This window comes from Heterocephalus glaber, unplaced genomic scaffold (assembly GCF_053883595.1).
Source record: "Heterocephalus glaber isolate CG9 unplaced genomic scaffold, H.glaber_assembly_v1.0 deba00000768, whole genome shotgun sequence".
Taxonomy (NCBI): Eukaryota; Metazoa; Chordata; class Mammalia; order Rodentia; family Bathyergidae; genus Heterocephalus; species Heterocephalus glaber.
The window spans coordinates 13,135,789-13,207,877 of NW_028258162.1; the positions used below are offsets into that span (position 1 = coordinate 13,135,789).

The 72,089-nt window shown below is 43.3% G+C and overlaps 1 long non-coding RNA gene across 2 annotated transcripts; it reads left to right on the forward strand.

The window, feature by feature from the left end:
• The first annotated feature begins 4,980 nt into the window (after nt 1-4,980).
• On the forward strand, nt 4,981-37,321 carry LOC110344913 (uncharacterized). 2 transcript variants are annotated; one of them, XR_002387859.2, is made up of 5 exons: nt 4,981-6,905; nt 30,139-30,221; nt 33,921-34,669; nt 35,085-35,358; nt 35,776-37,321. It is a non-coding gene; the product is annotated as an uncharacterized LOC110344913 (long non-coding RNA). The 2 variants fall into 2 exon arrangements; XR_015449700.1 differs by having other exon boundaries at nt 33,921-35,358.
• The last annotated feature ends 34,768 nt before the right edge of the window (nt 37,322-72,089 follow it).

The following is a 72,089-nucleotide window of genomic DNA, read 5'->3' on the forward strand; positions in this document are numbered from 1 at the left end:
CTTTTGCTATTCTGAGTCTCTTCTTGTTCCAAATGAATTTTTGGATTGTTGTCTCAAGGTCCATGAAGTATGCTGCTGGGATCTCAATTGGAATTACATTGAATCTACATAGCAATTTTGGAAGTATGGCCATTTTCACTATGTTGCTTCTTCCTACCCAGGAATAAGGGATGTCTTTCCATTTTCTGATATCATCTTCAATCTCTCTTTTCAGATTTCTATAGTTTTCAGAGAAGAGGTCTTTGATTCCTTTTGTTAGGTTGATTCCTAGGTATTTCAGTTTTTTGGATGCTATTGTGAAAGGAATTGTTTGCCCTATTTCTCTCTCAATGAGTCTGTTGTTTGTGTACAGGAAAGCTATTGATTTTTGTATGTTGACCTTGTATCCAGCTACTTTACTGAATTTGGTTATTATGTCTAGAAGACTTTTGGTGGAGTTCTTGGGGTCTTCTATAGAGAGTATCATGTCATCTGCAAATAATGACAATTTGATTTCTTAATTTTCTATTTTTATTCTTTTTATTTCTTTCTCTTGTCTAATTGCCATGGCTAATGTTTCCAAAACTATATTGAACAGGAAATTTAATACTGAATGACTCTGTAATTTTCCATTAGGTGCTTATCTAACTATCTCTTGTTTCCATTTTTTTAAACCATGAAGTAGCATTTTTTTACTATGCCATGGAGGGCCTTTGGAAAATTTAATACTTAATGCCTCTAAGCTTCCATTAGGTGCTTATCCAACAATTTCTTGTTTCCATTTTTGTTCACCATAGGAAACAAAGCTAGGTTAGTATTTTAATGGACTGAACTGTTTCCTCTCAAAATTCATATATGAAAGCTGTAACTCCCAGTGTAGCTATACTTGGAATAAGGCAGTAATTGAGGTTAGAGGAGGTTTCAAAGGTTGGAGCCCAGATTGAAAAAGATTAGCATCCTTCTAAGAGACCTGCCTAGCCCACGGGGTTCACTCTCCATTTGTCCCTGCTAAGAAGTGCCCTTGGCACATGACGCGTGCTCCAGAAAGGCCTCCTGCTTTTCCATAGTGCTCACATATCACTGACTCTCAGCTCTAAGTGAGAAAAGTCAGAGTCCTCTGACTCGGACCGTGTTCTCGGCAATACATTTTTGAAAAACAACCACAGAATCACAGAAACGTAAAGCTGGAAGGGATTTTCTGTCCTGTGTTTTCGAAAGTTGTGCTCGTTTTTTCCAAGCAGTGGAGCCAATAGTTCAAAGAAAATGTTGGAGAAGGTGTTTGCTTTCCATCGGGGCAGGGCTGGTCCTAAGGGGCAGATTGAGCAAACCATCCAGCGCCTCGAGCCCCGTCCCTGCCTGAAACAACCTGACGACCATCAGTCAGCTCCAACTCCTCATTTAAAACATTTGTTTGCCTTCTGAGAGGGTCTTCAGAAATGATGGCATTCAAAATTAAAGTAAAAGCAGAAGCATTGTCTTACGGTTCTACAGAATGCTAGGACACATCGTAGGATTTTAATGCAAAAGATTTCTTGGCAAAATCTTGTAATAATTGAGGGCCTAACAGTGAAGGAGTAAACAAGGCTCTCAGGTCCCAAAGAACTACCATGTCTATCTCTAGGTAAAGCTTAACATTGGTGGGAGACACAGGAGTGTGGGAGAGGAGAGCTTGCGATTCTGGAACTTTGCCAAGAGGAAGAAGTCCCGGGCCTGAGCTGGTTTACAAGGCCACACTCCAGTGTCATCCTCCGCTGCCTCTAGGTTGCTTCTCTCACTTGACAGTGTGCAAATCGTGCTAACTGCTTGCTTTTTAAAATGAGACAAGATCAGTTTCCATATCTCCGTAACTGTGCAAACCATGTAATTCTTGCCAGGGACTCGGCCTTGTATGGCACTGTTTTTATGTGTTATGTGTCATTACGTTCGCACTTTCCCTTACTGATGCCACAGCACGTGACCACGTCCTCTGTGTGGAGCAGTCTCGGCCCTATCAGGCCATGTGCAGGTAGGACATGGTGCAGCCAGCAAGACAGTGCCGGATTACTGCAAAATCTCATGTATTACAATAATGGCTTCAGTGTTTATAGTGTAAAGAGCTCAATTTTATTTTAATAACACAATTTAGAATTCTTTAGAACTTGAAAATATAATTAAGTGACACATAAGGTTTCTGTGATTTTGTTTCTTTTACTGTTTTTAGGGAAAGTACTTTGGTTGGTGAAATGCTATCAAGCTGAAGTTGAGTCAAAAAGTATTTAATGAATTTCTATGTTAAGTATAAACAGGTTATGATTTGGATAGGTAATGAGAAGACAGTAGCTAACAGGAGACAGTAAAAGACCAAAGTTTTGAAAACCATGGCTTAAAGCTTCTGTCATGAGACAAAGTATGTAACAGTGCTTCTTTTACAAGAAAATATAATTTTTCTCCCTCCACATTCCATACGCTATTCTTTTTCATAGAATTCATGTGCTAAGTTTACTAAGTTCTGCTTTTCAGTATCATTATTTACAACACTGTCACTGTTTCCATAGATATGCGGAATGTCCGTTTCCATAGCAACAGCCTCGGTTTTCTAAACAGATACTATCATAGTGTTAATCTTGTTTCAGTGTTATTGTATCATGTTATTAGATACAAAATTCAAAAACTAATTTAAACAGAGTTTGAAACTAGGCAGGATGGTTTTATTGCTTAGTGCTTTCAATATTAAATTTCAATTTCATATTAAAATATATATCCATTTGAGAAATGGCAGGGATTTTGTATAGTAAACATGATACCAATTTTATTCAGTAGTTATAAAACATTATAATTTAATAAGAGGATGTTCTAATCATGAGCAATATACTGGGAGAGGGTTGCCATCTTCAGATTAAAATGATTTTTTCAGTTGGTCTGGAAGAGCCTCCCCAAGTCCCCAAAGTCATTTATAACCTACCCACAGCAATAGTTCCCTTTGCCATCTTTGCATTTTAAGTAATTTCCACCAGTTTTGTCTTTTATTTTACAGTCCCCAAGAACAGCTGTGAAACAGACTTCAAGGAATCTCAACTACTTCCTTTTGTTCCCAGAATGAAATAAAAGGCAGGGTAACACTAGTAGGTTTGGGGGTTTGGTCTTTCAATTTGCTTAGCGTTACCTTTAATTTCCTCTCCAAAGAGCAAATTATTTTGAACTCTTTTGGAAATGGGCCTGAGCCTTACCCCTAGTGCTCTGCACCTTTCTGGTGTAACAGTTTTGGTTAACTGAGTTGATAACATTTGTGAGTGTTAGCTCACACAGAGGAAGATCAGCAAGGCGCCAGACAGAGGACATGTGAAACTGCATTTATTTTAGAGGACTGAGAGAAGCCTCATTAACCCTGCAGCACTGCCAGGTTTTGGCAGGATGTTTAGAGAAGATCTGCTCAGCTGTGCATATCTGGTTCTTTATAATCCACATTCGGATCGATTTAACAAGCCATGTCAGACACTGGTGTTTTTCACTTTCCTTTTGAATGCATCTTCTTTTAGGAGCATGTGGGTTTCCCCTCCTAAATTTAGCACTGGAAGAAGGGATTGGTATGCAGTTATGATAATGTTCATGTAAAAGAAAAGTTGTACTGCTTTGGAGTGAAAGTCAAGAATGAACTAAAGTTGATATCCACATTCAAAAGCAGCCTGTACCAGAGCCTGATGTGAGGTGGATAAACAGGAGCATGACTCTCAGGTATGTCATTTACTAATCGCCTGGTTTGGGATGATGGATAACTCCACTCTATCTCTGTTTCTTCAACTACAAAAGAGGGAAAATACTCCCTCATGTCTAGCACTGTTGGAAGATCGAGAACATCAATTAATCAATTAATAAGCAGCATAGTAGCACCAACCACTGTTAGTCATCATTGTTATACTTTTCTTCACAAATTTTATCGCTGACTCCTCTGTCATGCTACAAGGGATGCATGTGTGGAAGCACACGGAGCACCTGGTTAAGACCGGCTCTGGGCTTCCTTCTCCACCTTCCTGTCTCCTGACTCTTCGCAAGAATCAGGTTTAAAGCTTTAAGCCTTCCGAGTCCCCAAGGCAGGCCCACTGAATGGTCAGCTGAATTGTAATATGGCAAGTGCCAGAGACAATGCGTCTCTTTCCCTGTCTCAGTCCTGGCAGAATAATCCAAGCCAGTAATGTGTGTAGTAGTCACCTGGGGACAGTGTTGAAGGGCACATTTTGGTTCAGCAGGCCTGGGTGGGGCCCGGTGTTTGCACAGCTGATAATCTCTTGACCACCCCGAAGCTGCTGGTCCAGGAATCTCACCTGAGGTGGAAGGACTGAGGCTCCCAGTCACAGATTTTCTCGGGGATGTGAAGACTGGTGAGGGACCACTTGCTGTAACAGTGGGGCCTGAGGCTGTTTTGGCCTGCGTATTTGTGGGTCTTGTTCGAGTGTAATATCCAAACCATACCGTCTAATTGGGCTACACTTTCTTTTGAGACGAAGGGATTGGAATGGCTTCAATCTCTTGTGTCCTTTTTTGGTGATCCAATGTGTGTACACGTTTCTTCTTTTGGACATATGACAAAGCAGGGAAGATGCAAAAGCACATCAGTTCACATACGCTTTAACCAAATTTTGTTCCGCTGCTGTGAGACTGTGTGAGCTTTAGGGTCACTATAATTCAGTTGTATGAGGAAAAATGTATAAAAAAATAAAATTGATTATGAATACAGGTTAATGCTCAAATCAGAAAGTCAGTGGTGGATCTGTGAATGAGTTGAGAAACATGCCATACAGTGTAATCCTCAAAATGTACAATGTAATTAAGACTTCAGAGTTCTCGGCCCGAGTGGCCTCATTACCTTTCATTATAGTGACATGCAGAACTTGTAGTTAAGTTCTCTCGCACCTTAGAACTCTGTTGGCACTTTGCTAATTATTATAACAGCAGTGTTTCTTGTGTGGAGACCTTTTAATGACAACTGACTCTTTTCTGAAATCATATTTTTAAAGGAAAGTATATTCAAGGGTTCTAAAAACTATTTAGGACTTTCTAGGGGATTTTGTTCCCTGGATTTTCCTCATATATGATCTCATTATCAAGAGGATTGCATAATATTCTAAGAATGAAGTGATTGTGGTTTTTAATAACTACATGGGAATAAAGAATTATTTTCATTTTCAGTTTTATCCTGAATGTCTTCATTCAAATAGCACTGACCTCACCATAACTCATAAGTCTATTTGTTCTTCCCAGTAATAAGAAGGAAATTGTGACAAAATCAATTCCTTTTAGACAGGAGACAGCCAGTCTTTGAATAGTGGCTTGGTTGATGTGAAGAACATCTTTAATTATCAGTGAGAACTCATATTAGTAGATCAAAAGTGTGGACAAAAGTGGTACCATCCTCACATGGCAGAAACACATGAGCTGGTGAACATATAGCACTTAGAACACTTACCTGGGACACACCAGGTGTCCAGCAAATATCAGGGACCTGACACCGACATGTGAAGGTTTGTGACAAACTGGATTGCAAACATATTTCTTTGTAAACATATTTTTAAGGGGAAACTCTGATAGATGATTGTTTCAGGTAGCTCTGTGTTGCAGTCAGGCTTTTGCCAAGGGAATACACTTAATATAAGACATAATTTATAGGATTATTTTATGATATTTACCCAAAAAGTCAAATACAAAGGAGTGCAAGAGATAAGCCGCACACTAGAGAACCTGTGCCTAAAGAATCCAGCCAAAGGCCTGGATCCCACAGCACTGTCCTGCGCAAGTCGCGCTGAAGGCCCAGAGCCCAAGGCAGTGTCCTCCACAAGTCCAGCCAGTGGCCCGGAGCCCACGGCAATGTCTCATGCTTGTCCATATTGAGGATCTGCACCTGGAAGGCCAAAGGCCAGGGTGGAAGCCAGAAAGCCTGTGCCATGGGGTGAAGGCTCTGCGCCACCAGGCTGAGGGATCCGCACTGGAGCCAGGAAGCGACGCTCACGGTGAAGACCAGAACTCCCCTAAGGAGAACAGCAGCCGCCCCCAGGGAGAGCGAGGCCCCAGCTCCTCCTCTGATGGGAATGGTCGAGTTCGCATCAGGAAAACCACCCCGAGCGAGCTTCTCCTAGGAAATTGACAGCCCCCCATCCTCCCCTCCAGTTCTCTCTTTATGGCCATTGGTAACAATCCCCAGGTGGGTCCTCCATGCCCAGATCACGCTGATTCAGTTCAGCCGGGTTTCACAAGTCGACCATCCGTTCATCCGCTGTGGAAAAATGTGGCAAGGGGTCTATAATTATTATACGCTAAATGTCTAATTCAAAATGATTATAATTCTCAATTTTTTGTTCATTGATATCATATAGAGGATTATGATTTATAAAGAAATTGCCTTACAACTAAAAGAACAGGTCATATCAGTGGTGAAATAAAATCTATGCCCATAGCAGATACGTATAATTGAATGTCTATTTAAATAAATATATATTTTTCCAAGAAATGCATGTATATTTCCTGAGTCATGTTGATTAAAACTTAATATTGTCTAGTAGTTGTCATTGGTAGTACAGTACCATTGATAGGAATGAAGTGTTTCACAGAACAAAGACAAAATAAAACCAGGCAGATAGTTGGTGTTATGGTTGGTATCTGGATGTCTCCCTAAAACCTCATGACCTCATGGTGGGGCTTTTGGGAAGTGATTAGATCATAGGGGCATGACAGTGGATTGGTCCACTGATGAATTTCCAGCTAATTGTGGTGTTGGGAGGTGAAGGCTGGTTGGAGGAGGTGGATCACTGGGGGCGTGGCCTAGAAGGGTCTATCTGCCTCCTGCCTTCTTGGTTCCTCCTGCCCTGCTTCCTGCTGCAATGCCCTGAGCTGCTTCTCCTCTGCCCTGCTGCCCCACCTTGGAGCCAGTTGACTATGGAATGACACCTTTAGAAACTGTGAGCCAAAATAAACTTCTCCTTCTTTAATTTGTGAGTGTTGGGCATTGTGTCTCAGAGACCAACAAAGTAACTAAGACAGTTGGTTCAGTGAAATCAGTGTACCATTCCAGATCACCTAAGACAAGATTCCATCTTGACACATAGTTTTCTCTTACTGAGATTACTGGACCATTCTTTCGTGTTTGTTCTGTGTGAGTGTGAAGAGGGACATAAGAGGAAATTCTCCAACATGTCGTGGGTGGTTTTCCATAGTTTATTTGTACACAGTGAAGTCCACACTATTCTGTCTGTGTAAAGATACATCGTTATGTGTACCAGGTGTGCTGTAGATGCCCAGTGACTCCAGAACCCCCTGGGTGTCTACCTGGAGAAATGAGCAGCCCAGATGCACCCAAGGATGAAGAAGAAATGGTGAAGGGATTGTTAGGTGCTCTGGAATCCGGTCTATGTTTAGTTATTTTTTAACTGTATGACATTGAGAAAGTTCCTGAACTTGCCTGTGACTTGGGTTGTTTATTCATCTTTGTAACAGATATTACACCAACTATTTCACAGGGGTATTATGAAAACAAACATAGTGATGCATGCAGAGTGATTAGAGCAGTCCCTTATTCTTCATAATCAATAGAAAGTAAATATTTCCTATAACTGCCACTAAGGTCATTTGTGTATAATGTTTAAGTTGCTTCCCAGCTTGCCAAAGTCCAGGATAGACTTATTTTGATTTGATTTACTAATCTTGGCAAACATTCATGGAGCCTAAAGCTTTTAAGTCACGCTGAGATCTCAGATTCTAATAAAGAGCTTAGTAATAAGAGTAAGGTAGCATGAGTTCAGTAAGGGATCAGGAATGTGTATGATAATGTCTGTATGGGTTGGATAGGAATTAATTCTTAAATTCTGGATCTAACCATTTAAATAAAAGTATGATAGTAATTATTTAACCATTTTTCTTAGTCAACTTGGTTACCATAACGCAAGATAGATGGTGTGAAAAACAGACATTTATTTTTCCCAGCTCTGGAGGCTGGAAGTCCAGGACCAAAGTGCTGTTCCTTCAGTCTCTGGTGGGAGCTCTGTTTGCTCCTTGCAGATGGCTAGCTTCTCACCCTGTCCTCCCAGGGAGGAGTGAGAACAGCCTCCACCTGTCTCTTCTCATAGACGCTAATCATATTGGACCAGGGCCTCACTCCTATGGTTTCTTTTAGCCTTAACTATTTCTGTAAGGATCCTGTCTCCAAATACAGCCACTTTAGGAAGTAGGTCTTTAAGAAGTGAATTTGTGTGTATGTGGGGGATAAACATTAGTTGTGTAGAATACTATTCGGGCATACTGTGAGTGCCAGAAATAGTGTCACTCAGAAAACCAGCTGTGAGACAGAAATGTGGGAATAGCATGAGTATCAGGAATGAGTGAAGCAAAACCAGTCCCAGAGAAGGGAGCAGTGATGCAGCTGTCACTTAGCACTGAGCTCCGGATGGTGCTTCAACAGTGTTACCAGACAGAGCACAGCTACTGAGACTCCTCCCTGTATGAGCTGTGGTCAGCTGAGGGAAGTTCCTGTAGGGACTCAAATGTGAGCTGCTGTCAGACCACTCCTGCCGCAGGGAGAGCAGGCCTTGTGGGGCACCACAACAGGCACAGAAGAAAACCTTGTTCTGCACATGAATATGGTTTAGCAGCCCTAAAAATTCTTTCTGGATTTTGGTGGTCAATTTATCTTATTGGCAATGTACTTTGTCAAGTTGCTTGTAAAAATTCTGAGAAAATCTTATACACATGGACTGACACCCAGTTGTCAAGCAATGCTCTCTCTGATTGGTAATAACTGTCTTTAAGACAAGCTTGAAGGATCCAATCAGGAGACAGAAGTCACTCTCGTTTTTGGAATTCTGAGCGTTCCGTATGAAAACTTTCTAACTATTGGTAAAATTGTTAACAGAGGAGGAGATGAGAACCCTCCGGTATCATACAGCCAACAGTTGCAAGAAATAGCTTCCACCTCCAGGTGAGGGTACAGAGGAAAAGTTTGAGATGAGCAAAGCTCAGACCCCAGAAGAAGAGACCCTGCACAGCTTCGAGGCGGGGCTCTGCACAGGATGTACCTGGCTGACTGGCACAGAGCCTTGGAACCCAGTAGGGCCCTTGGAGCCACAAGCCAGGTCTTTAAAGGGGACACCTGGGAAGCAGCTGGTGTCAGAGGGAGGGGATGAAGATGGTTCAGATGTGTGGGAGGACTCCACAGCCTGGAGCCAGCTGCTTCTAGAAGGAAGACTTGTGCTACCAGAGGGAAGCAGCACTACGGGGCAATGGTCACAGAAGCAGCAAGCCAGGAGAGAACCCGCAGGCAGCAAACACCAAGGGGCAGTATGGCCCTTCTCCTTCCGTTGGCAAGGTCTATCCAGGGCTCCACTGCCAAAGTTTCTGTGCAGCTTGCAGGATTCTACCTTCAGCGTTATGAGAGCCACGTATGCAAGGCAGCGTGTTCAGCTGAGATAGTAACTTGAAAGTGAGGGGAATAATAAACATTTTAGTGAGAAGCAAAATCCCAAACATATTGATAGTTTCCTTTATAAAATCATAAGGGCAGTCATGTTTCGAACTTCAAAACTTGTAACTATTTATTGACAAAATGATATGATAGATCTCTCTGATGTTAAATAAAATATGGCATATTATTTTGTGTTAATTGGAACTTACTAGCATTACAGTGATGAATGGGTATAATTTTACTTTATGGGTAGAGAAAGATTGAAGAGGAAAGTAGCACTGATGATCTAAGAAATGGTTTCAGACGAGTTTCTCTGTTTCATTCACAAAAAGAATTTGATGCCTGTCTTACAAAATCATTCATGCTATTCCTTAACAAAAATTTTTGAAATGTTGAAATGTGGTTTTAAGATTCAGGCAAATCAAACAAAGAAACTGGAAACTATTATAATTTGGGGGATTTCCACATAATTGGGGTTCAGGGAAGAGCAGAGGGAAGCAACAAGAGCCGCAGAGGAAGCTCAGAGCAGTGGTCACCTCTCAGGGCTGGGAAGGAGCTGATGAGGATGGCCGCGAAGTTGTCCCCGGGCTGCTCAGCCAGAAGCTGTGGATGGCACTGTGCCTGTTAAGAACACGGAGTTGTCAGAGGCAAAAGCCAAGGCCCAGTACTCATGAGGAAAACACAACGCCAACTGCTTTGGGTCAGGAGTTAACACAGTCCCAGGAGCAGAGAGCAGATGCATTCCTCCTCCAAGAGAAAATGGGTCTAATTTGGGGGAAATGAGGAAAAGAACACATGAGATGGAAGAAGGTTGACATCATAAGAAAGTGGGGGAGCAGAGTTCTGTGTGAGAAGCCGGGGTGGCGCAGGGACCGTGGGGAAGAAGGGTATTAGAAGAAGTGTGCACGCAGCATGGCAGTGGCAGTGCAGACACAGAAAGGGGACCAGGGGCTCTTTCACGCGTGTCACACTGCACCGTGGGCGGCACGTCTCTGTGCCAAGGGGCTTGGGCTATGGGACTCAGAGAAGCAGGGTCCGTGACTTCTCTTTTTTTCCTTAAATTCTTCTATTGGTATGTTTTAGGTATACAATACATTTACAGGGCCGGGGATTTAGCTCAGTGGTTTCACCGCCTGCTGTGCAAGCACAAGGACCCGAGTTCAATCCCCAGTACCAAAAAAAAAATACATTTCCATATATCATTGGGTGTTTGTACCTGCACATGATGCATCTTGGTTCTTATTTGTTCCCCATTACCTGTGCGCCCTTCACCGGCTCCACCCTTCCCTATTTACACAGAGTTTGATTCCATTTTTTTTTTCTTTTCTCATTATTTTTCCTTTCCTTTCTTCCCTTTCCCCTTCCCCTACTGCCACCCCTCCACCTTTGGACCTTTTCCTATTTCAAATGATCAATTATTGATTTTAATCATTTTCATCCTTATTTACACTTTCAGTTTCTCACACTAGAGAAACTATTCGGTATTTACACATGGGTGTCCTATTTATTTCACTTAAGAGTATGGCCTGGATATGCATCCATTTAGCTATAAATGTCTCTAGTTTCTTGTTCTTTATGGCTGAGTAGTGCTCCATTTTATGAAAAAACCCACATCTTCTTTATCCAGTTTCCAGTTGATGGGCACTTGGGTTGTTTCCAAGCTTTAGCTATCACAAACTGTGCTGCTATAAACATAGGTGCACATATATCACTGTGATATGATTCTTTTAATTCTTTGGGGAAGATACCCAGCAGGGGAGTAGCTGGGTCAAATGGGACTTCCAGTCCTAGTTCTTTGGGGTATCTCCATACTGATTTCCACAGTGGTTGCACCAGTCTGCACTCCCACCAGCAGTGGAGCAGGGTTCCTCTTTCCCCACAGCCCTGCCAGCATTTGTTATTGGTTGATTTCATGATAGCAGCCATTCTTTCTGGGGTGAGGTAGAATCTCAGCACTGTTTTCATTTGCATCTCTCGAATGAACAGTGATGTTGAACATTTTTTCATATATTTATTTTCTCCTTTTACTTCTTTGTCTGAGAAATGCCTGTTCATTGCAGATGCCCATTTTGGAATTGGGGGGAGATCTGATCTTTTTCAATTCTTTATATATTCTAGATAGTAGCCCTTTGTCTGAGGTACAGCTGCTACAATTTCTTTCCCCACATTGTAGGTTGTCTCTTAGCTCTGCTGGTGGTTTCTTTTGCAGTGCAGGAGCTTTTTAATAAGATGAGATCCCAGTTGTTGGTGCTTTGTGCTAGTTCCTGTGCTACTGAGGTTTTGTTCATAAAGTCTTTTCCTATGCCAATGTCTTCAAGAGTTCTACCTAACTTATCTTCCAGCAAGTTTAGTGTTTCTGTCCTAATATTTAGATCTTTAATCCATTTTGATCTTAGTTTAGTGCATGATGACAGATATGGGTCTAGTTTTAATCTTTGGCAGGTTGAAATCCAGATTTTCCAACACATTTATTAAATAGGCTATCTTTCCTCATGAGGGTGGTTGGCTCCTTTGTCAAAGATGAGGTGAGTGAGTATGTCTGGAGTTGTTTCTGCATCTTCTAATCTATTGCACTGATCCTCGAGTCTGTTTCTTTGCCAGTACCATGCTGTTTTTATCACAGTAGCTTTGTAGTATACTTTGAAGTTGTGGATTGTGATACCCCTCAGCCATGTCTCTGTTGCCTAGAATTGCTTTTGCTATTCTAGGTCTTTTCTGGTTCCAAATGAATTTTTGGATCATTTTCTCTAGTTCTGTAAAGTATATTGTTGGAATTTCAATTGGCATTGCATTGAATCTATATAGCAGTTTTGGAAGTATGGCCATTTTCACTATATTGGTTCTTCCTACCCAGGAACAAGGGATGTCTTTCCATTTTCTTATATCCTCTTCAATCTTCTTCTTCAGAGTGCCGTAGTTTTCAGTGTAGTGGTCTTTTGCTTCCTTGGTTAGATTGATTCCTGGATATTTCATTTTTTTGGATGCTATTATAAAAGGCATTGTTTCCCTAATTTCTCTCTCAGTGAGCCTGTTATTTGTGTACAAGAAGGCTATTGTTTTTTGAGTGTTGACCTTGTATCCAGCTACTCTACTGAATCTGTCAATTAGGTCTAGAAGTCTTTTGGCCGAGTTTTTTGGGTCTTCTATGTAAAGTATCATATCGTCAGCAAATAATGACTGTTTAACTTCTTCTTTTCCAATCTTTATTCCTTTTATTTCTTTCTCTTTTCTAATTGCTGTGGCTAATGTTTCCAGAACTATATTGAACAGGAGTGGTGATAGTGGACATCCTTGTCTTGTTCCTGATTTTAGCATGAAAGTTTTCAGTTTTTGACCATTTAGTATGATGTTGGCTGTTGGTTTTTCATAGATAGCCTTAATCAAATTGAGATAAAGACCTTCTATTCCAATTTTCTGTAGCATTTTTATCATGAATGGGTGTTGGATTTTGTAAAATGCCTTTTCTGCACCTGTTGAGATGATCATGTGGTTTTTGTCCTTGAGTCTGTTAATATAGTGTATTACATTTATTGATTTACAGATGTTGAACCATCCTTGCATCCCTGGGATAAATCCAACTTGGTCAGGGTGTATGATTTTCTTGATGACCCTCTGTATTCTGTTTGCCAGTATCTTGTTGAGGATTTTTGCATCTATGTTCATTAGGGAGATTGGCCTTTAGTTCTCTTTTTGAGTTGGGTCTTTCCCTGGTTTTGGAATCAAAGTAACATTTGCTACCAGGAATGAATTTGGAAGGCTTGCTTCCCTTTCAATTTCCTTGATGAGTTTAAAGAGTAATGGTAATAGTTCTTCTTTAAAAGTCTTGTAGAATTCAGCAGTGAAGTCATAAGGACCTGGGCTCTTCTTTGTTTGTAAATTTTTTTATTACATTTTCAATTTCACTCATTGTAATTCGGGTGTTTAGAATTTCTGTATCTTCTTGATTTAACTTTGGCAATTTGTATGTATTTAGGAATTTGTCCATTTCTTCTGTGTTTTCCATTTTATCCGAGTACAGGTTCTTGAAGTAGGTATTGATGATCCTCTTTATTTCTGCTGGGTCTATTGTGACTTCACCTTTTTCATTCCTAGTTGCATGGATTTGAGCCTTTTCTTTCCTTTTTTTTGATAAGGTTGGCTAAAGATTTATTGATTTTATTTATTCTTTTGAAAAATCAACTCTTTGGTTAATTGATTTTTTGTATCATTCTCTTAGTCTCCATTGCGTTGATTTCTGCTCTGATCTTTATAATTTCCTCTCTTGTACGGGCTTTGGGTTTGTTATGCTCTTCTTTATCTAGGAGCTTGAGGTTATGCATTAGGTTATTTAACTGAATTCTCTCTGTTTTCCTAATATGGGCATTCACTGCTATGAATTTCCCTGGTAGAACTGCTTTTATTGTGTCTCATAGATTCCTGTAATTTGTACTAGCATTATCATTTACTTGTAGAAACTGTCAATTTCTTCTTTAATTTCCTCTGTGACCCATTGGTTGTTTAGGAGGGTATTATTCAATTTCCATGTGTTTGTGGGGGTTTTGCAGTTTGTTATGTCATTGATCTCCAATTTTATTGCACTATGGCCTGATAATATAGAGGGGGCAACTTCAATTCTTTTACATTTACTTAAACATGTCCTATGAGCTAGCATGTGGTCTATTTTGGAGAATGACCCTTGTGCAGCTGAAAAGAATGTGTATTCTGATTTTGTGGGGTGGAACACTCTGCAAACATCTATTAAGTCCATTTGTTCAATAGCTTGGTTCAGTTCTAGAATTTCATTGTTAATTTTTTTCCTAGATGATCTGTCTATTTGTGATAGTGGGGTATTGAGGTCCCCCACTACAACTGTATTAGTGCTTATTTGGTTTTTCATGTCCATTAATATTTGTTTTGTGTAGTTTGGGGCATTCGTATTTGGTGCATATATATTTATGTTTGTCATCTCTTCCTCTTGGATTTCGATAATTTCATATAGGTAACCAAATGCAATTGGTATAGCATATAGTTTTTGCCAGGGATTTAGCTCAGTGGTGCCGTCACCTGCCTTGCAAGCTCAAGGTCCCAAGTTCGATCCTTGGTACCAGAAAAAAAAAAAGGAGAGATTTCTTACTATCTCACTACCTTATAGTTAATACACTGTATTCTTATTATGTTATCTTCATTAGAATAATACTTGTATATGACTTTTCTGAATTATTTAAGAAATTTAGCTTTTTGGGGGTAAAGCTACCCCGTGTGCCCATCTCCGGCAGATAGTGACAGAATAGTGGTTCTACGTAAAGGAGGCAGGCAGCTCTGCAGCAGGCCCTGGTGGCTTCCCAGCAAGGCTGGCCCATTCTAGGGAAGTGAAGGGGCCGACCGGGTTGGTGACCTGTGGCCGGGAAGAACGGGCTCTCCTGGCGTCCAGTGCAGCTCAGAGCAGTTCTTCCTCCAAACCGCTCCCCCTTTATTTGCTTGTGTCTGGGGTCCACACGGGTGAGAAGAATGACCGTGTGTACAAGAGGACGAGCCTAGATTTTCTCCTTATCGTTCACGCTCCCTGCCTCCCCATGGCTTGAACACCCAGTAGTCAGGTTTTCTCTGTGGGGACCAGATGGGCTGCACTGCACTGCACTGCCTATGAGAGGGGTCCAGGCCATCATTTCGGGGCTGCCTTTGGGACAACTTTCTTTCCAGGTGGCAGCGAAGACAGCACCTGGACTCTGGGTTTTCACCTGGCTGCATAAGTGACACCGCTCACTTTGCCCCGGTGGTTGATTTTACGTTTCCTTGCTTAGCGTGGTGTGTTTCTCGTAAAGGAGGGAGTCTGATCTCTGCTTACCTGGATACTAGAACCTTGTATTAGCGCTATGGTTCTAACACGCAGGCAGATTGGAGCATCAAGGAGGAGAGGGAAAAGTACCTGGTGACTCAGCCTGCCTCAGAAGATGGGATGACGGCTTCACTGTGCTGCTAGTTTGCACTGGAGCCCACTGGGCCCCGCCATAGCCACCCTCTCAGCCTGGCTGCTGGACGAGGAGGCACCTTCGTGTCCATGATCCCTTAAATATCAACTTTTAAAGAAAAGGCTGCCTTAAAGCTTCTGTTTTCTGAGATACTTACCGTTTTTTATTCATACTTTTTTCCATATAACTTGACCCTGGCGTTCCTTCGAAGATCCTAGTGCTTCCTATGTTCAGAAATTCCGCAGAAGACCTGAGATTGCCTCCTGTATTGATTGGGGCAGAGTTGCCTGGAGCCGCCTGCACTTAGAGAGAGGGGTCCCTGGTAATTGTTCTGAAGGTTGAGAAAATTTCAGAAATTTAGAAAAAGGATTTTGACCTGAGGGTCTGAAAGGCTAATAACGCTGTTGGCAGATGAGGTGATGTTTCTGTTACCTCACGAATCAGATGTGCTCTCTTTGGGAAAACTGCTGAGGGGCTTTTAAGCTGCACTTTTCTAACTTCTCTCGAGCCAGTCAGCCTCCTGCACTCGGGCTCTCGGAGGACTTTCCCCTGTCTCTCTGCCTCTTGCTGGGTTTTTCCTATTACTAATTATGTACCCAAGAAGGTAATGATTTCTGATGTTCTCTCTTTAAATCTTTACTTTCAGATCAGCAGCTCAAAGCCGAGATAAATAGGTCAGTCATTACTGACGTCACGGGGAATGGCATTCCCCACCTGAGCCCTCCTGGCCTTTGCACAGCCTGATAGAAAACAGTGCTGTTAAATATGTAAGCAGGGGCAGCTCATTTTAGGGACAGGTTTTAGCACAAGAATGAGAAGAGATCCTGAGCCACAGGATCAGGGAATAGAAGAACTCATTCCTGGGGAACCTGTGGTGAGCCTACTGGGAGGGGTGCTCAGCGCCGCTCTGCATGCAGCGGACCTCAGCCCGATTCCAAGACGCCTCACCTCTTGGTGCGTGTCTCTTCCTCTGTCCTGGCTGGTGAAGCCAGATGAGCTGTGAAACGCCTCGAATTACAAGCAGAGGAGCCTTTTTTAGCAGATTATGATCATGTCTTCCACGGGCTTGCTGTGTTTCCCATTTTGTTTTGTTTGGTTTTCGTAGCCTCAAACGTCCAGCATTTCAAGGCGGGTAGGGGAAGTGCCAAAGGAGCACAGTGCCTTCCTTCCCATGTGAGGATTTCCCAGCAAAATCGAGCCCCTGGTCCAACATCTGGGATGGGGCGCAGTCCCTGCAGTTCTGGGGTTGTGAAGGATGAGACCCGAAGGCTAGGCCGCCTCAGACACCAGCTGCTCTCACCAAACTCTTTAAGGCCTTCCCAGACTTCCTTCATTCTAGTCCCCAGTGTTATTAATTCATTTATTCATTAAACATGCATTCTACACACAAGTATTGTTCACTGGGGATACGGCCATAAATACATTGTTTTTAACCTCAAGCCAATCCTCAAAGAGTTGACAAAATCAACAGATATTCAGGGCAGTCAGATGGCAGGGCAGGGACAGGTCCTCCCAGGCAAGGCCGTGCAGGGCCTACTACACGTCCTGCATTAGTCACTGCGCCTAGCACGTTGGGGTCTCCGCCCAGAGATGACTTAAATAAGTGAATGAATTGGAGCAGAGGCTGGGGCTGTGTTCCATGAGACCAAAGGTATTAGTTATGTGCTTTAGTCACTTTTCCACCGCTGGGGTGAAATATCCAACAGACACAGTGTAAAAGAGGAGAGGTTTTTTTTGCATCACAATTTCAGGGGGTCCAGTCCGTGGCTGGCTCCAGGCCAGAAGCAGCACGAGGAGGAGAGCTGCTCGCAGAGAGGGCTGCAGCCGGGAAACAGGTGGGGCGAGCTAGACCAGCAGCACACCCTTCAGGTTCGGCCGCCAGGGCCCGCTTCGGACAGGCCCTGACTCCACATGGCTTCGGTAAGACGGATGCATGGGGGACCTGGGCCAATCTGCTGATGAGAACTGTGTCCCGCGACCCAGCCACGTGAGGACTTCAGAGGACACTTTAGAGTTAAGGCATCTTTAGGAAAATGAGAGTGGAAGGAAAAATAAACCACGCACATTTGTATTTTCCCTCTAAAATCATATCTTTACTTTTTGTTCAAATTGTGATTATATATTTCCCGTCTAAAATACTGAGTTATTTTTGACATCAAGAGCAAACATCCAATTTTCCTTTTAACTTCTGCACTCATCATGTCTTGCTGGAACTGTGCACCCTCTTCTCAGTGTTCTTGACTGAGCCAGTTACAGAGGAATCTCAGCTCACAAAGGCTTTTGTTTGTGAAGAATTTAGTTTGCAAACGAAAGTGTTTGGCCAAATTTTATTTTTATTTGTGAAGTCTGCATCAGCTGACACATCAGCACAGCTATCTTTCCAGCATGAACACAAACGTGGCCGTCTTTTCCAGAATCGTGGAACAAGTTCATGAACCGAGGTACCACCGTATTTTGAATGACTTGTACATGATTTAGTTGTAATAAAGAAAATACCAGTAGTTATCTGTATACATAAAAATGTTGGAATAGCTGCTCCGAAAGCTCTACTTTCACCACCCACATATCTCAGTCAAATGTATAAGTATTGAAATGGGTTAGTGAATACATTTTTAAAACTTTATTCTGCTCTGATTTCCTGGGTTATTCCTGAGCTCCTGGTTTAAGGCATTAGGATTAAGATTCAAATCAAGTAAATAAACTAATGATAATTTCTTTCCAAGATCAGAGGCAATCTTTCTTTGAACAAGTTTGTTTTTCCTAATAGTGGTATTTTCTTTTTATACACATTACGCTTTTCTTATCTAAAACATCATTAAAATGTTGTTGTGAGAATGGAAGAGTGGAGTTGAACTCCTTTGACTGCACATTCTTCTAAGAAATCTCAGTTCTGCAGGGCCCAGCATTGTCTTGGTCCCAGCTGACTGGGGAGGATGGGCCACCCCTCACCTTGTCTTTCTCAGAGCCCTTGTGCCATGCCACCACCTCTGTCCACATCACGGACTCTGGACAAGGCTGTGTTTCAGTTCTACTTGGATGCGTGTTGGCCTGAAGAATGTTTAGCAAGAGGGAAGAAACACAAAAAGTCACAGTGGACCCTCGAGTTACGACTGGCCTGACAAATGAACAACCTGTGTTATGACTGGAATTTTAGTTTTAACTTATGAACGAAGTCTTGAGTTACGACCCCAATGCCAGCTACTTGTGTTTCTAGATGGTCTCATACACAGATTTAACCCCTAACGAGTTCTGGAAGGAACCTGACAGCATCCTCTCCTGTGTGGGGTTGAGGAATCCTGGGCCAGGGTCTCTCTAAGGACACTGAGATCTGCTATGTACAGGAGAGAGGCTCTGAAGGCTGTGGAGAGGAGTCTGAGCCTCAATTGACTGACTTGAGTTACAACCAGCCCTTGAGATTGAATTGATTTTGTAAGTCAAGGATCTGCTGCGGTTTTACATGAGGCCAGATAATCTCAGAAGTCATTTTTCATAAATGGCCAAGGCTTGACTTCACCTTTCTCTTTTCTTGTGGCTGTCTGCTTTGATGACACCAGGATATCTGCATTCCACGTCACCTAATTACCACTTCAGTGAATTTTGCCATCAGTAGTATAGCCACCTCTCACTCTTCTGCTCTCACCTCTTACCTCCTTACTTCAGGAGGGCGTAACCCTACAGACGGACCCCGTCTCCTGTGTCTTAGGGCCTCCTGTCAGGACCAGAGGGGAACTAGGGCCGACTGGCTGCCTCTGGGACACAAAGGAGAATGGCCGCACACAGGGGTGACTGCGTATCAGGGCAAGTTAAGGTGGCGGAGGTTCAGTTGTTCCCCAGAGGTGCCCTAGTGGGTACTGGGAACCAGATGGACTGTGTTACTTTGATTGCTTGTGCCCGTGTCTGGGTGAATAAAAGCGAGGTGAGCCAGGCCGGGGCTCCTCTGCCTGCTAGAGGTAGGAGTCCCTGGGGCCCCGCACGTTGACCTGACTCTGTGTCTCTCTGCCATTCCTCCTCATTTGCCCCCGGGTCAGGGAGAACAAAGTTTCGGGCCTAGGTTCCTGAGCAAGGCCGTCCATCCAGGAGAGTTGGCCACAGGCGGCCCAGCCTGGGGCTCAGACCCGGGCTCCCCTACAGTGGGCACCTGAACAGGGACCAGAGACCAAGGTCGCCTATAGCCTTCAATGTTTCTTCACATTGTATTTCAGCTAAAATGCAAGTCCTTGTCAAAATAGACGGTCTTAAGTACATATGTAATTTCCATCTTCTCTTAAGACTAGAAATCTAATAGTGTGAAATCCAAACTTCTCTGGGGTAACAATTGGCCAAACTTACATCTCTCCTGCACTCCCCACTGTTCTGAGTCCCCTTTCTGGATCCAAGCCCCACTTGGCCTCACTATGGCACTTATGCACACACTTGTCTTACTCCCAACTTATGCTTTGTATCATGTAACCTTCTTGTTCCATGTAAACATTTGAGTTTTCAACCTCTACTCAAAACTCCATTCATAAAATTATAGTCTGAGGTGTTTATGTAATGATAATTCAGTTAAGTCGCATGGCTTTCCTTCGGACTGTGTCACAGTTAAATATGAATATTTCCAGTGTCTTCTACAAGAAGCAACTGGTGTCATTGGTGTCATCTCCCCCACCTAACACAGGACCCTTTCTGTGAACATCATTCCACTGACTCGAGGCAGGTAACATTTGGTTGGTACTTTATATTTTATAAAGCACGTTACAAATGTATGAACTTCTTCAATCTCGAGACAATTCAGAAATCGAGGTTTTATCATCTCTAGTTTATAAATGGAAAACAAGTTCAATGAAGGTTAGCAACTTGCTCAAGGTCAGACATTAGAAAATGATAAAGCTTAGACTCAATCTGAGGTCGACTGGCTTCAGATCTGATCCTCTTTCCACAGTAAGATCCAGCCTCCTCCATAAAGTCTGGTTTTTCATAGTTAAAAATCTTTTGTATCATTGTTAAGTCAAATGATCACAGACATCTGATCAGCCTGACAGAATGGTCCAGTTCTTTAAAGACAAATACTGTGTGTGCACAAAAACAAGGCAAAGGGGAAAAAAATTGCTGTAGTAAAATTTTCTGGGTTTGGAGATTTCTTGCAAAGATTTTTCAAAGGATTACCTTAAATTTAATATAACTGAAAACATATTAATATGATTGTACCCAATATGTTATCATATGTATTTTGACTGGAAATCCCTATTGATGGTGTGAAATAAAGCTATGATTATTTTTCAGTTTTCAGGTTTGATATGGATAATAGAAAATGTCCTTTACACAGTGTTTTCTGAATACATAGCTCTATACTTGGTCACTAAGAAGTAGTGAAAATAAATTAATTTCTTTAACCTGACACTGAGCTGCTGCTGGGGACCTGCTTGGCTGCCTGTCTCGTATACCTGTGTGAAGACGTAAGGTTGCCAAAGGAGAGCAGCTTGCTAATTTCTCTTACCTCCCTGTTACCTGCTGGGCTCAAATGCTCCACCTGGGTTCCTTTTGAGAAGGGCCAGCCTCCCCCACGTTGTGTTGTGCAGGGCTCTTAGGCCTAGCTCTCTAGCATCGTCTTCTGTCCTCACTCCACTGGGCCAGCATTGAGAGATTACGCTCCCTCAGCAGCATCTGTGCCCTCCCAAACTCGGGATGACTTCGGCTACTTCTATAGGAACAATTTCCTATCCAGTCTCTCTGTGTATTGTATTATTTCTCAAACACAAGTTGCCAAGACATTTTCCCTCCTTTATGACATTTTGGAAATACTATCTGATATGTAAACAGGCATTGCCGATTTTGCTAAAGTGATTTATGAAAGGTACATTGCTTTTCAAGTTCCACTTTCTTGAAGGTTTTCTGCTTCTGCAGTGGAAAGCTTTTTTTGCCCATATGGAGACCACTGCTTATAGCACACAGTAATGGTAGAAAATGTCAGTTCACTCTTGTGTTCAACAGGTGTCTGAGTTCATTTTCTGTAGCTGTTATTTACAAAGCATGAAGGTTTATGGAGTGCACGGTTCTGGAGTCTGGAAAGCCCAAGACGCAGCCAGCATCTGCTTGGAATCTGGTGAGGCCTTCTTACTGCGTCACAGCTTGGCGGAGGGCAGGCATGGCAGCCGGAGCACCTGTGCACCTGGGACATGACCTCTCCTCTAATAGAGCCACGACTGCCCTCACGGTCCCACCCGATGGCCTTAGGGCTTCCTTATTTCACTCCAAGTGCCCCACCTCCTAATGCCACTAACACGTAAGTTTAGGGAGCGAAGTTCCTAACATGTGAACTTTTGGTGGATACACTGGAATTGTAGCAAAGGATTTCTCTTGAATATAAAATATACAAATACACTAATGAGTTCCACATATTAAAAATGTACATTTTGTAAAACCCTTTTATATAAAGGGAAAGAAGAGTCATTTGTGTGATATCCGCCAACTCTGATTGTGATAGAATTTATTTCTGGGCTGTGATTTTCAATAGAACCATAAGAAATAAGTAGCTTAATCAATAACAGCATATTTCTTTCCGGAAACTGAATTGATACCAACGCATTCTCTTTTTTGGGGGGTACTGGGGATCGAACTCAGGACCTTGCACTTGCGAGGCAGGTGGCGGCACCACTGAGCTAAATCCCTGGCCCCCCAACCCAGTCTCTTGCAGAGGACAGCAAGTCATCTAGCTGAACTGTTTTTGATCTCTCTCTCAATATTTCGAAGAGAAAGGATCTTTCCTGGGTGTGAGAAACTTAGATTCGCTCAGGCTGCTTCTGCACCCCACAGTCAGGTGTTTCTGTCTCAAGATTCCGTGTGCTGTTTGCGTGGCTCACTCCTCAGCACAGGCCAAGCTTTCATATTCTAGCTGCCACCTGTTGGCTTTCTGCTGAAACACCTCAGTACCTGAAGAATAAAATGTCTCAAACTATGCTAAGAAGGTTTGAGAACACAGAGAACAGCTACTTGTTGGTCTTGTCTGCTCGCATTTATACCATGGCTGAGCTTTAAGAGATTCACTGACTGGGATGTTCATCGCTGCAGTAAATTAGAGAAAAACTGGATTGCTGGTTTCTCCTCAGCATCAACTACATTCAACATTATTAGCTGCAAGAGAGAATTACAAAAGGGGAAATAAAAGTTACAATATTTGTGGTTGCCACCTGACTTTCTAAAGGCGAAGGAAGGAAGGAAGGGGGAGAGAAAGGAAGGAAGGAAGGAAGAAATAAAGAGAAAGAAAGAATAAGGAAAGAAAAGAAGAGAAAAGAAAAGAAGGCCAAGCCAAATTGCGTGGACATAGCAGGGCTTCGGTTTCTAGCTGTCGCTCGGCTTTCGGATGGCGTCACCTCACTGGGCCTGCCAGGGCTTTCTGTCTGCCTCCTTTCCCCGTGCTCATCTTGTCTCCTGCCTTCCTGGCATGGCTTCTCTCTGCCCTGGCTCTCTGAGCCTGCCTTCAAAGCCCTCAGTCCTGCTGGAGCACTGAGGAAACTGGCGTGGAATGAGTGCACCGCGGGCCCTGAGCTGGCTTTGGGTGGAGGGAGCTTTGCTTCTGCCTTCCCTGCCCCCCCACAGCCTTTCTCAGAGCTCACCTAGGACAACGTTTCTCGGCAGAGCCCCATTCATGCGGTCAGTAGTTGCCATTAAACAGTGGCCGAGCACCAGCGAGGGGATTAACCAGGCTGGTAAAATCAGCACAGTACTAGACCGGTCCAGGCGCTGCCACTGTGGTCCTGCACAGAGCAGTGACAGGTGCCTGCAGGAAGGTCTAAGGGGCTCTCCTAGAAAGGGCTACTTGGCGTGAGCAAACAGCATGGATCGGGCCCACCCGGGAGGATGAGGAGGGTCTCTCTGGAGAAGGGAGGCGCGCCTTGGCCTTGCGGACAGCCAGGGAGGAACAGGTGGGGAGAGCGCAAAGCAGAACTGCAGGCCCAGGAAGGGAGTCCGAGGACCCCCAGCGGGCTCTGAGCTGCCGGCAGGAGCTGGGGCAGGAGAGAGCAGGGCCTAGGATCCCCCTTGGCTTCGGTGAGAGTGGTGCCGGGCTGGAGAGGAACAGGCCCGCCGGGCCGGGGGCGGCAGTCACCCGCGAAGGCAGCAGCCGCGGGGAAGTTCACAGGGGTGAGGACGGGCCACCCGGAAAGAGTCACCAAGGAGAGCTGTGCCGCTAATGTCATCTGCTTTTTAGAAAGGGATGAGTACATTGGTTCCGACATTATTGTCATATTTTCACTCACGTTAAGAATGTTTGAATATGGAACATAATCTTGGATCGTGTGTAGCGCGAATGCTTTGTCATAAATGATTGGGACCTACTATTTCCAAGGGATGTCTTTAAAGACCAAAACCAAGGACCCCCCAAGCTTCCTTCCTGAGGGCGCCGAGGCCCCTCAGCCGCTGTCTGGTCCTGGTCCGCTCTGCGCTGTGAGCAGCCAGCCTTTCCACAAGAAGCTGCCTCTCCCTTGGCTGACAGCGGCAGTCACCAGCTTCTTGTTCCTCGACGTGAAGCCTTCGTAGCTAACACTGAGCTGACACTTGGCTATTACTGTGAACCACAAACAGTGTGGGGCTTCGCGTGAACTGACTCACTTTACTTTCACTTAACAATGATTAAAACAAGGACGATTTTCATTATGGGGCAACTGATGCTGCACAGGTCAAATATTTTGCCCATGTTCGTACAACTCTTAAGTGGCCGAGCCTTATCCTAAACCCAGCTAGGTCAGTTCCAGAGTCTATGCTTGTGCTTATTACTCTGCACTACCTGTCTGTATGAGAATCGTGTGTGTGTGTGTGTGTGTGTGTGTGTACTGTTTAGCTGGTTTTGAATCAAAGGCTTTGCTTCCAATATAATGATCACATTAGCAATGCAAAAAAACCATGCTTATTATTTTGGAAAATTAGTAGGAGAATGGACAAGGCAGCATATATTTTCCAAAGACGGGCACAGTGGCGCCACCCACCGGCCGTGTTCTTTGGATGACTGTGCCCCTGAGGGGTGGGGGCTGTGTCTCCCTCCTGCTGGATCCCAAGCACTTCGTGTCTTGTGTGTAACTGAGAGATGACAGAAGCGATGCTCCCTAGAGTCTGAGGCTGTGACTGAAAGACAGACTCTCTGGAACACTTCAGCTAGAACCCTGAGGAGGTATGTGATGGTCCCACTTCCCAGCACATGAGGAGGAAGCCCAAACAGGCAGATATTGAAGGCACCCTAAATCTACATGAGGGGGACCTGGACGGCCCTCGGTTGCTCCTGCGGTTTTTCCTAATTCAGCTCTCAATTTATACAAACAAACAAACAAACAAACAAACACAACTAACCAGAAAGACAAACCAAACCCGCCCGAGCCCTTTTAAATTTCCTGATTCCCAAGCAAGTGCACTAAAATCAAGCAGTTCCTTTCTGCAGCTGAGTTTTGGGGTGACTTATTCATGGCGTTGGATAGTGAGAGCCAGGTCAATGAGCGCGATGCCCTGGCTGAGACTCGAGTATCTCGGGAACACTCGTGTGGGGCTCCTGTTGTGGAGCTGCGCAAGATGCTTTTCTTTTCACCAATTTTATTTCTTATTGATAAGCAAATCACACAGTTCATTGCTCTGGCTTCTTACAGTGTTGTCATGATTTATCTCTAATGAGACAATGTGCCCCTGAGAAAAGTAAGAATTGATTGTCAGATAAGAAAACAATATTTTAAAGTTTCCACAGAAAAGAGAATAGAGTGAAATGGAAGGGTTCAGGTAGGTAATTCTGGGAGAAAATGAAATGAAAATAATTGTTCAGTGCCCAGTATAAGGAGGGATGTGCTATTCTAACTGCCTGTTTACACTGATCTTTGTTTATCTATAGCTGTCTTTCACTTGCTCTTATTCTTATTTTTGAAAAGCCCTGAATTGGCTTTTCAGGCAGCCTGCCTTGCTTTTATTTAGCTTCACTGTTTCCTATTGCACGGTCCCGAGAAAGTTACCTAAAGAACCTCTCGGTTCATAGATACTGTGACCGCCCCACCCCGTGTTTCTCCTGAGACTGTCCCCCGTCCCACCCGTGTCTGCCCTTCTTTGACCACACTTGCCTGGCCTGGCTTCCGGTGTGGGCGCGGACACGGCACCCTTGGGCCCACGGTGTCAGAGTGGGGACTTCCCAGCCGGGTGACTGGACCCTGTGCCCAGAGCTGTGCTGACCACGTAACAGCACTGACCGAAGCTTGCTTGTCTTTGCTGACTTGCTGCCCTGGCTCAGCAGGGCCCCCCAGGGCCTGAGCATCTCCACTGTTCCCATCTGCGACCACCAGCACCAAATACGAGATAGAAGAGGGAGCGACCGACCAACTGACCAGCCGACCAACCGAATGCCCACAGGAAGCACAAACACCAAACCAAAACAAACCAAACCAAAACAACCGACCACAGAAACAAGGCTGCAGACAGATCAGTGAATGAATGAACTGGGGAGGAAGCAACGAAGCCTTGGGGTCTCTCATGAAGAGTGAGTGTGATTGTAGCTTGTGTACATTTTCAAGACTCTTCACTCAATGTCCCCAAACTGCTGCTGTCCTGTCAGCCTGGGGTGGAAGCTGCAGGGAGTTTTGAGGCTATGTAAGGGGAAGCTGAGTTAATGTCATGCCATTTTAATGGTAGTTTAAAAAGCCATTTTGGAATGTTTCAATAAATTGAGAAATTCCAGACTTCTGGTTTTGTGAATGTAAATGGTATCTCTTCCATTCATCTTTAAACTTTTTTGTGAAAGAATGAAAGATCAGATAAAAATCAATAGAATATGAAACAAAAACATTAAATACGAACAATCACATCAAAAGAAACTATGCTTACATGGAGAAGTTGTACAAAACAGGTTTCAGATGATACTGAAAGCAGTAAGTTACTAAAAGTAAAAGATCAGTGTCTAAAGTATTAAGTTGTAGTTTATGATTAATTGCTCTATAAGAGAATATGAGATGACTTGGTCCTCCCTCTGATATACGTCATCAAACCAGTTTCCTTTTTTATGTAGCTTAGAACAGCTTTTTCAGCCCTGCAGCTCTTTGTTGGTGATAGTAGGTAATTTTTTAGGCTTCCTGTCAAATTTGGGGAAAACATCATTTTCTTCCATGTTTGAACTAAGCCGTCTTTCTATTATCTCTTGAAAATTATGAGATAACTGACACAAGGAAACAAAATGTAACTGACAATGTAGGAAAGTTGTGTTAGAATTTTATGCCTGGCAGGTACTTAATCTAATATTTTATAATTCTTCTGAAATTTTGATGCTAGGGTATCTCAGCTTAATAATATTTATAATATATTTCGACTTTTCTTTCCTCAAAGATAGACCAATATTTACATTCTTGTCCATAAAGTGGGACCTTTGAACTGTAGAGCATCAGACCTCCAAATCCTGGACCTACCTCTGGTGTAATTATTCCATTTATGTACCCTATTTTAAAATCTGAAGGCATGTACTTGTAGTGTGCTGACTAATATCTATGCAGTGATTTTAGGTCATTACACAGTCTCTAGTTAGTTAGTTGTTAATTTTCACTCAAGCCTGTGTGAAAAAATTTTCAACTCTTTTCTGAAGGAGATTTCCATTTTTATTCACATTGACGAAAGTTTTTTTAGAAGGTAGCAGCATTCGAGTAAGAATGAAGCAATGGTAGCACATGGAAATGGTCTTGGCATGTGCTTAAAATCCTACATATGTTATGAGACCTTGACTCAACTGGGTGGCCTATAGCTCTAACACAGAGTTAAAATCACTGAATATACTGATACTCTGTCTATCCCCAATTTAACAGATAAGAACACTGGAATGAAGTAACCAAGACAATTGTTATAAAGAGTAATTTGCATTAACAAAGGATTTAAATTTCAAGAGGGCTGACCAGCTTTAAAATTAATTATTAGGCAACTGTGTCTCAGGGTAGGCTGAGGTTACTGATTGCTGACCTATCTGGTGGTTATTGAAAGGGAAGCTCTGTTCTCAGTTTGGAAGAAAACTAACAAATATGTCTCTGGATGACCAATATTGTTTAAACAGTGAAATAATTTATCCAAAGGGTAGAACTATTTATAGTCATTGGCTCAAATACATTGCAAGAAAAATGGCTTTGGGGTAGTTAAGAAATATAGATTATTTCTACTTATGACAACTTGGAGTAGACCCTTGCTCATAAAATTTTCTTCCTTCATGATGCCTAATTTTTGGTGACCTGTTTGGGCACTGTCATTGACAGCTTTTCTGGCCCCTGAATTGCTTTCTTCCCTTGAGTTCCAAAGCAACTCTGTCTCCTCATTTTCCTCCTATCCCTACTTTCTGCATTTTCCCAATATTTAACAGGAGCATGCTCCATAGCTCTTACCCTAAATACCATGTGATACTGTGATCTCACATCTTTACTCTACTGTGGTGTTCACAGCCACTTCTGCAACTCTTCCACCAGGAAGCATCCCGCACAGGAAGCCCCACTCAAGGGCAAGTCCAGATCGTACCCCAGATCCCAGCGTTTCCCTGCTACCACAGCAATCTGAAACATGCCACCCTCTCCTGCCTCTAGCCTCTTGTCCTTCAGCTTCTGCATCGCATATTAGTTACCTGCAGCTGTGTAACAAATTACCTGAAACTCAGTGACTCAGAGCAACAAACATTTCTTATCACATAGCGTCTGTGGGCAAAGAATCTAAATTTTATAGCTGAATGCCTGTGGCTCAGGATCCTTTGTGAGATCAGTCCCATCCAAAGGTTCGGCTGGGGAGTTTGCTTCTAAGCACATGCTCACCGCTGCTAGCTGGATCTGGTCCTCACCGGTCGGTTGGCTGAGGGCCTGGGTTCCTTGCTAGCTGTTGGAGAGGCTCCTCACTTCCGTGCAGTTGACTTCGTGCAGACAAGTGAGCAAGAGAGAGTGATGTTCTCGTTCTCTTTGCACAGCCTCAGTCCGGAAGTGAGCCCAACACTTCCTGGTATTGTTTGTCAGGGAGGAGTTCATAAACCCAGCACACACGCAAGAAGGAGGTATCACATGTGGGCATGGACATTGAGGGAGCCCCCAGGGGCTTGAGGCTGCCTACTTCTCTTCTTCAGGGTGTTCTAGACGAATTAGCCATTGCATCTCCGTATGGTGGAAATCAAGTCACGATGCCATTCACGATCCCTCAAGGATACCCCATTTCACTGAGAGTTTGTTGGGCTTAACAGCCTTGCCTGATAACTTCCTGGTGACTGCTCTGATTTCATCCTTGACCTGCACCGCCCTCACCAAGTATTTCTGTCTCAGGGTCTTTGCCTCTATCTAGAATGTTTTCACCGGACACCCCTCTCAGCCCTTGCTTATCCCTGTCCTTCATCTGGTCCTGCTCAGCCCTCTGAGTGCTTTCTTGTTGCCCTTGCTTATAGTAGAAGATGCACAGCACTAGACACATCTGATGTGCTTTGCTCATTATCGACAGTGTGCTTCCACGAAGCTCGGGGTATTAGTGCCACCTCTTGCCTGTGCAGGGGCTGGCATGGAAGAGGCACCAAACCCACTTTGTTGTTGTTGTGGTTGAATTTTTTCATTCTTCCTTGACTCCCCACGGAGCTGCTGAGTTAGGCTCTGTTTGCTAAATATGTAAACCTATAAATTTTAGCTTGCTATTTTGCAGTTCTATTTTATTTCACCAGGTTTCAACCTTGAAGTTTGTTCTTTATTATTCTTTTTTTATAGCGTATGAGGAAGTGGAGCTTCAGGGTATAAGTGGAGTCTGCATAACTGCAATGCCCAACACCGGCGTGGAGCCCTGAGCTCTGGTCCAGGCAGTCTCCCTGCCTCTGTCCATGCTCATGGTCTTTAGAAAGATCAGTGAGAAGGCAGTTATGCTCTGGCACACTCTTTAATCGAAGAAACTTCATAGGGGACTGGGAGGAGACTTGGCAAGATTAAATGAAACAATTGTATAACAGAATCAGAACAGTTGAAAGCACTTACGATATATAAAGATCACAGAATTAGAAGCCAAAATATGTGAATTAAAGATGACCTCTGTCCCTACATGAGCTAGAATCTATGTTCTATTTATAATAAAGAATATAATTGTGCAGTGTATGATGACTTTCGTTGAGGCAGAGCTCCTTTATATGTAAAAAGGAATTTTAAAACTTAATAGAAATGGTTTATGAGAAAATAATGTGGAAAAACTTTATAAACTCTATTCCTGTATGAATATATGGCATTACTACTGTAACCATGGCAAATACTATGGGTTAATTTGAAATATTGAACTCTAGTTATATATATATATGTATATATGTATATATATATATATGTGCACACACACATATATTTTGAGTTCTCATTATATGCTGAACAATGTGCTAGTTGCTCTATTGAGAATCAAGAAATAAACATGACAACTCCCTTCTCCTAAGATGTTAATTGAGTATAATAAAATTTAAAACAGTCTCACTAATGAAAAATTACGTGATGAACTAGAACTCTTTCTCCTGCTATATTAATCTGGTCAACATTTAATACATGTCCATTAAAAGATTGTAAGTGGGACTATAATATGTGTCATCTCAAGATTTTTGAGTTTCCCACCACAGTTGTAGATTAATACACTGGGAACACGGAGTTCAGGTACAGCGCTACCCAGGGCCACTCAGATTTGGACATCATGGGTTCAGCAGCCAACTTGCTCTTACAGGACTGAATAAAAGTGCAATCAGTTCTAGCCCTATTAGTTTTCTTTTCAATTAGCTTATTTTCCACACAAATCAGGTATACAATTTAGATGACTTTCAAAGTTGTGTTTCATTTCCAGACCAAGCCAAGAGTTAAGGTGCATCATGAGAAGGGTGTTCTGAAGGTGTGGCATGCTCCGGGCTTCCCAGTGGTGAGTGAATGGTATGCAGAATCTGCACTGATTGGGAATTAATTGATAAAACTATACAGAAGTTTCATTTTTGTTCCTATTTCATTGTGTTATTATTTTGTTGTTTTCCACTTGAGAGCACATAAAGACATCTAAGGATAGCTTCAGAATAACTGAACTTTTTTCTTGGTTTGTACTCTGTATATTGCAAATCATCATGAGCACATGTGTATTCTGCAAGCAAGCCCTGGGCACCTTCCTTGGGGTCCCCATACATTCTCCAGGCAACACTGGCTCAGGGATAGACTTTAGGGATCTTTGGCAGGGACAGCAAAAGCCTCTCTGGACCTTCTCAGAAAATTCTTTCATGGAAAGTCCCTTCTCTGCTCATTTCCGATTCCTCTTTGCCCTCTTTTGTTTCATAGCAAAACAGAAGTCGAAAGACTAACTTTAACGATGGCAGAATCGTGCTGCCTCCCAGAACTTTTGTAATGACAGATCCCTAGTCACTAGTTAAATTTTAAATGTTTCAGAAGCACAGCATGACTTTCTGCTATTTAAAATAATTAATAGCACTTTATCCTGGATTTCTTAGCAATGGATAAATGAAGTCTAGCCTCGGATTTAGCTTTTATTGACAATTTCAAAATAGTTGAAAATCAAATTGCACACGATTCATAAGTGGAAATAAAGGGATTATAATCAAGAAGGTAGCCTTGCAGAGATCTCAGAGACATGGTGTTGTCAGGAAGGGTCCTAGGGCAGTGGGATGGGAGCTGTGACTAGGAGGATGGAGGAGGCCAGGTTTCCAGAGAGAAGGGGAAGCTCATCAGAAACAAGGCAGACTCACGGCGCCAGGCAGGAGGGAAGCTCAGGGGGCTGCACTGGTGTGGAGTGGGAGGCGGTCACACCATCCGCACAGGGGACACAGATGGGCATGGGTGGACACCCCGCCCCGCGGCAGGCAAGGCCAGAGGCCGGTAAACTGGGCTGCTCACATCTTACCTCAGTGGCTGCCACACCGTGCAGGGCTGCCTGGGTTTAAGTGGTAGCAAAAGGTCCATTTGAGATCCCTGTCGCAGTGGCCAGGCAAGGGGCTCGGCCTCGGATGGCCACAGCAAGGGGAGTGAGAAAGGGTGAGAATCGGATTCGGTGTATTTGAAGAGCGCATTGACAGGATGTGCTAAGGAGCATGGACACAAGAACAGCACAGAGGGGTCCCTTATGTCCCCACATGAGCCACTGGGCACTTTCCTGGGATGAGGAAAACAGAAGACGCAGCGTTTGGGGTGATAGCAAGTGGTACTTTAACATTCCACTGGATATCCAAACAGAGATGACCTGTAGACATTTGATGACACAAAAATGAGGCATGTTGAATGTCGGGCAAAAATAGAGCTTGCATACAAGAATGGACTTGAACTCAGACCAAAAAACTGAGGTAGGTAGCCGTACCCTCTGAGTCATGAGATTACCGTATGCCTGAGAAATGTTTGCTAGTTTCCTGCCCCTTCCAAAATGTCGTCTTGAGCACCGTGGAAATAAATTGGGCAACCTTAGCAAATTAGCTTGGAGGGAGATACAGAAAACAGTGACATGATTTACAACACTGAGGAATCTCTACTGGCATGTGGTGGACAGGGAGGCAAGTGGGTCAGGAAAGACCTCTGGAGAAGGGTTGGAGGTGAGCCCGAAGGGTTGGGAAGCTTAGAGAATAAGGGCTCCTTCTTAACGAATGAGTCACGTTAGTGCTACATAGCTTGGGGACAAGTTTGAGGAAGGGCAGGTAGACCAGTAAGATAATAATACAGGATCCGAGAGTCTGCAGTGGCCAAGGGAGCATGTGGGTGTGAGTGTGTGTTCTGTCAGAAGAGGACTTTGGATTTAATTACGACTATAATGAGAAACAAAGAAGAGGGTGGAGGAGAAGAGGGAAAAACAGAAACCAAGAAAGCTTTATGACTCAGTGGGGGCCTGGATGATCACATTGCCGTCTCAAGAGATTGAAAAACTGAGCTACTGTGAAGAATATATTGGAAAGAATGGCCTGATCTTTCTACCTGGATAATTATTAACAAATACTGTGGGTCAGAACTGAGAGCGTCTATATTTTCATGAGGGTTTAGTGACCCTGGAAGAGGAAAGGCAGAGAGAGCAGAAGAGTTTCTGGTTGGGAGCTGCAAAAACGTCCAAAGGGTTGAGGGAATTTAAAGCAGCAGAAGGAGCTGACTCTGACATACTGGGATGGGGAAGCTCCAGGTTCTGAGCTAGGTGGTTAGGGAGAAAATGTTTTAGGGATCCAGGAGAACTTAAATGAAAGTTGTTACCATCCATCTCTCCTGTGATGGGTCCCCACCATTAAACAAAGAAACATACGTTGCTATCCACTCTAATTTCCATCAGGGATTCTCAGAAACAAATCATCACCTAGAGAATCTTAAAAAGGGGGAACACAATTTCTCGAAAAAATTTAAGCTTTGTCAGTCATGACACTTACCTTTGTAAATGCCTTTTTCTCTTTTCCTTTTTGTTTCAAGCTTAAATATTGGTTGTACACTTACTTTTAGATACAAATAGATTCAATTTTGTACTGACAGCTGTGCTTCCAAATTGCCAGTCTTTGTCTCTCTCCAGATTCTTTATCTGTAAAATTAGCAAAGTGGTAATCCTCTTTTATGGTACCTGTGGGGACTGCAGTGATTAGGCAACCACGTACCTTGAAAAAAGAAATTGTTCTGAGAACCTTAGAACCTAAGAGCCTTTCAGCTTTGGCCCAAATGGCCACAATAGAGCAATTTCCTTTCTACTATTCTTTATTGAACATAATTCACTTAGGCAAGAATGGAGAAAAGAAGAAAAGAACAGCAGAAACAGGCAACCGTGATTTCTTTTTTGTTCAGTATTTTTCAAAACCCGGTGAAGTAAATTCTGCAGGGAATTTAGAAAAGTGAACTTGTGCTTATAGAGGATAAGAATATGTCCAAGTCAAACAGCTTATTAATGACTGTGGTGGGTGGGAGTGTGAGTCTGAAATTACAAACGGCAGGTAAAGAGGCATCGTCCCGTGATTTTCTAGGAACAAGGTAGTCCTACTGGCAGTTTAATCTGCCCCCGGATATTTCACAACATGTAGTTTAAGAATCCTCATATTTGAGGAATGGTATTACCTATAGTTGCCCTCCTGAGCTGCAGTGGACTTTCTGAGGTCGACTATGGTCCAAAAATATCAAATAGAAAATTCCAGAGACAACTCATATATTCTACATTGAGCAATATTCTGAGCAGCATGAAGATTGCCCAGGGTACGGATCATCCCTTTGTCCAGCAAATTCACACATAGTCATTTAGTAGCTGCCTTTGTTATCAGATTGACTATTATACTCTCGTAGCTTTTGTGTCCAAATAATGCTTGTTTGATTTCCCAAAGCTCAAGGGTAGTGATGCGGGCAATCCTCTTTTTAGATGTACCAAAGAGAAGACATAAAGTGTTTCCTTTAGCAAAAAGTTGAAAGTTCTCAATTTAGGAAGGAAAGAAAGAAATTCATACCTCAGCAAGGGACACCCTGGAAGGAGTAGGGGTTCCTAACCCACAAACTAAACTTTGTCATGGGTATATATGGACGGGGAAAACAGGGTAAGTAGGGTTGGTGTGATCTGCAGTTGTGGGTATTCACGGTCGGTCTCGCAACTCAGTAGTAAGGGTTAATTACTGTGGACCTCAATTCTCACAGCTCTCACAGGATTCACCAAAGGGGAGGCCCACAGTGACTCATGGAACCGGAGCCAGAGGTAACATTCTTCCAGGCTCAGGTTGCCTTCTCTGTACCTGTCTTAAAATCCGTGTCATTATGAACAAACAGCCTCCTGAGGAATTTACGCATCATGGTCCAGGTACGATGCTGTTCAAACTGAGTCAGAGAGAAAGAATGGAGAACCTGGTTCTGCGTGTGGTGGGTGGAACTGTAGGTACTGGAAAAGAACCTCCTAGGTCAGGCTGGGAGTTTGTGTGAGAAAGCATTCCTGAGGTAGCTGAGGGGTGAAAATGAAAAGGCCAATCACATGTTATTTCTGAAAGTATCCATTTCCAGAAAGAGTTTGCACTCTACCCACAAATTCTGATTCTATTTTAAAAGAAGTAAATGAACAAGAAAAGCAACATTGCGGAGGAAACACTTGCTGTTCTCCTAAGCAGTTTGCTTTGGAGCATCTCTATCCAAACACAGCGGGTGTGTTGGAATGTTCGGTCCCTTCTGCGTGGATCCTTTCCTGAGAATTCTTTTGTAGCCATTGTGATGTGAAACACACCTCATGCTGGGTTAGTTCTGTTTCCTTTTTCCAAACTGTGAGGCTTCTTAAAAGAACACACACACTGTATTCAAATTTTATGTATTCTTGTAATCAATCAGGGTCCTTGAAGAAAAGAAAATCCACCCTGGATGATTCAAATGAAAAGACCTTAGTGAAGGGATAAATTCTAGAGGTGAGGGCACAGTTAACCTTCAGCATATTTGGACAGAGAGTTATCCCTATTTGGTCTCCGGGTCTTAGAGATCCTTTGTATTTTTCATTTAAATATTTTAAAGGTTTTTTTTAACAATGTATAAGTGCAATAATAAAGGCATAATGCAAAGCAACTTTATTATAAAGAATTCTGTCATCCAACGTTTTATCAAAATGAGAGGCATCTCATTTGAGAAAGCTATCTTTCCTGATTCTCTTTAGAAAATTATTTGTTCTAGGCAGACTTCTAAATAGCCACAGATGCCTATCACCCTGCTAGTATTTACATCCTTGGTAACTCTGTCCTCTGGAGGGTGGGCTGGATTTAGTGACTTGGTTCTCATGAGACAACCCAGCAAAGGTGACAAGTCTCCTTTCTGATTATTGTTATAAAGCCCGTGACTTCTGCTTATATAGTGCATGCTGTTGTGTTCTTGGGTCAACACTTGACAAAGCAAGTTGCACGGTGGAGAGACTGAGGAACAGAGCACAACCTCTCACTGTAGGCTGGAAGGAACCGCATCCAGTCAGCACTGCCTGGGAAGAGTGGTTTCTCTGGCTGAGCTTCGTGACCACTGCTGGGCCATCGCAGATCTGTTAGATGAGTGATGGCAGAGGCTCCAACTAAGGTGTGCCTACATCGCAAGGCCAAAGAAACTGAGAGAGGAAGTACGTGCTTTTTATGCCGCCATATTTTGGAGTACTTAAAATAACAGTAGATGATTAGTAACTTTAGTTTTACTGGGGGGCATATCTCATACAAAATAAAATTCTCCACTTGTATGTGTATATAGTTTCTGAGAGTATTTGTAGGATAAGCATTCACAGTCAACTTGGAAGCTTTATACCTCCTCACACTTCACCCCTGAGTTTCCTGATGCCCCATCCCCGGGTCCTGCTAAACATCACCCAAGCCTTCTTAGTTTAAAGTCAATCCATCTGACTTATCACCATCTGAAGACATAGAATCTGAAGTTTCACCTGTAAATCAATGTTGTTATCGTTATTGGAGTTGAGAGAGCTAATGTCGGCCTGTTTGCATGCATCTTTGGACTAACACGCTTGAAATGTTTTCTTCTTTGCCAGTAATTAAGGACAGAAAATGAAAAGTTCTCAGCTGTGACGAATGCGTGCTACTGAAATCCAAGACGATGTTGTGAGCTGTCTTCTTCCAAACCATGAAAGACTGCACAGTCCTCTGGGCAATGAAATAAGAAAACAGAACCAATGAGCTTCACAGTTTCATCACCTTCTAGGGCCTTCCATCATTCTTCCATTCTCATTGTTTTAGTCTTTTAAAAATACTTCTGGACTAATTACAGAGTGATGATGACATAAACCTTGAGGTTACGAAATAGGTAAACACTTCAAAACATAGACAACATGAGATTGTTTATATATCATGAAGTCATAAAAGAATTCAACAGACCTAGATGATAATTAAAAGATAAAAAAATGCATTCTTTTTTTTTTTTAAATGTGTGTTTTTCATTTTGGTTTTTGGAAAACCTTTAAGAAAGAGAAAAAGTCTTGAGATATTATTTAAACTATTCTTAAAAACCTCAAAAAACTAAAAGTGGTTCCAGTGACCTTTGGGGTTGAGGGTCTGCAAAGCACCTCAAGACCCGGAGAGGCTGCAGGGGCAGTGCCTGGGCTGTCAGCACCCGGGACAAAGAAGCAGCTTTCCGGGAAGGAGCAAGGGAGAGACAGACAGCGCCATGAGGGAAAGGCCACTGGGGTGGAGAGCAGTGCTGGCGGACTCCAGCCATCGCTACGAGATTGTGTCAAAGCCGGCGGGGAGCAGCAGGGAGACGCTTGATGTCCTCCCTCTCTCCAAACTTCTCTTGTGTTGTCTCTTGGCTGAACCAAACCATTTGGCTCTTTTGAGACCCTGCGATGGTAGAACATCAGAGAATGGACGTGGGCTGTGCTGTTTGAGAGCACAGCCTCCACCGTCTTCTGCTCATTTTCCCCGTTTTGTTATCTTGGGCACTTTCCATATTAGCCCATACAAATACGCATCGTCCTCTTGAGATGCTCTCAAAGAGGAGCCCTAGTCAAACCACATTAGGGAAGAACTCATATGAGAGGTGCTACCCATCCGAGCCTTGGAGGGCCTCGGCATATGATGCTTCACAGGAAGCAGAAACAGCAAGTCATAGTGAGCCGAATGAGGGCATGGGGCCAGGAAAGATGGGCTGCATTTGGCTCTGTCATCTGGAAGAGGGTGTAAGGCTTGCATAGCAATGTGAGCCCTTGGTGCACGAGGTCTGGCACAACTGCTCAGGAGCCTGGGATTTGGGAAGCAGCACGGCTTATTACTAAAGGGATTCCTTTAGAGACTGGGACTCATAGACATTCAATAAATACATCAAGTAAACTCGATGAGGAAGAGGACTCATCAACCAAAGTGCATTTAGAGATGAGACAATTACCTGGACAATTTTGAGACAGAAACCCTTATATTTAAGGAATAGGACTTTCACTTCTAAGTCATCAATGACATTCAGCAGATTCATTCAAATAATTGTTCAAGTTCATTTACTTTCCGAGACAAAGGCTAAATATGCACTCTGTGACATAGTATGTTCTTTTTGTTTAAAATGGTAAACAATTTATGCTTGAGTGATCAGCTTGATTTAAAATTTTTGTCCAATGTGTCTTCAGAGAGAAGTATTAATTTTTCAGACGCATAAAATTATTTCAATACCATTAATTGCAATAGTTTTGCAGTTATGCTTTCCCGGGCCAGGGATTTAGCTCAGTGGTTCCAGCACATGCTTTGCAAGCGCAAGGTCCCGAGTTCAATCCCCAGTACCAATAAATAAATAAATAAATAAATAAATAAATAAATAAATAAAAAATTATGCTTTCCCTTAATAATACACTAGTGATTTCTTCCATCTTTAACTTCATGCATAATGGGAGAATTGTTAGGAGGGAATTGAGTTTGGGAGTGCTTCCAATATTGGAAGAATTTCTCCTGTCTGCTTTTTGTCAACTACATATAAAAATCATACTTCAATATACAGTTTTTAATTATGCATTTGATGTCTCTAATATCCTTTACTAAATGCCATAATTCCTCATATGCAGTTTGTCACCTGGCATATGTAAACGTGGAATTATGTGGATATTAATGCATAGTTCTATCAAAATGCCAAGTAAGAAAAAAATCACTTCCAATATTGACCCAGGCTTTAGACAAGAGATGCTTTGTTTGATGTGAAGGCATTTATAATTTCATCACAGGGGAATATTTTTCAGTGGTGCTGACAGATTGCCTGTGAAAGATAATTCTTCCCTTGTGGACATGCTTTATGTCACATGCCCTCCACATGCTGATGGAATCTTGCACGGGTGAAGCCAAGCGGGTAGTTTATCTGTGGAGGGAGATTCACCCCTACATGATAAGAGCCATGTGTGTCTCAGGACCTAACAAAGGCTGTTCCATTTCAAGTTAATACTGAGTGGCTCACAAGGCTCCTGAAATGACCACCGAAGACGTCTCCACACGTTTTTCCGCCGGCTTAGCTCTAAAATCAAGCACTCTTTTGTTTCATGTATTTATATTTTTTGGATTGCAGTTTATGGCTTAACCTGTATGCCCATGTTCTCAATGAACTCTTGAATTTGAAAGTCTAATGTTTTCTCTTTGGGGGAACATTCATTCCTCATTTGATCCCCACTGCTTCAAAACTGTGTGGCACGCAATTGTTTTCCCCTTTGTTTATTCTTGGCGCACAGTTTTAGGGCAGAAATGGGGGAAGGGAGAAGGAGGAAACAGATTTTGTAGATGATGTTACGGGCGATTGTTCTCTCATCTCTCAGCCAAGTATGAGAACAATTTGGAATGGGAGAGATAAGTAATAGCAAGTCATTGCACAGTCTTGCAAATCATGACCTTCTTTTCTTGAGTGAGAGAACACATCGGTGTAGGGACATTTATTACCTTTTATTTTTTCCTGAGGAATTTATTTCCTCTCCATTAGTTGGCTGAAGACGAGGATGTTAGGCAGGAGTTTGGTGCTGCAATTATTGTATGTGTTTGTGCTCTGGAGAATGGGCTGAGATCTGAGGGTGTGGGAACAGGGGCTTCTCAGCCGGATTCTCTGGATTGGGACTCACCTAGATCTTCACCTTCAGGAGAGGTGGCCACAGCTAGGTTTTTCCTCAGTATACCCTCAGCTGGAGGGAGCTGCTGCTGTTGCCCCTTCAATCAACTTTCCTACTGAAAAATAGTATTGTGAGCCCTAAAAAACAAAGGAGAGGAGATCCAGTCATTCTTTCCCTCTTCACCTCTCAAGTCTCTTCAAGGTCGACCCCACCCAGCCCAAACCACAGGGTTCTCAGAAGGACAGCAGGTGGAGGAGGACACAGCACGGACTTCATCTACCTTCATTCCCATGGCAGCAGAAGTGGGCCGACCTCGGAAGGCAGGGAGCGTGATGGCTCCTCCATCACTTCACTGAGATAGCTGCCTGGACATTCGTTCATCTTTCAGGATTCATCTCAATGTGATGGTCTACTCAAATGCCTTTTTCCTCCATCATGCCATATTTATGTTTATCGCCTTGCACTGACATGCAAGCTTCATGAAGACGGAAGTCTGCCCATCCTGATAATAGTCTGTCCCCACATCCAGGAGGGGTATTTACTTTAAGCATGGACAGGTGAAGGAGGCTTTAGTTAAAAATGAGAAGAAGGTAGGGTGTTCTTTGAAAAAGCTGATTTGCAGTTTTGACCTATTTTAGCGTGGACGGTCTCATCACAGACATTGGTATCTTCAGATAGGCCACGGTCAGAGTGTTTACACTGCCGAGGACCCCAGCACTGCAGACACAGTTATTTTCACTTTGTAGGTAGAGGCTGTTAAGTCAGTAGATTTAGGTACAGTGATAAACCGAGCTTACCTGAGACTGACACTCTGGTGAGATTCACAAGACTTTCAAGGTGGTATCAAGTATTTCTTATCAGGTATTGTGTCAAGCACTTGATGTAGATCAGGCTTTTCAATCTTCCCAAGTGCTCTAGGAGTTAGATATTATGATCTTCGATTTTTAGGGGAGATTCACAGAGGTGAGTAACAGGTGCATCTTCGTGTGGTTGGTAGATGAAATACTTCCTGATAAATACAGATTCTTGGACTTTCATGAAACCTGGATGCCCAGGGGTCCTCTCCTGCTTCTCCAAAGCTACATGACTTGCCTCTATGCTCCAACTCCTCAGTCCATGAAATCCCAGTCAATGGACACATTCCTTCTTGTTAGGCAAGGGGGTCTGGTGGGAGGTCTGCAAGTTCGGGAATTACCCTGTCTGAGTTTCAGACTGAGTTTTCATTCTTAGCTGAGTAGTTTTGGCGAGTATTTCTACCTTTGGCAGTCTCAGTTTTCTCATTTGTTATATCAAAATCACATTGGTTTCTCTTTCCTTGGATTGCCATGAGAATGATACATGGTATTGTACGCAAGTGAATAACAGTATTTATAGTACTCTAATTGCACAATAAAAGTGAGCTACTATCAGAAAGTAAGGGACTATATCTTGTAGTTTTATCGCGTTCTTGGGCTCTCATCCTAAAATATTTTCTCTTGGACAAAAAGTTGCCAAATGAATTCATTTACTTCCTCATGTTGTATCAACAAACCACAACCGAGGCTTGCTTGTTTCCCATATAAATCCAAGTCCTATCTCAGAGATAAATATTCCTGTTGCGTACATATCACTACCTATAAGAATCTAAATTCCCTTGAAAACTCTTTTGGAAACTTGTCCTGGAAATACTCATGTGATTCTCAAGAGTCAAGGCGGGGACTACCTCTTCTGTCCGTATTCAGTGAGTGAGGTCATCATGTGCTCCGCATACTGATTTTTACAACTCAAGATACAAGGCACTATTCCTATCTCCATTACAGCAAGGAGCAAGCTGAGGCTCAGTGAAATGAAATGACTTGTTCAGAATTTCATTGCTCTATAATAACAAAAGATCTGTGATTTGAGGCCACTGTTAGCGAATGTTTAGACCCCAGGTCCCTCCTTAAAACCTCTGTGTGGGATCAGTGCTTGCCAGCTGATTGGAAGATTGAGGAACAATTGTGTAGGTTGTATATCTCTTTAGATCCCATTAAGAAGGCCCAGGAATTAGGATTATTCTTTATCAGTACCTCATTAAGAAGATATATTGCTTTGCTTTTGTTTTATTTGACAGGTTTTAAACATCAAAAATAAATTGTAAAAATATATGTTTCAGAATTTGGGGAAACTTTTATTTTCATAAGTGATGCTCTTTGGAAAAGTACCATTCTAGTGTCCAGCATTATAACTCGACACAATAAGCAAGATGTCTTGTGAACTATGAAAACCATTTAGATACACTTGGCTCAGATGCCTGCCTGGCTCCTGAGTAGTTGGGCTGGTGCGCAGATGTGTGAACTCAGTCGAATGATGCTGGGTCTCCTTTGAAAGAGCATCATTTCCCTTGACCTCTGCACATTGGACATTTGGTTTCATCTTCAACAAGAGAAAATCCTGGAAATCCCAGCATTGTTTGGCTTCCTCTCTCACTAACCTGTCCAGGCATTTCAGAAATCCCTCTGCCTCATTCTGAACAGGAAATCTTAGCAGGCAGTTGTACACATGGCACTTTATTGTGTGGGATGTCACCTATTGTTATCAGAACAAAGATATCCCGAAAGGAGGACAAAAGCTTCAAATCCCCCAGAGTCCAAGACCCTTCCATAGCCTCTCATTGTGTCTGGGAAGTGACTGAGTGAATTGGGTCACCCTGAGAGTCTACCTAAGCTTCAGAAACTCTGCTATTATTAGACTGTCAGAATGGAGCTATGCAAATAGTATTTGTAATAACTTTACCGTCTTATTTTCTCTACATAAATGCAAGGCAGGTAGTTTCTAAAGAGATGTGGTTACTTACATCTGTATATATACAAGGGGAAAAATGTCTGAAGACTGATCCATAACTCAATTCTTCTACTATTAAAATTTTAGGAAAGGCAAACTATATATTAATCAAAAGTATTATTAAATTCACTACAGTAATGCCTTGGTCCATGAATGCTTCTGTTTGGAAACAGTTTGTTTTTCAAACAAAAGTGTTTGACAGAATTTTACACCTGTTCACAAACTCCACATCTGGTGGCAAACACTACCCCGGTGACCATCTTCTACAAAATGGCAAAACAAATTAAGTTCATGAGCCGAGGTACCACTGTATTTTGAAATCCTGGTCCTAAATCATACGCTTCTAAGATTCTTAAGATCTATATTAGTAAGTCTGTATGTATTTTATATTATGGTAAAAGAAATAGTGTGCTGTAATAGACTAACGAGCGTTATCAGAAAATAAGAAGTTGATTGAGAACTCCCATTTAGCTGCAAGCAAATTTCCATGAAGGCTTCTCATCTCTAAGAATTCCTGAGGATAGAATACAGTATGACAAACTGTTTATAAAGTAAAACAGTCCTCCAGAATCAGGATTGCATTTAGCAATGTTTTACTTTCTCCTAGTAGTAAAATTTCTAAAACATTTTCAAAAACCTTACCTGAGACTATGGACATAATAAAACTGTCCTCCTCCTAAATTCTCTCCCTCTCATTCTCTCTGTGTTGGCCAATCTGTTTTACACACAGACCCTCCCTCCTGACCCACCTTAGCCTGGGCATCTGGGTCACATCAGCAGCAACAAAGTGTTAATTATTCGTTGGAGTGATTAGATCATGCCTCGATGCACAAGATGGTTCAAATAAGTTTAAAGGAAATGTACTTCTAATCCGTTTCTCAAAAAACATTTTCCTAGCAATTCTAAATATTTCTTCCCTGCCCGCCTCTAGATAAGATCTCCCTTTCCTCTACTGCTACTGTACTGGCGTGGCGCTTCTTGCCCGCACACTCTGATTTCATTGACTGCCTTAAGAGAGCTCTTCCAGGTTTCCCCACAGCCCTTTCCCTGCCAAGAGGATGTTTTCCAGCAGCTTCCTAATTGCTTTGATCTTCTGATGTTGCTCTAGACAGATATACTGGTAGGGTAGGTGGGAAAATGTTCTTTCTCTGTGGAGCAAACTCCCCATCTCTGTGTGTAAAGTGTCATTTGATCCAAGAACTACGTCTTCTATTAGTTGTGGAGCCTCTCACAATTGGTAAAGGCCCCTGGTGACTGACAGTCTCTATGGTACTTCCACCCTATAAATGCAAGGGTCTCACCTATTATGTTTGCTTGAAAGGAAAACTACGCATAGTATCAGTCTGACTAAAATGTGTATTGACTTCTTGACAAATCAGTGTGTTTCTGGTTTTTAATTAAACTGCATAATAATTTAATTAGAGGGCCCCCTACAAGAATTCAATGTTATTTCACAAATAGGCCATTAATTTTCTATGTATATGAGTGTAAGAGGTGATAAACGGCTGAAAGGAAGTTTGTATGAGGGATACTGACCCTTTGTGAAAATAGCCTGCAGTTTCTGTTTTCATGTGAGTTTTATAACATGCTGTTTCGAAAATACCACGGGGCATTAGTCAAGAATCTTAGAGTCACAAGTAACAGAAACGCAGCTCAGTCTGGGAAAACCGAAGGGACACGCTTTGGCCTTGTATGGGGTGGGGCTCGTGGGTATGCATAGGGCTGGCCAGATCCAGGGGCTGAGCCATATTGTCTGAGCTCTGTCCCTCACAGAGAGCGGTATTTCCAGTTTCCGCACCAACTCTCACCCGGTTGGGGGCTAAGCGGCCCTGTGTGGGTTCGGGCTGACTGTGCCTGCAGCGATGAGGTGCTCCTCACGGGCTGCCCTTGTGGCTGAGCAAAGCTGTCCCTCTGGACCAGACCATAGGGGACAGATGCGAAGTGCTGTCACGCAAGCTCCTTGGTCTTTGTAAAGGCCGGGGAACCTTAGGGTTAACCTCAGCTCTGCTGTTTGTTTAGGGCAGAGTCTGCAATGGCTGCTGCACAATGCGTCATGGCATGCTCTCAGTACTAGGGACCTCGGCGCTGACGTCAGCGGCGCCTGCGTGTTCATTCAGGATTCAGAGTGCTGCTCTGCAGGATCCTTCAGCCTTGTCTAAGTTGGAGAGAAGCTGAGGGAATTGGCCAAGACCCCAGAATCCTACTTGGTCATCTGCTACAGGCCCTTGAGGACACATGGAAAAGGGCTGCTTCAGAAGCGCGCTCTTACTTTTGGCTCAGAGCTTTGTGCTCAAACCCAAACTTCTGAGCTATTTTAGGTTCACGCAAACCTAGAGCCACTTTTTCTGATGTCCCGTTACCTTTTCCTAGGCTCATCTTCCATTCTTTGTCTTACGTTATTCATGAACAAACATCAGTAAAAATTCTACAAAGGAGCCTGGCTCAGTGGTGCATCCCTATGATCTCAGCACTGGAGAGGCTGAGGCAGGAGAATTGCCTTGATTTCAAGGCCAGCCTGAACTACATAGTGAGACCCTTTCTTTAAAAAACAAAAAAGAAAAAAAATGACAAGGGAAATAAAAGAAGGGCATTCACTCAATACGGCTCTGTTAGTCTCTGGTATCATGTCGTCTCTAACTGTGACAGCTTCAGAACTATCCCATGTCACTGTTCTTCTTCCATGTAAAACAGAAAGGCAGGTGACTGAGTTTTTTCTAGAGTGCAGGCTGAGCCACTAGCAGAATCATATTCAGGCATAGAAAAGAATGAAGCGGAGGAATTAATCTGGAGCGTGGTGACAGCAGGGAGGGTTAAGGAAAGCATGCAGAAAAGTCTGCTGCATGGAAAGGTAATGGGTCAGCTCTTGTGGCCCAGCCGGGGCTGGACTCTGACAGGTAACCGTGTCTTTGTATCTGTGGGTCAGAGCAAACCAAAGGATGTAAATTAGTTCCTAGTGCATGAATTGATGGAACATTGAATGCTAACTGGGAAACAAGTTTATAGCTCTCAGGTTCCAAAGTTATAAATAGTGTGCAGGTTCCTAGCTGTTGTTGGTGACTTAATTATAGTATTTTACATTCATATCGCCTAATATCAGATCAAACTAAAGTTGTGGGTATACAGTCTTTCCTCTAAGGTATGATGTAAATACTGCAACAAAGCAGGCTTTGTGCTCCATTTAAGGTCAGATTAGTTGGAACCGACTCTCACCTCTGTGGGTTCTTCCATATATCAAATTATCTTCTAGCTTGTGTTCCAGCAATGGTTTTCACTAGCCAAAGCCTTGTAATAGATTTTCTGTGCTGGGTGTGCAAATGGCCTACAGTTTCAGGGTCTGGTACAAAATTCCATAAACAAGGGTCCTACAGAGCAGTAAAACACAAAGAATTCTAAGTATCTGGCTGTTGAGCTCAGCCAGCGAAATGGAAAGACTCGGGTTTCCAGAATGTGGAATCCAGATGAGTCACATGCTTGAGGAGTCACAGATGAGCGAGAACTGAGAGGGTTGGAGCCAGCAGGGCGCCTGCAATGCCCTGGGTCCTCGCCACACAGTAGCGGGGACACAGCCAGCCAGCTGCGGTGCAAAGGACAACAACGGCAGAAGGGAGGAACAGAGATCTGCTGGGGAAACAAGGGAGAAGAAACCCTGGATTAGTTTATACTGTTCCAGAGGCCGGCTTAGTGCCAATGATGATATCAGTAAAAATGGAATTCAAATTTGTACTAGCACTTATTTTATGGAATGAATGCATCTTTTATATTTTAATTATTTCCTAACTTTATCTTTATATCGACTGTCTAGATCTGGGCTCTGCTTCCTGCCTCACATGTTCTCCCATGTGAAAGGCTACATTCGAGAGTGCTTCATGAAGGGAGGAATCTGGAGTATGTTATGAAACGATCCTAGCTATGCACATGAAGGAGGATGTGATAACTTAAGGTTCTTTCAATTGTCAGCAGTTTGTCCCACAGATGTCTTTTTCCCCAAGATCTGTTGAATCTCAGATGACACCATTAAAAAACAATTATTATTGCAGTGTTCTTTGTAGGAAATACCAGTTTTTACCACCTACTGTCTATGCACTTCACATTAATTCTGCTTTTGAATATCCCAGTATTTCTAAGAGGTGGATACGATTCCTACTGTTCAAAGAGAGGACACTGATGCTGTGTAATACTATGCATTTTATCTCCAAGCTCCAAATTTTAGGCCCTGAGACAGGGCCACTTACCTCCCTCTTAACAAAAAGGGAGCTCCAAAATTAAAATATCCAAAGCTCTTTTAGCACATTTAATTGAGGGAGATTACACATATTAATACATTTCCATAACTGTGTCAAATATCACAGAAAGAAACTGTTACAATAACAAATATCAAAAGAAATAAATATCAAAGAAGTAAATTGCTACAGAACAACAGACCTCCCAACCATCTCTCCCCCTTTCCAGTGGGCTGTCCTCAATTCTTCCCACACGTGGGCCTTCATTTTGAAAAAGGATAAGAAACCGTATGCTACATCCTTGGGATTGAAGCCAGAAGAAAACCCTCACATTTTTCAGGGCTGGTGTATAGATAAGATGCCCAGAGGCGAGCGTTCCTCGAGATTAATTCCTCGTTAAAGACCCAACTGGATGCCAACAAGCATCTTCTCTTCACTTCAGCGTCTCTCTTCCTATTTTCTCTTGTTTTGGCTGTACTGGGTATTAAACCCAGGGCCTTTGCACTGGGTTACATTCTTGGCCCTTTGTAGGGTTTTAAATGTTGAGACAGGTTCTTGAAGTTGCTAAGGTGCCGAATTGGGACGGAATGTGCCGCCCTCCTGCCTCAGCGTCCCAGAGTGCTGGGACTGCAGGCCGCACCCCTGTCTGTACTTGAGTTCTCGGGCTCACTTTTCAAAGGGCTCTGCGGAAAAGGAAAGCTCAATGCGCTGCGGTGCCTCTCCGAGGGCCGTAGGTGCGAGGCCTCCGGAGCCTGCCTTGAGCTCCGCTGCGGCTCTCCTTTCCTTCTGGGCTTTCCGGGGGCGGCGGCTGTGGAGATGAGCGCAGGCCTCAGTGCCGAGGCGCCACCCCGGGTGCCAGCGGAGCCCGACGAGGCGAAGCTGCAGCGGCCTCCCGCGCCGCCCGCCGCCTCCGAGACGCCTCTCCCACCCGGCGCGTCCTGCCAGAGTGGGGACAGGAGCCGCGTCTCCTGGGGGGAACAGAAGAGCGTTCCGTTCCCACGCTGCTGTGCACCCAGAAGCGCAGAGCTCGGACAAAGCCCAGCCTCGCCCGCGTGTCTTTATCTATGGAGCGCAGGCTAAATGAGTCCTGACTTCGTTCTTTTAAACGTAACTTGGCTTTTGTTTATTTGATATATATTGTATTATATGTACATATAGAGTTATTGATTGAACCAGAATAACTTGCCGACCTTTTTAATAATTGAAAATAAGCGACGTCTACATAGAACATTTAAAAAGAATAGAGAGCTATAAAAACTCTTTAAAAACTTTTCCCCTCAAAAGTAACAACTATTTATTGTTTCTTGATTATCTTTTCAGAAAAGCAAATGTGTGTGTGCATGGTGCGTGGATCCGTGTGTGTGTGTGTGTGTGTGTGTGTACTCGGTCCAGCAATAATGGGCATCAACAGCTCATCCCCACGTGTCCCACACAGCCCTTGGCCATCGCGTGTCCTGTCCAGCACCATTGACTGCACCTGATGTCCTGGAAGGTGTAGAGCTGGCTCTGGTGGTGCACACCTGTGATCCCAGCACGGAGAGGGACTGAGGTCGGAGAAGAGCAAGTTTAGTCCCAGCCTAGGTAACTTAGTCACTTAGTAAGACCCTGTCTCAAAACTGTAAAAACATGAGAAAAGGGCTGGAGAGACAGCTCAGGGTGAAGACCTGGCACTCAGTACTCCAGTAGAACAACAGCATCCTCAGGAACAGGTGTGCATTTTAGTTGTAGGTTCCCATGCCCCCATGGAGTGTTGCAGTTCCAAGAAGGAAATTTTGTCTTACCCTGGTCCTGACTTTTTGTGGTTTTTCATGAGTTCTTATTGGAAGAAATAGAAATATATAGGTACAGAAAACTTATATCATGCTCAAAAGCTACTCCAGTTATTAAATAAGAAAAGTCTAAGAGAAACTACCAAAGTATACAACAGCAAAAGAAAGGATTACTAAGTATATATTTATATCTTTTAATAATTAAATTATCCTCTTGAAAGATGAAGTTGACTGTGACTAGTGTGTATATGTATCTTATCTTTATACAAATTGAAAAGATCTATCACAGAGAGCTTTAAAATGTAATTCCACATCTATTAATTCTATGCTCACTCTGCTTGGTGCACTGGATAATATGAAGAGAAGGCACTGGGATTCTCAAGGCTTTGAGAAAAGAGTATCTGCAAAAATAGCAATCATGCATTATAAATATGGCCAGTGCCTTGCTAGCGGTCAAAATAAAGAGCCTTTTATAGTCTGTGGATCCCCAAATAAATATAGAAGTGTTTCTTCTTTTCAAGTGACTTCAAAGTACACAGATTGCCTGGTAAGTACATCAAGTTTCTTGGTGGGAGGGAGCTGGAAGGAGAACGAGAAAGGGAAGCATGAGCCAAAGTAGAAGGTGCACTTTTAAAACTATGGATGTACATATATTCTCTTTGGAAAACTGGTAACAACTGTGTCCTGTTTGATTAAAAAAGTGAGACTTGGATCTGATTTATCGAGGAAGAACCACATTAACCATAAATTAAAATTTGATTAATTCATGTTAAAATGGTTTTGTAGACATTCTTCCTTCCTGGGATAGGATAGACATATTCACTTGATCCTAGAGAGGATAAGCTTCTTCCAAATTTTATTTCAGTTTTTTGGCTAACTTTTATTGAACACAATTATATACTAAATGCTGTGCCAGGCACTGGTGAGGACTGAAATGAGAAAGACTTGATTTTGTGTTCAGAGGATTTATAAGTGAGTAGAAATAAATTTGTAGGCAATGGCCATATTATCCAAGGGCCAAAAGGCAGAAGAGTTTAATGACTAAAATAAAGTCTTAGAACAGTAGCAACAGTGTATCAGTCATTTTTCCCATTGCTGGGACAAATTACCCAACACCCATAACTTAAGGAGAACTTGACTTGACTTACGGTTTCAGAGGATCCAATCCATGGTTCACTGGCTCCAAGGCAGAAACATGGTAGAAGGGTGTGGCAGAACAAGACTGTTTAGTGAATAGTGGCCAGGAAGCAAAGCAAGGAACAGTGCCAGAGGGAAGGGCTGGGGGACCAGATAAAGCCCCCAGATATACCCAGTGTGCTTGGATAACCTTCTGGCACTTTCCAAGCCAATCAAGCTGAGAATTAAGCTTAATCATCACAGGTTGGGAGAGTATCGGGAAACTTGGGGACAGAGCCACAGTGTCAGCCTTAGCATCAAGATTCGCCTCTCCCAACCCTGTGTGCTAGGAGGGCCTGGGAGCTCTGAGGGTGGCTGAGAACCCAGTGGAGAAGTGTAAGTCCAGTGCCAGCAAACGCTAAAGGAAGAGCTTCATTCTGGGGGAGGTGCAGGAAGGACTTCCCCAAATCTGAGCCCTGAGCCCTGAGCCCTGAGCCTGCTCAAGCTGAGCTTTGAGACGTGGTCCTCCTTGGGCTTTCCATGCACATAGGACTCGGGGTGAGGCCCAGGAATGTGTTTGCAAGCATCCTGAGGCACTAGGCCAGGGTAGTGGGCAGTGCTGTGCCTCTGGAAATGTCTGTCCCCAGGGCTGCCCGGGAAGGGGCTGAGATCAGACTTGTTGCATTCTAGCCATTTGCAGTGTGAGCACTGTTGAGTGTTTTCTCATTTGTGAAACAGCGCTAACAATGCCCCATCTGTGCACAATGGATATTCCTCACCCTCTCCACTGCCACGATCATCGCTTTCACAGATAAGGAAAGGCCTGGGTTTGAGCCCTGTCATCATCACTTAGTAGCCGTGGCTTAGGCTCTGTGTCAGAATTTTCTGACCTTTGGTAGGAAGACAATACCCTGAAGACTGTAGGGAGGGCTCACAGTTTGAACCTCAAGTCACCTGGTGGGGTGATCGGCACATGGTGCCCAGCAGGTTTGGAGGAAGTCAGCCCGGCCTTCTGCCCTGGACTGCACTCCGCGCTGTGCATGGCCGCTCAGAGCAGTGCCTCCCTCCTGCGCTTACAATACGGTGCACACATGTCCTGCGAGGATCCTGCTCCCCACTGTCACCCTGGCTGGGGCTGAAATCTCATCTGCGGCTGGGATTGTGTCCCCGAAGTGTTCATCTGGACCCCCTCTGCAGGCCGCATCTACAGCAAGAGGAAGCGAGGCAGACTGTCTGTGAGCCTGGGACTAAATAAGAAGTGGATAATAGGCCAAGAGTTACTCTTCAGACAGCTAATAAAACATCAGTGTCTTCACATTTGTGAGGCATGCACCCCGAGAACTTTGAAAATACCCAACTTTGCAAATCCAACTGTGACTTCCCCTAAAATGCAATGAAGTCTGTAACTGACCTCTTCACACCACCAGGACTTTTATGCAAAAGGAATAATGTGATTTATAAAGCTGTGAAAACAGCTGAGACATTCACAGATCACTGTCACAAGTGTGTGTGTGTGTGTGTGTGTGCCCTGCCCGGAGCTGCTGAGCTCCACGTTGGAGCCCGTGCACAACCCCGTCACCTTCTTTACTGCTTCTGCACCAGCGTATCATGGTGCCGAGATGGAAGGGTGTCATATTCTAGAATAACAGTTCAATTATCCAATAGTTGTCCAGTGGTTGTGTGGCACCAGGGACAAAGATCAGACAGGGCCCCGTGGGCTGGCATACCTGATGGCGCTCCAGGAGAGACAGTGACAAGAATAGCGCCCTCCGTAGAAGTGTGAGCAGATTACCGGTCATTCCAGGGCACCTTAAAAAGTACAAACCCACAGAAGTCACAACAGCATCAAGGTGAGTTCCATAAAGAAAAAGAATAGAAGCCAGGCATGGAGGTCCTCATCTGTGATCTCAGCACTGTGAAGGCTGAGGCAGGGCAATCTCAAGTTCAAGTCTATCTGGGCAAATTGCAACACAGTGAGAATTTGTTTTTTTAAAAAAAGAAAGAAATAAAAAGAAAAAGATGCAGCTCAGGGTGAAGGGCTTAAGTTCCGTATCTTTCCGCGAAGAAAGAAGATGAGGAGCAGGTTTTTTTGGGTGGGACAGTTCCTTTAGTTTGAAAAGTCAAGACTTACTGAAAGAAGTGAGATTTTACACAGCAGCGAAAAGTCAGAAGTGCCAGGCAGCGCCAGGTCTGTGGGGAGTCCTCGGAGTGGGGGAACTGGGAGCAGCGGCCGAGGTCCGGAGAGCGCGGTGAGGGAGTGGGGCCAGGGTGCCAAGGGCAGTGAGTGGCGGACAGGGTGGGCGGAAGCCGGCACAGGCCAGGGCGGGCTGAAGGCAGGGGCTTCAGAGACGCGACACGGACAAGGCTGCAGGGTCACAGGGATGGGACGGGAGGGTGGAGGCCAGGGAGGAGGGGGGCGGTCGGGAGACACAGGCCTGGCTGCGCCCTCGAGGAAAGGAACAGGGTAGGCTCGGCTGGTAAACGCGAAAGCAGCCTGTCAAGTTTGCCAGTGGACCGGACATGTGCTGTGAGAAACGGAGAATCCCGAAGAATTCCCTCCAGGCTCCAAGCCTTGCACGAATTGTGCAGGAGTCGATAAGAATGACTTCATTTTATGGCCGAGATTCTTGGGGCTTGGACGAGCTTCCTAACTTGCCCCAAACCCCACATCTCACAAGTACAGAGGTGGGAGCTGGACCAGGTCATGCTGACACCGAGACTGAAGCTCTTTCTCTCTCTCTCTCTCCTCTTCACTTACACTTCAGTTCCAAGGCGCACAGTGCAGTCACCTTTCTCTCCGGTTTCCCAGGATGCACCGTGTAACACGGGAGAAGTGAAAATCCCCTTTGCAATGTGGATCCTGGGCCGGTTCAGCTCTCGGTGGCTCCCACCCTCTGGATTTCAGTGAAAGAGTACATGCTTATGCAGCAGTAAAGCGACAAATGGCCGCATGTTCCACACTTTTTGCTGGGAGAAGTAACTGAAGCTGGCATCCTGGGTGGCATTTTAACCTCAATGTGCTTCAGCCCTCTCCGGTGTGAGCTGCTAATCAAAAGGGCAGCAGACCGTACACAGCCAGGAACTTTGCTTTCTTTGGGTTGGATTAAAAATGTACTACTATTTGTTCCTCAGTTATAAGTTGTATACAAAAAATGAAAATTAATTTACACATTCTACTTCCACCCTGATTCTTCTTTCCCGAGAGTTTCCACCATTAATCATTTCACAGCTTTTTCACTTTCCAAAATCTGAAGTCTACTGGTTTTCCCACTGTTACTCCTCAAGGCTTAAAACAGTTAGCTTGTTCTAGAAGTTGTCAGTTCTCTGTGATCCTGGTCTTCAAACAGTCTGTCTTCATTGGGCATGTGGATATCAGTATCCATCTTTCTCTTTATATTGCTCCCCATAGATATGAGAAAAGCACATGGCATTTCAAAGCAACTCATTTATGCTGATTGGTGCAAGATTTTTTTAGCCTCCCAAATCCCCCCATCTGTTAAAAATAAAAAACAAAACCAGAATACCTCCCTCTCTATGGATATAAAAACCAACATCATAGCATTGATCTTCTGCTGATTGTTCATTCATTGATTCCTTGATGGATTCATTCTACAGTTGTTTACTGTAGTTCTGGTAAGGATCACGAATGCACTAGGAATTATGAATCCAAAAATAAAACATAATCTGGGCCATCAATGGATTTATGGAACTACTCAGATCAAGCTAACCATGCACCTGAAGGTAACAGCTAGAAATAATTGGAAATTCTGAGCAAACACTTCCAGCTCAGTCTTGTTTCTGCGAGGCTGTCAGTTTCTTCAAGGCTGCCAACAGCTCAGTGCGTTGCATCTTCGGAACATGGGATAGTAGACCGTCCTGGGTCTGCTACTTCATAGCTAAAGAACAGCATCGGCTGGGTCACCCTTCGTGTTTATTCATGTTTCTCCACAAGGAAGTCAGACCTTATCTGCAAGTCATGTGACAAACAGGAATCCTGAATACCACACCATTGCCATGGGAACAATCTTGAGGTTAGGGTAAACAGATGGTTTCATAGACTCTCTCTGGAGCAGCAAACATCAGGAGCATCTGCCCTGAAGACAGTGACAGACTTCCAAGGGTGAAGTGCTCCAGGCGTCTCCCAGGAGTGTTTTCAGTGTAAACTGCCTCATAGGACTGAACCGCACCAGTCACACGGCCCAGGTAGGGGTCGGTCACAGGGTGTGACTCGGGTAATAGATCCACTAGCAAGCAGAAGAGTTCTACTACTCCGCCTACAGTGTGGCTAAAAATATTTTGTGAATCAATGACAAGATGATTTTTGCCAACAACAGCTATACAGATTTAAGTGCATCTCATTTGAGTCATAGCAATTCAACACCCATTAGAAAGGAACAACAACGAAAAGCCAGCCCATGACAGCGACCCGACCCTCCCAGAGGGACACGTGTTCAGGAACACAAACCCCAGCCGGCGGCAGTGTTCTTCTACATTCCACATTCTCCCCTCCCTGACTTATTTTTACTTTCTGTTTGAACTGGCTCTGTTTTATTTTGCCCTAAACGGTCTCTTTAGTCCTGGCCTGATAGGGTGCATGAGTGAAAGTCCGCTCTGCCCACACTTAGCAGGACTCAATGCTGGTTTTGTTGAGAGTCACTTGACGTCAAGGGTGACTTTTAAAATTGCCAGAGAGGTGTTCTTTGGGGAGCATTTGACACCACCAGCTCTTTCTCTTCAGAGAGCTGCTCTAGGCTGCTGGAATCTGAAGCTCAAATATTACATTTCTAAATTTAATTCCACACATAGATGGGAGGAGGGAGATTTCAACATTGTATTAGCTTTTGAAAAAAACAACATGTGATGATTCATCATTCATAGTTTTCTTCTTCCCCTAATTTTAGTTTTAACATTTTTTTTATACCCCACTGCCCTTAGAAAATGTATTTAAAAATCTTTTTCTTCTTTTTGCCTGACCATTATATATTTAGTTACCTTGTGTATCTGGGTGAAGTGTGCTTCAGATCTTAGTAAAATTTTATTTGATTCGAAAGCCTGTCTTTTCCATGCTTACATTTTTAATTTGCACTCCTTAGGAATCTCTAAATTTGCTTCTAGAATCTGTCTAATCAGCTAATAATACATTTCCTGACTCTTTGTTTCTGACACAAAATGACTTTGGAAACACTTCCACTTTCCTTTCTATTTAATGTACTTCACTCCACTTTATTTTTTTTAACAGCCCGTCATGAAGTATTTGTTTACCAAATGTTACTTTTCTTGGATGAAATCTATTTTTGAGGAGTGAAAAAGCAAACAACTGTTTGAAGCTGTCAGCCTTCATTTTATTCATGCACGAATAACACAAATATCTTGAAAATGACCTGGCCTGTTTTTCTCAGATTTAGACAGAAAAACTGCTTCCGGGCAATGTTTATGCCAAACTTTTCATGCCAAGTTTCCAGCTTCAGTGCCAACTGGCCTTTGCAGCCAAGTTGAACACTTTCGGTAAACACGCCTCACGATGGAAAGGGCAACAGGAACTGAACCACTGCAACAGGGGATGGGTGTAAATTCACCCAAAGAACGAAATTCCAACAGGAACAGGAGAGGAAATAAACCAGCTATACGGTGTCTTTCCCCCACCCCTGTAACATGGAAAATACACAAATGATGCTCTTTGGTCACTGGAATCCTGTTAGTCCCGTTGAGGCACTGTGCATGTCCTTCGCTTTCTCCGCTGAGCAGCTCCACGCTCGGTGTGAAGTGTCTGCCTTGCTGACTCACAACTGGCTCTTCCCTAAGTGGCCTCCCTCTGCGGGGAGGGAGGAATCTTAGCCTTGGCATTGAAGACAGTGGCGTGTTTGGCAGCACTGGTCAAAACCAATGTGAAGGAATCCAACATTATCTCTTATGGTCAGTTCAGAAATACCCACCAGGTCAGCATTCCCTTTCCTAATACACTGGGTCCCGCATGCTCTTTGCAGACCTAAGGCATGACATCCTTTCCTTTTCCAAGAAATCACCCTATAACTCCCCTTTTCCTTGGAGTAAGACCGGAAGTTGTGACTCTTTCTGTATAAAGCCATCTCCACCTTCTGTGACCCAGGTAGGTTCTCGGACTAAAGGACTCCTGCTGTTTCGGGAGCACCCTGAGGGGATTCCTGCCCAAGGACTTCTGGTCGTTCCCTTTGCTAGGAAAATCCCTTCTTAGCTCTTGCTTGGCGGTCCCCCCACCCCACTACATCTCAGTTCAGACTGCACTTTCTCCAACAAGCAATGCGCAGAGTCCACCTAAAGTAGCTCCCGTCCACCTGGACCTCACCTTTTCGTCTGTCACATCATTGGGATTTTCCCTTCATAGCTCGCTCTGCAATCACTTTGTTGTTTCTTTTTTTTTTTTTTTTTGTAAAGTATAATTGTCCTCCTTGTTTCTTGTTTTACTTACGGATTAGAATGTAAATTGGATCAGAATGTCAATTCACAAAGGCCTGGATGTTTTAAACCGTGTCTTAGATATATTCTTAGGACTGGAGCACATAGAAGATGCGCGGCATAGGTAATGGATGAAATAAACATTGACTAAACCAGTACTTTGTCTCCACAGGGCAAAATGCTCAGTGTGTGAGGTACAGCCATGGATGAGATGCGGTTGATGTGCTCAGAGAAGAGGCACTCGAGCTGGCCATTTTGTACACTAGCATGGAGGACTAGCACTGATCAGGCTGTGCCCATACACCCCGAGCCTCAGGGATCAGGGCCTGGGCTCCTGGGGGTGCGGGGCACCCACTCTGCAGGTGCTGAGGCAGAGTAAGTGCCCAGCAGGGAGAACCCTACCCACACGTGTCGTGTTGTGGCCAGGTTTCCCAGGCAGGACATGTTCCACAGGACAGTCATGCTGGCAGAGAGGTCCCCGGGAGAGTGCTTTTACTTCTGGGTTTGCACTAATTTCTGAGAAGGGAGCCGGCAGTCCCCTTCTGTCTGACAGGTGAGATAGTCCATGCTTATGGGAAGCATGGGAAGAGAAATTCACCTTGGGTACCTTAACTGCCAGAAAGGAAAACTTTAAAAGGTCCTTAATTCCTATGAGTGGGATAAGGTCCAGCGCTTTGTGCAAGGTTGATTCCCTTGGATAGTCCCTGCCACAGTGTAGCCAAAGCGTCTAGAGATATCCAAATACAAAAAGACTGGAAGCTGTTTCAGTTAAGGCCGTGGTGAATGATGGACAGAAGCGCTCTTTCCTATTGAATCGGGGAATCTCAATTCCACAAATCACTGCTATGAGCTGAAGGTTTGTGTCCCCCCAGTTTACATGCTGAAGTCTGAACCCCCAAGGTAACAGTATAAGGAGGTGGGTTGCCTGCCTTTGGGTTGCCCCGAGGCCCCAGGTGTAGAGTCTTTGTGAAGGGGTGAGGCTTCTGTAGAAGAGCCCCCAGGGAGCCCCTCGTCCCTCTCACCAGGTGAGAACTCACTGACCAGACAGGGGCAGGACCCAGCAGTCAGGCCCAAGCCAAATACAGAACTTCCTGTTGTCTCTATCTTGGACTTTCGGGTTCCAGAGCTGTGAGAAGTAAACATGTGTTGTCAAGATATCACATCAGCCTACAGTATCTTGGAATAGCAGCTCAAATGGACTGAGACAACGCTCCTAGATACCACTGTAGAGTTACAAAAGCCACAGCCCATTTGGACCCCTGACCAAGGCAGTATTACTGAAGAACTGATATGGTGACACTTAAGTTATGATACCTTCTAATAAACATATATAAGTCGTTGTTAAACAGCACAGTCATAGCTCTGCACGGAGCTCTTAATGACCATGACTGAGGATAATAACAACACACGATATTTCAATCTTTACTGAAGGCATTACTCACCCAGCTGATCTCTGCCCCATTCCTCAGAATGCCTCCATCAACACATGATTTTCCAGCCTTTTTCACTCATCACTAATTCTGCCACTGCTCCTGCCCCCAGGATTTCCTGAGCCAGCCCAGTTCGAATCTAATTCCCACCGAGCTGCCATGCTTCCCGGCCGTGTGCCCAGTGGGGACACCTTGGACATACTCAGCATGTGTCTCTCTGCTCTGCCTTTGCGTGATAAAAACTCCAATCACCCTCAATGGTGTGTTAGTAAATACCATGTCCTCAGTGATATCTGCCTTCTTATCACACAGATATACATTCATCTGAAATCTTTTGGCAAGCAAAATTATTTTCTGAACAAGTTTGGCGTTCCCAGAACTCCTTGCCTCACTCCACATAATTCTGACAACTGTCCTGTGCAGCACCTCTGCTACTGCCCTTCTTTGTCTGCGAGAGCTGAGGCATAAGAAGTTAGGTAAGTTCCTGATGGCTTGGCTGCCAGGCAGCAGGACTCATGGCAGACTTAGGCAGCCGGACCCCAGGGTTCCGGCTGTTCATCTCTTCCTATATCACGCATGTTCTTGTCCCAAGGAGAAAAAGTTATGGGCTAATCTATGATCCCCCAGATATGTGACTCCACACCCTAGTCAGCTTTACTTCCTTAGATGATGCTTTCGGCTTCCTTCGCTTGGCTGGCTGTGCATTGACTCCTTCTAACCGACATCTCTGCTGAGGACCCTAAGGACCAAGCTCCTGCCTTTCCTGGGTCCTGAGTTCTGGGTCCTGTCCACCTGGCCTTGCCAGTCACCCTGGCACCGCTGCCCTGCCTGGGCCTTTTGGCCCATCCTGCAGGTGGATAGCTCTTCAGGCCACCTGAGCAGGCAGATGGCTCCACCTCCACTCCTGGGCTGCCCCAGGCTCTGTCCCCACCTCCGAACCCCAAAGTCGCATGCTTCTCCACCCCTCCCTCATCTGTCTGGACTCACAGGCAGTGCTAGGAGTCAAGTTTGCAGCCTTCAGCAAATCAATTTGGAAAACAAAGCTATGTGGCTTGTTTCCTACCACCCTGATACCTGCCCTTGCAAAGGCCATTGTGTTTTACCTGTAGACCTAAACTATTTGGTTGTCACTTTGCTGGAAGGAGCTTTCTTCTGCATAGCTGTGGTTACCCTCCTGGGGGAGTTAGAGCTCTATCCATGGTCTACCTGAAGAGGGTCCAGGGAGGAGAGGACCCTGTGTGTCCCAAGTGGAGAGCGGGCAGAACTCCTTTGTTGTTAAATACCACACAGTGCAATAAGACAGTTCAGTGAGGAGCTGATCTTTTGAGACTGAGCTGCCTTCCCTCAGCTAGCAGAGTTTTGAAGTCATTCTGCTGCCTTTGACTGAGGGGCCCAGGCCTCGAGGGGTGAAGGGTCCAGGGAGCCAGTAACAGACACTTGGTCCTGATTTATGTACCCAGAAAACATTGGAGACCTTGGGACTCAAATATCATGCTAATAGATCCTGGAAGATGGTCACTGGGGAACAGCTGAGTGAAGACCCAGAGAGAACCAGCAATTGGGCAAACTCTTAACTCCAGTGGATGAGGCAGTGCTAGAAGCTTTGGTCAGATTGGTGAGTGTAAGGTGGACTGGCCTTTAGGAAGTGGAGCTGAAGACGCTGCTGGAGCTCTCTGCAGAGGGCTCTGTGGCTCATTTTTACCAGCAGAGCTTTCTCTGGTTCTCTCCTGTTTCTCACTGAGTGATCCGCTCTGTGGTCCCAGGCCTGGAGATGCCAGGAGCTGATGTGCACGTCCAGTAACAGGAAGACATCAAAGGGCAGCAGTTCTCAGGCAGCAGCAAACAAATGCTGCTTCACATGCCCTTTGCTACGTGTCTCGAGTTTGAAGTCTCTTGGGCCTGTTTAAAAGTGAGTTCCTGAGGAAAGAAGCCAGAGAGTTCCCCGAAACAGTAGTGAGACCTAATCTCTAATAAAACAAAATGTTACCATTCATCTGGAAAGATTTCATACATCAAAAACAAGTTAAGTAAAAGAGACAATTTGATTAACTGATGTTGATTTCTTTTGTAATATTGACTTTGACAAGTTCACATCTATAAAATGGCCCAGTGCTGATGCTGAAGATAGAAATAACAATGTATTTATAAGGGTGCTATGCATAATAAAGATGTTTGTAAAATCAAAATGAATGAATGCCCATGAATTTTAAATGCCAAATAAAAATAACAGAACATGAATAAGAAAATCATAAATTCAAGGTCCAAACCCCAACACCGTGTGACACACACTGCATTTAACATGTAGAGAGCTGCTCTGCACTGACTGCAGTTATAGCCCTCTTCTGTCCTGGTTCCTAGAAGAGCTGTGGTTCTGGTTCTGCATCTTCTCTATACTTTGTCTGAGGCCCAGAGATTCCCACAGATGGGTGCTTCTCCATACTAAGGCACTTCCAACAGCTGTGTAGCCCCAGAATGCAGGCAGGACTGTAACTGTGCAGGGTTCAAGGCTCAGACTGAATCACAGCACCTTGCCAGTGTCCTGACTTCTCATTCATTCTGTGTACAAATGGTGAACACCTACTAAGTTCCTTAGAGCTGCTGAAGATGCTGGACATGGGGAGAGGATGAGAGGAACCACATGTAGCCTCCTATGTAGTTTATAATCTAGGGAAGGAAAACAGGGAAGGATTAACAAAAAAACAGGCAGCCAAACAACAGGGTCATGAAAAGTGCCTTACAGCCTAGTGGGCAGAGATGTTGTGTTTCAGAGTAAGGCACGAAATTAGAGACAAAGAGAAGTATAGGGCTCTGTGTATAGTCTTTACTTAATAAAATGGGTCAAAAGGAAAGACTCAAAGAAAGGAGAAAGCATCGAGGGTACTAAATTATCAACCAGCTAAATAAAATGGAAAACAGAGCAAAAGAAAATTGAGAAGAAATGAAAAAATAGAGATGAAAAATATATGACAGGATGTAGCAGATAACTCCATTGATTATGCCTGGAGCAGGCTGTAAACAGTTCAGGCTGTAAAGAGTTAATCCTACAATTGGCTTGTTTGAGGAAATGAGTCTGATCAAAACATATGAGATAATACACAGCCAAGGTCAGAGTGACTCTTATCCAAATTCGGTTCCCAGCCTAACAGAAGAATGCTTTGTCTCTTCTTTTACAAGTTTTGTTTGCCTCACCAATGTATCCCTAGCAACCACACGTAGCCCCTTTACCCTAACTTAATAATGATTGTGTCACCAATAAATATCGACAGTTCTGGCTGTTCAGGGCCTTTGCTTACTAGGTTGTCCCAGTTCCCATTTCTCCCTCTGATTCTGTCTCTACGTCTTCTCACCTTGCACTGTAACACCAAGAAGGAGATTGGCATCAGCTGTGAGGATCTCTGATAATAGGACTTAGGGCTGGGGGTTTCCCAAGGGGCTCATCAAAACTTAGAGAGAACAGTACATATTTAATACCATGACTGAGTGTGAGAGTTGAGAGGAAAGACAGTAATTGCTGTTCCCAAAGAAGAGAAGCCCATGAAAAGAAGCAAGAAATTAAGCAGTGGCCAGACAAGTAAAAGGAAGCTTCAAAGAGATGAAAGTGTTTCAAGAGAGAGGGGCAGGCCATTCAAACAAATTACAGTATTTGCTGATAAATCAAGTAAATTCAGAGTATTGATCTTTGGCTTTGGGAACATGGTATCATTGGTCACCATCTGATGAAAGCTGTTTTCATGGGGGAAAGAAGAGAGCAACCTACTGCAGTATGTTGAAAAGGAACTGGAGGAAACAAGCAGAGACAGTTTTCTGAAGAGGTGGAAGTGTGGAAAAAGATGTATGGGTGAGAGAGAGGTCTTCTGTGTTGGTTTGATGACCAATGACATAAATGATATTAATTTGTAGGTAATGATGATCCAGATGGGAGAAAGACATTCATGATTTAAAGGGAAAGAAAATGTTCAACAAAATTCTTGAGTAACCAAAGAGGAATAGGTTCGGACTCTGTCCCCACCCATTTTCTGTTGCTAATGATGCAATAGTAAAGATGGAGTAAGTTACAAAGAAGGAAATGTACTTTGGCTCATGGTTCTAGTCGGAGGATGAAGGACTGCATCACGTGGCAAGAGACAAGGAAGGAACACATGAGAGACCAAGTCACACTGGCTGTTCTATCAGACCCATTCATAAATAACTGTCATTAACCCATTAGTTCATTCGTGAGGAAATGGCTCTAGTCATCTCCTGCAGGTTCTATCTGATCCTGCCTCACAATATCTCATTTTGGAATTTAATTTCAGTATGAGTCTTGGAGAAGACAAACAATGTTCAAACCATAGCAGATTCAGCACATGATTGCAGGGTTTGATCTTTGATTTCATTCATAGCAATACAAGGTAGACAAAAGTATAATTAGAGATGCTGGAGATTTAGCTCAGTGGTTTTGCAGCCTGCTGCGCAAGTGCAATGACCCGAGTTTGATCCCCAGTATCAAAAAAAAAAAAGTATAGTTAGTGATGTAATGGGCTTATAATTCCTGTGTGGGAAACCTAGGATGTTATTAGACAAATATTTCCACATTGTTCTCAGTGGTGTTCGAGGCAGATTGACTAGCGCATGCATGTTGGGGAATGCTTCCTGGGGCTTATTGCTAGAGAAAGGAGGACATGTGGAATTGCTACTGGGAGAACAGAGGGTTATGGGATGAGGGAGCAGAGACTGTGTATTATGCCCACCTGAGAGTGGATCATCAGAGCTGAACATTTCCTTGGGATAATTCCACTGCTGAATGCCAGGAATAGTACGGGTGTAGATGGGATTTTAGCCAAGGATATGAATTGCCAGGTGAATGCAGTTGGAGGGACAGATGTGGGAAGAGTAATAATATATTACCTAGGATTAAGTTCTACTCTGAGTAACAGAAACCAAAATTAGAGTGGTTTAAAAAGATTGAAGGGTTTGTGGTTGATTTTATTTCTCTACAGGTGTAGGTGACCCAGTTCAATGAGGTCTTAAGACACCCAGACGCTGCCATTTTGGGGTATAGCCTTTACCTGGATGATCCAATGAGGTAGCTAGACAACAGTCATTACATCCATGTTTTAGGAAGTATGATAAGGGCATTCACAGAAAGAAAGTGGAAAGTACAACATATTAAGGAACAAGGCTGGAAGCTGTCACATGACGAGTTCCTCCGTATTCAGATTCAATATACAGACTCTATTCTGAGCAATCATTTGTCAACATTAAGCCCTGGGTGATTTATGTCTGTAACATCAGGAGGAAACACAGGAAGGGAGGAAGCGACCACTATCCATCTCTGTAGAAAGGTGACCATTGATGAAGACTATGCATCCAGCCAACCCATGAGCTCCAAGATTTGCTTGAGCGGATATGCAGAATTCCAGGAAAAACAGAATGTGACAGACAGGCCTGGGACCCACACAACTGCCATTCTGGAAATAGTGTTTTGAGTGACTGAAGTTAGTAGAGGTAAAGAGGCCCGTGAATCCTGATAGAACTTGCTGTGAGCCCCGAGGAAAGTGAGTGTGGAAGAAACCTTTTCTCAAAGCTGCTACTGGTTTTACAATGGAAAGGAAATTGGATTTCTCTTTGTTGACATCTGGTTAAAATCTGTGAAGAAACTTTAATCATGCATTCAGCCATTTAGTTAGTAGACATTTATTGAGTCCTAAATACTCTGTGAATCCCTAGAAATCAGTAACATCTTAGCAGACATTCTGAGTTAAGCAAATCATTTCAACCTTGTTCTCCAGGCAGTAGTCAAAGCTGTTGTTTACAGGAGTTGCCATAACAACTTATTTTAAAGTTAAACGTTCAGCCAGTCTCTCTGTAAAGCCAAATGGAAACCCTAAATAAATGCATTTAACTCACACATGTGGACTACCACTTTTATTAACTGTTGGAGAGAGGCATCACCCAAATGCCCTGGCCTCGGTGGCACTGTGTGGACTCGCGGTTTATGTAACTATTTGATTCTGAGTCATGAAGTGGAGCAGACAGATATATGATTTTCATTTGACAATTGATTTGTGCAGTGTTTTGCCCATTGCAGAGTTTTTAAGCTGGTGCATAATTGAGGTTAGTTTCTGAATAGCTCTTGGCTCCGAAAGAGCCCCTCATCGCTAACAGGTATCTGCAACCTGAATTTCTCTGATTAACACCAAACTGCATGGAAACTTTGGGAGAGTTTTCGTGGTGTTTATTTCTGAGATTTACGCTAAACCTCTACAGCCATTGCAGTTTGCAATTCTGGTAAGGAAACTGCATATTAAGAAAATAAACCACTAAAGAATAGAAATGCAATCAATTTTGCTTGGCCTGCTTGATTTCCATAGTAGTTGCCAGTCATTTGGCCAAATTTTTGATTTGTATTTCTGAGTTTGTTCTACTTCAAGAACACTAATTTCAGCATTGTGATGGCTTTTCTTTTAAAGGCATGTCATATTGGGAAATTAATTCAGTGGGTTATGAAGGATACTTTTAAAATAGGAAAGAGTAGAATCCAATAGATATAATCCATCATATGTTGGATTGTAGTGTAACTGAATAGATTGAAATAAAATAAAAAACTATCAGGGAATACATAGCAATATGGGTAAGAGAGGACCTATGAAATTATATGGGCATTCCACATTCTAAGACATTACCAACCAGAATAGAGGCTGGAGAGTGTAATTATTTAGATCCTTTTCATTTTTTGCATCTAAGAAACATTGCAGTTTTATTTCGTTCCAATGTTTATGCATTTTATTTTTTAATTTATATTCTGTTTATTCTTTTTTTTTAATAATATGGAAATTTTTCCTCCCTCCTTTCTTCCCTCTTCATTCCATTCTCTTATTGTGAGTCAAAATCAAAGAAAGTTTTAAACACTCCATTTTAGACTAAACTTCAGATATTAGATATAAACAGAATAAGAAAATTATTATTACATTTTTATCTCAATTTTAAAGAAGCTCTGTAATCTTTTGGAAGTAGCAAAGTATAGTTATCAAGTAAAACTTTCATCTAATTAGAAAAAAGAAAATTATAAACTTCAGAGCTTCCGATTTCTCAGTTAAGATGTCTACCAGCTTTGTGGGAAACTAACTGGTTATTTTTTAAAAATAAAGCTGTATCCCTTACCCAAAATAAAATGAAATTTCTTCTCATATGTTGAATAATAAGTTTTTGAACCAAATGTACTGACCTAAAAAGTGAAGTAGATTAAGGATTGAATTGGGACTACTGCAAAGAAAGACCTCCTTATCCATACACCCATAAAATAAATACTAATTAAGCATCTGTGCACTAAAGAAGGAAACAGAAATGTGTGTAGAAGAAAAACCAGCAAAGTTCCTGTGCTTACAGAGTTTAGAGGCTAGAAGGGGAAAAGACCTTAATTACAAAATTAATCACTGCACTGGTGCTAAATATTGATTGGTGGCTGTACGCATGTCAGGGTAGAAGGTCCATGGAAATCCCCCGTATTTTCAATTTTGCTATAAACCTAAAACTGCTCTTCTAAAAGTCCATCAAATGATACAGAAACTTGCAGCAGTGATAAAATGTATAAAACCCCAATCTTGAAAGTGTTAACCTGGAGAAGAACCTGGTGCTTGAAAGGGTGGTATTTTGGTGATCCAACTATTTTTGTTATGTGGAAGCTAAGATCTAAATAAAAACTTGGTACTGATTGGGCAAATGACTCTGAGCTCTGAAGGGTATCAGTGCATCTGGAGTCCAGTGGAAGGGAAAAGAAGGGTTTCATACATTTAAGGGTGAGTTGAAACCCAGGATGGGTGTGACTGGCTGCAGTGCTACAGAGGTGTGTGTGTATGTGTGTGCATGTGTGTGTATGTGTGTGTGCATGTGTGTGTGTGTGTGTGTGTGTGTGTGTGTGCTTATCAGGTGCTAGCACAGGTGAATGATTAAGATTTTTAAGGAAGTAAATGCCATTAAAGTGAGTTCTTTTGAACAATTCCCTTCATTGTGTTTTATTTGCTGAGGGATAATTTGCATTGAAGTGTAAGAAACAGTGGGTTTTGACCTATGAAACCTACAGTAACTTCACCGCCGGACTCAGAATCGAGTGTTTTTGTCTGTCCACTGGTCTGACTTCTACTTGGTGGATGGGCCTTACTTAAAGAACAAGCTGCTGATGTCTGCAGCATCATGAATTTCAAAACTAGTGTGCTGCACAAGGGAAATCTGGCACACCCCTATGAATACTTTTGATGTCTTCAGCCCAATGCATGGCTTTCTTTTTGAGAGCCCTTCTGGCTTCATTTGAGAATATAGACTGGAGAAAGGTAGAAGGATTTGGTCATGAGCTTCAGGAGAAACCGTCCTTATTAGGAAGGAGGAAATGGTGTGGGTGAACAGCATGTACCAGGCAAGCCTTGCATCTGACCCACCAGCCCGACCCCAGGTGCCTCTTCACCCTGTCTCCTACAAGCTCTGTGACCTCCTTGAGTCTTAGTGCCCTCACCCGTAAATGTGGATGCTGATAGTGCTACCTACTCTTTCTTTGGGAAAGGATAAATTAAGCCATACATGTAAAATGCCTGGGCAGAGGCATGTGCTGAGTGATATTTTTATTACTAACATGGAGATTGACCAATAATATCTTCAACACTGTGTGTTTACAAAGCATACATGCTGTAAGGCAATTCTGGACTTATAAAATATGAATATAATTCAGGAAATAAGCATGTAGGAAATTTTACCATAAAGATTTTATGAAGCGGCCAATTTAATAAGAAAAAAACACATCAAACAGTTATCTCAACTTCCGAAAGGCACTTTTTTTATAGTGAAAGAAGAGTTACACAAATTTATCCTGTGCTTCAAATCCTTGCAGGACACCTTGGTTTATAGTTTTCTTCACCTAACGATGCTAACTTTTGAAACTGCTGTTGCTGCTGCCTAGACTATAAAATTAAACACCTTTTGGGGAAAAAAAATGTCCAGCTGCTCTTTTTCTCAAACAACATAGAGTGATTTTTAAAAGACTTGTGACACACAAAGTTGTCTCTTTTTCATGCTTTATGAGGAAGTCTTCTGAAAGAACGAACCAAACACGAAATGGGAGAACTTATTTTTAACATTGTAAGCAAATTGGACACGTATGAACTCTGTCAGGCTGGCCGGCTGGTGGGGTGTCTTTCTGATTAGGGGATGGAGTGGTATTTTTGGGTTCCCCCTTTTTCTGTATCCCTTTTTATTTCTTAAAAAGGAAAAAGGGTTAGCTGCCCGCTAGTGCACAGCATTCTGGTGTTAATAGAGAAATCTCAAATCCAGGGCAGGAAAAAGCTGTTCTTTCCCTCCTTCTGCGGTTCTCAGAGTGTGAACCATTGCTGTGACCCTGCATCCCCAGGCATTCGGGGGCCAGGGCTTGGGCCTGGGTGGCTCTCAGCCCCAGTGGCATTGGCAGGACCTCATTAGCGGTGCTGTCTTCTGAACTTCCCCAAGCCTTTCTGCCTCTGCTCTTCGACTCTCACAAGAGCGTCCCATGAAGTCTGAACAAACTCCGGAGGGGCTTGTGATCAGGCCTGGAACAAGATCAAGGAACCCAGGTACAGCAGCAAGGAAAGGTGAGGGAGACAGATAGAAAGAGGTAAAGGACTTAGGTTCCTCATTTCACAGGCTTCGAAAGTGACTTTGTATGTGTATCTTCTGAGAACAAAGCGGGAGAATATGAACCTTTATCAAGGAAGGAATGAAATCATAGTTTTCTAGTCAAGCTAGGTAAGTGGTATTTGCCACACCCCCAGTAGGGAGAAAAGAGGCTATGATTCAAATGGCTTTGAAGGAAAAATACCTCAAAGATACAGTTTTGAGTTGGTTTCCCTTTGGTGCCCAAGGTAAGCCTAGAGTTATCCTAACTCATTTGTTTTAGCATTTTGAACATTGCAAGCACTTTGCTTTCTGCTCACACACCAGCTTTGAGTGTTTCATTCCTTACACAGAGAACACTTTAGCAAGACAGAGCCACGGGTGAAGGAAGCTGCAGCTTGGGTCTGCAGAGTCCCCCAGAGGTCTCCATGGTGAAGATTTGTTCCCCAGCGTGGAGCTATGGGAAGTGGCGGGGACTTTAAGAGGTGCGAACTCGAGGGAGGTCTTGGGTCTCTGGTGCTGTTTCGAAGGGGTTGTGAACCCCAGTCTCTCTCAGACGCTGTCTGAAGCCCAGGCCGTGTTGGGGCAAGCAGTGCTGTCGCCTTCCCACAGGCCGGCAGGAGCAGAGACAAGGCACGAGCTGAAACTTCCAAAGCTGTGAGCCAAGACAAACCTTTCCCACACTTAAGCTGAGTATGTCCCTTATTTGCTACGTAATAGGAAATTGAGTAACTGGATGGGACTTATAATAAAATACTATAAATGTTAATAAAGAGTTTTATAAAATCACACGGCCACAAAGAAAGGACTTAAATATCTATTTTTCACGTAAGAGCAATTCTAAACACAAAGGTTACCTCTATCGTCAGCTTAAGCTAATGATACTAAGTGAATAAATTTAATAGTGCCTCAAATATTTTGTGTTCTTCAGTGTTATATTCTTAGCTTTTACAGTGTATGGTTTTGAATCCTGGATTAAACATCTAATGCTGGTTTTATAAACTTAGTCCTGTTACTTAAACTCTGTGCCTTAGTTTACTTTTTGGCAAAATGTAGATAATAACTTAACTCATAGATTGTTCTGATAATTTATTTAGTGCACGAAAGGTACTCAGATTAGTGCCTAGTCTAGAGCAAAAACTTTATAAACTTTTACTTTGTTAATCATTGTGGTGATTGTTCTTTTTATCATTGTCAGTATTAATGGATTGCCCTATCATTTTTCTCCTAGTAGAAAGATCCTTAAATTGAGTTGTACCTACACAGGACTCTGAGAATAGCTGTGCTGGACTGATTGTATATTATTCCTGTGGCACAGTTGTAAAGGCTGACAAATTCTATTCCCCACTGACTACCCCACGAGAGCCAAATTTGATTGATTGGCTGCAGTAACAGTTTTGGTGAGAAAAGTACTAGAACCATTCTCGTATAGTATTCCAAAAACATTTACACAGAAAAGATGACTTTTGGAAATGAAAAGGCAAACTCTTCAGCAAACAAACTCAACACATACAGATAATACCAAGTAAGTGGATCAACATATTGATCTTGGAACCTACATTAATAATTCCAGGCTGAATACAGGTCAATTCTAATTAGCTAACACACCGATGCTATTATTGCAGTATCCTGTCTTGCTCTAGTCTTCAAAGAACAGGCATCACATGGAAGGAAACTACTGAACAAACACAATCTGTCCATTCTGTTTAATGATTAGACTAGAAATTAAAACTGATTCTGTTTATGTGAAAAACCCGTGTCACCATGTTCTCATGCTGCATGTTAAAATAGAAACTATATTTTCTCTAGTTTGTTGTAAATTTGCAATACTATGGTTGTTATTGGAGAAACGTTAAAACACAATAGCACAATTGAGAGGATTTTATTACACATATGATAATTGGAAAATGTGGAAACATAAAAGGATTCAAAAAGAAGAAAATAAGAGGAAATAATGTTTTTCTCATCCAAAGTATTCTGGTCATTGACTTCTATGGTATAACAGACTGCCCGCGAGTGTAGTGGCTTGAAATAATACAACAGAAACATATAAAAATCAGAAAATTACATGTGAGTAGGTTCATATTTTTGTGTTTATGACTCACAAATCTGTAATTGGGTCACAGTTCAATGTGGAAGGTTGATTTGTGTCATGTGGTGTCCAGAGAGATAGCTTTATGGGGCCCAAGGGTCACTTCGAAGATGGCTCACTCATGGGCAGCAGCTGGGGCTGCCTTCCGACAATGTTGGTGGTTGTAGCCTGGGTTCTGCACCCTGTTGGCCTGTGTATGGACTGTTTGGTCTTCCTCCTAGCATGGCGGCTGGGTTCCAAAAGCAAGCTTCCCTAGAGGGAGGGGAAGAAAGCTGCTGATTTATTAAGAGCAGGGTCAAAAACTGAAAAATGACACTTGCACCAAATTCTATTGGTCTGAAGCCCTGTTGCATGGAGAGGGGACACACACTTCACTTGTAACTGGAAGTACTATCAAAGAATTTGGGTTGTGTTTCACAATCACTAGTCTCCTCTTAGCCATAATTATTCACATTGCTCACACATTCATAGTACATTCATGCACTCTGAAGACTTCTTTTTTTTTTCTGGTACCAAGGATCAAACTCAGGACCTTATGCTTGTGAGGCAGGTGGTGGGCCCACACTCTGAAGCCTTCTAGGGGTCTCCTCACACCACTGCATTAGGCTGAGTCTCAAGGTCTGAGACCTGTCCCTGAAAGCAGTTCCAGGGGTAGATGAGGTCCCTCGAATGTGCTCACCAAAGTCCAGCTTCTGAGGACAGCTCTTCTCTGTCTAAAGACTGACGAATTGAGACACGTCATCTGCCCCAATGCACTCTTCAGGTAACAGTGGGACAGGCAGGGGACACCTTCTGTAAGCCATCCTGCTGGAGAAAGAAGCACATCCTCATTGTGCTGCAGCAGTGCTGGAATTCACCTAGCTGTTTCCAGTCCCTCGACTGGAGTTTGCTTACCACGCCTGTGTGCTTCCTACACCACTCATAGTCCTACCATCTGGGCTTTTCTGATCATTCTTGGATCATCTTTTCTTTTTTTTTTTTTTTTTGTACCGGGGATTGAACTCAGGACCTTGCGCTTGCAAGGCAGGCACCGGAACCACTGAGCTAAATCCCCGGCCCTGGATCATCTTTTCTTTTCCCTAAAAGTTTATACTATGAGGCCTCTTCAGCCTGATCCAGCCCATAAAATGTCTGTCAAGGGCCAAAGGCTTCATTGCTAAACCATTTGTGCCTCTTTTGGGTCTAAAGTGATGCTGGTTTCACCAACATTTTTTATTTAAAAAACTTTGTGGGTTCACTATGAGTCCTTTTGGACTTGCACCATTAGACAGAAGCCAGACTTTAGATGTCTGAATAAGCCCATCTTACTGCTGAGCTGGGCTAGCGCTTCAGGTTCTTAAACACCATGCACTTTAATGGGGGGGGGGGGCTGTGTGCCACACCAGGAATATTACTTGAAGGTCTTCAGCTATTTTAAGGGGTCTGTGATCTGCTTAGATCTTTCCCAGGTCTTGAAAAATGATCTCTTCATCTCACCCAGGAATTGATCTTTGATGTGAGGCCCGTTCTTATGCTGAGAATCATTTTGTCATCTGTGAGACAGGGAATCAGAAAACCTTATATTTACAAACCCAGAAAGTCCCAGGTCTTTTATATTTAAGAGTTTATTCTTCAACATAGTTGTTTAATTTTGTATAATATCATAGACAATGAACCGCATACAATGGATGACTCACTATTTTAACTAAGGTTTTCCTCAGAGAGAGCTTTGAGCTCATTACTTCCATTCTGTGGGCTGAATTCTGCCCACCCCCAAGTTCATAGCCCCAGGACCAGCCCCAAATACCAGCCCCCCAAGATTTGAAGATAGAGCCTTTAAGAAGGCGATTAAGGTTTTCAGGAAGATAATACGGGGCCCATACAATAGGACTTGTGTCCTTACAAGAAAAATGAGGCAGTGAGGGTCTTTGTCTTTTTCCTTGGACAAACAGAGAAAAAGTTACGTGGGGATCTCTCACCAAACCCGACTGTGCTGGGGCCTTGATCCTGGACACCCAGCATCCAGAAACGGAGAAGTGAACGCTCAGTCTGCAAGCCACTCAGGCTGCGATGTTCTGTTGTATCAGCCTGAGCTAAAACATCATATGCCCCAGTTTTCCACTGTCGTGTGCGCCAGAAGACACTCTAGACTCCTCACCAGCAGACCCCTCCTCTCCCCGCTCTCAAGCTTCCGTGACACGTTTCACTTTTCGTTACGCTGTCACGGATAGTCTGTTAGCACTGCCCTGGAGGCCTTGGTATTTTCATTATTGCTCACACTGATGCTTGTCAGGGCTTTATCAAAGCTCATCTCAAGACCTGTGACAGTTAAGCTGGATCAGAAGCTTCCGTGGGCTCGGGCAGCCCGGGGGATTAGTAAAGCTCTCTGTGCGTGTGCCTGGTAGGTCGTGGAGGCGTGACTGTGGGCGCAACGTCCAGTCTCAGGCCCTTCCTCTCCGGTGCTGCGCCCCTTGCTCTGGTTCTTAGGGGCCAGGAGCCAAACAGCTGCACTCTTCCGAGCTCTCCTGCTAGGGTGTGTTTCTGCCTTGAAGCCAGCCTATCATGCACTGAACCTTCAGCAACCGGGCCAAACTAAACCTCTCCTCCTTTGAGTTGTGTGTCTGTGGGGTAATTTTGGCCCAGCAACAGGAAAGCTAATTAACACAAGGCCTTGTAGCTTTTACGACACATCTGGAAGCCAATGTCCCATTTTTTAAGTTTTTGTTACGGCACACCCTGCTTCCAGGCACCAGATTACGTGCTGTATAACAAATCACCTCAAAACACAATGATGTAAAACAAGAACGATAACTTTATCTTGTTCCTAGGTTGTGAATCTCGGCAGGCCCTGTGGAGCAGGCTGGTTCGCACGGTAGCGTGGCAGCTGGGCGCTGGCTGGACCTCCGCTGTAGCTCAGGGTGGGGGGCTTGGGTTCCTTTCCTACTGGGTCTTCCTTCCCAGAGAGAGGGGAGAAGATGACACTCTTTAAGCCTCTGGCCCCAGAATCTGGCCTCTGTCACATTCTATCAGTCAGGCTAAGCATATTAGCAATCAGTTTCCAAAAGAGAAGACACAGACTCCAACGCTTCATGCAAGAGTTAAGCATTTTGGAAATAGGTTTTAAAACCATCATCATCTAAAAACTTCAAAAATTTAAAAAACCCAAGCTCAATGAGTTTGAGAGCATAATATGGCCAAGAATTGGGAAATTGCTAAAGACTTTTTAATGAAAGTCACTTTACATCATATTTCAAAGGAAAGAGTATACAACGAAAATTTCAGAACCAAATTGTCTAACCCATATATTAACCCCTATTTTCTGTGACAGATGTTCACTTTATAGGAGATTTAAAAGATTTAATTCAATTTAGGGGCCAACTCTGAATTTCTTTCATCATCTTAAAAGTAAAAACAGGGTAGATTCCACAGCACGACCTTAGACACTTTGAACATAACTAAGCCATATCAGCCCCACGGTTCCAGGTCTTACAACTTAACTCTTATGCTTAAATTGCCAAATTTTAAACCAACAATTTATAAATTTCCAACAATACAGAGATAAATCTAGCTTTTTATTATGTACTCTCATAAAAATAAATGTGTAGTCCACATTCATACACCCAAGGACATGGCTTTTAGGAGGTTCTAATATAAAGAGATTACATTTAGTTTTAATTTACATATAATTTGCTGTTACATTTGAAGCCGTTTATTCTCAAGCAATGCCTCTGTTCTCTACAGCCTCTATTCCTTTGATGTATGGTTCCATAAAGATGTCAGTAGGATTCTTCACCTTCCTAGTAGAGGTCTTTAAGTAATTTCAGAAGCA